The sequence below is a fragment of the Mastigoproctus giganteus genome, chromosome 1, assembly GCF_048544385.1.
Source record: "Mastigoproctus giganteus isolate SK-2022 chromosome 1, ASM4854438v1, whole genome shotgun sequence".
Classification (NCBI taxonomy): Eukaryota; Metazoa; Arthropoda; class Arachnida; order Uropygi; family Thelyphonidae; genus Mastigoproctus; species Mastigoproctus giganteus.
This window is the reverse complement of record NC_143575.1, coordinates 88,581,986-88,653,996: the sequence shown is the minus strand read 5'-3', so window position 1 is coordinate 88,653,996 and position 72,011 is coordinate 88,581,986. Positions and strand designations below refer to the sequence as shown.

At 37.1% G+C, this 72,011-nt stretch overlaps 1 protein-coding gene across 1 annotated transcript; it reads left to right on the top strand.

The window, feature by feature from the left end:
- Window positions 1–12,471: 12,471 nt before the first annotated feature.
- On the top strand, window positions 12,472–64,586 carry LOC150090977 (uncharacterized). The gene is made up of 5 exons (XM_090380910.1): window positions 12,472–12,659; window positions 24,597–24,787; window positions 38,052–38,194; window positions 59,750–60,150; window positions 64,462–64,586. Exons 1-5 carry the CDS (start codon window positions 12,549–12,551, stop codon window positions 64,510–64,512), a joined length of 897 nt encoding a protein of 298 aa, XP_090237036.1. The 5' UTR covers window positions 12,472–12,548; the 3' UTR covers window positions 64,513–64,586.
- Window positions 64,587–72,011: the final 7,425 nt, after the last annotated feature.

Below are 72,011 nucleotides of genomic sequence, written 5' to 3'. Positions count from 1 at the left end.
GAACGGATTCTAACAAATCAGAACCACCAGCTTTTCTGATAATGCATTCGTTATCGACTCAGCCGGTACGCAAACTCTATTCCTTTTTCATCTAGAGATGTCACGAAAATGCAGCAGTTAAAACAAAAATGGTAAAATGACTCCAGTCAGGAGATCTGTTTATTGAAACCACACAAGCAAGTCATTCTGAATTATAATTAAAAATATCCTCCATAAGAGGCATCCCAATGAAAGTACTGTCCCGTAACACATTGAGCTCCTCAAAAGGAGTGATAAGTGAGTAGGATTTTTTGAATGTCACCGAAGAGGTGATAGTCATAGAATTACAAGAATAGAAACTAACTCAAGCAAGGCGAATTATGATCCGGAAGGACCATAAAACTAGTTTCAAATCGAAATACCATATTTACTTTCAATACACCAAATTTTCCAACCTCGGTTAAGTAGACTATCGGTACTGCTGAGTCCGTTTATTTATTTCAAATTCCTTAAAATGTTTCAAATGCCAAAAATTTGGTGATTTCTCAAACAACGTGCAGAGCCGAAATTAAATGTCCTAAAATTGTGAGTCAATAAATCATTCACGAGTAGAGTGTACAGCAAGTCTCCAGAATGCCAAATTACAAGAGGAATCATCCAGAAGCTTATTCAAAATCATGTCACCTGTGGAAAATGGAAAAAAAAGATACAAAAGTATATGATCGAAAACAAAGTATCGTACCAAGAAGGCAAGTCAGGGTAACTATATCAAAACGCAGCTATGGTTCTGCTACCCAAAATTGTCAAGTTGTTGCGACTCAAAAGGAAGGTGTCAATACCGCCTAACACATCCATTGCAGAATGGACACGATCTGTACTATTGACAAATCAACCTGTTTTATTTCAAGAAATAAAAAATACCCCAAATCTCAGTTCCACCTAATATTGCACTAAGTGATAAAGTACCAAGGAAATTACAAAGACAACACTCCATTGAATTGCCACAATCAAGTTCAAGCAGCATGGACAACAAACATGTAAAGAAGGCAAGTCGAAACAGTCCTTGATCTTCATGCAGAAGACGACGATCTTCACCCTTTGGAACCGATGATGTGGAAGAGAGTACAGATTACGGACGCCCTTTTTTCCTATAAAAGATAACAGCAAATATGAGCATCAAAAGCAAACTGCGCTCTCTTACAAGAAACAGACAGATCACCTTCCCTCTTCAAAACCAAATAATGCAGCACATTGTACGATGGAACTGAAGCAGAATCATCCAGCTTATTCGTAGTAATAGTGATACTACGAATCCACCTTTACGTAGTAATACTGATAATATCTATGATTTGATCTCACCATATAATCCTGTAGCCTTTTGCTTGCAAGCGACTAACTTAAATATACAAGTAACTTATTCGATTAAAAATTTAGAGCTTACAGGAAAGATAGAATTTCTTCAAGCTCTGCACACAGGGGCGTTGCAATTTTAGTAGATTGTAAAATACCTGGTAGAAACATTCCCCTTCAGGCCTTCGTGGGTAGCCCAGTTGGTAGAATCGTCATCTATCCCACACCATGTAGAAAAGGCCTGAGTTCGATGACGGGAGGAATTTTTATGGGCCTTTTTCACAACGTGGCTGAGTTAGTAGGTCTAATGCGAGGGTAGCATGGTTTTTTCGTCCAGCAAACAGAAAATCGACCTCAGAACACACGCAATTTAGAGATAATATTCACGGAGAAACATGGCCTTAGTCGCTGATGCTCCTAAAATCCTACTACAATAACAATAACAATAAATTCCACTTCAGATCCACATAAAAGCTGTTGCAGTACGTGTAGCAGTGGGACAAACACTAACTCTTGTCTCATTATACCTTCCACCTAACACTATCTACATTTTGATAGAACTAGATCTTATTAAATATGCCATCACCTTTTTGTCTTCACGGTAACTTCAATGCACATCATCCACTGCATTAGATAGTTTTAAATGATATGCACGACAGTTATTTCCAAATTATATGCACAATTGAAACAATGCAGACGATGCGCTCTGATCATCGAGTAACATAGAAATTCTCAAAAGCAGATTGGGAAAAGTATTGTGCCTCCAACTCCTTGCCTTCGTGGGTACCACACATTGGTAGGATCCCCGTCCTTTCCACATCGGTGAAAAAAGCCCGTCGATGACGGGAAGAATTTTAAGGACCGTTTTCACAACGTGGTTGAGTTAGTCAGTCTCAGGCGAGGGTAGCATCGTTTTTTTCTCCCGAAAACTCGGATTTTTCCTCCAAAAATCAGAAAATCGACCTTAGAATACACGGAATTTACACACAATTTATGGAGCAATATGTCGCTGAAGCTCCTAAATCCCAACAACAAGAACAATTCATCTTCTTTGATAGCCAATTGATCAGACTAGGGTCCATTGACGATGTCACTGACACATTATTAAGCAAATACTGGCAGCAGCTTCGAAAGAAATACCACAGTCTTCTGCTTTCAAACACAGAAACCTTAAACACTGGTGGAACCATGCTTGTACTATGGAAAAAAAGGAAAGAAATAAAGCCTGGAACCAGTTCCTTAAGTTTCCAAGTACCAACAATCTAATTCAATTTAAAAGGCTTAAGGCAAAAGCACGACAAATTAGAAGAAAAGCCAAAAAAAAAAAAAGACTCTTGGATACAGTTCGTTTCCTCTTTCACAAAGGATACTAGCAGTTGAATTATCTGGAAGAAGATTCGACAACTAAGTCGTAAATATCTATCGGTTTCTGCTCCAATCTTAAACAAGAACGAACAGAAAATATCTTCTCCGCAAGAAATAGCTAGGCGCCTCCGTAGCCAGGTGGGAAGAAGCAGCAGTGCATAGCACACGCTTCTTGATTAGACCGGGGTTCGAGCCCGTCACCACCAAATACGGAGGATGCGGAAAGGTCAGGGAATGACCGCCGCATATCCCGGAGCAATATGGCCTTAGTTGCTAATGCTCCTAAATAACAAACACAACAAACAAGAAATAGCTAATCGACTTGCAGTGGCATTTCTCTGAAATGTCTGCCACTTCAGCTTATGATCTTTCCTTTCTGCAAATCAAAGCCTTAGCAGAAAGATACAAGATAAAATTCCAAACTACCCAGTCTCTTGCCTACGATCAACCTTTTTATCCATTTGAATTCCAAAGAGCATGAAACAGATCACCCAATAGTGCTACTGGAGTCTTTTATGCAATGCTTAAACATCTAAACAATACAGATTTGAATTCATTAATAACATTGTTTAACCGGATCTATCTTGAAGAAACATGTCCATCTGGCACCACTCCGTTATTTTAGCCTTCCCCAAATTAGGAAAGGATCAATGACTACCATAAAATTATCGACTAATCTCCCTCACCTAGGTAAAACTCTAGAAAAGAAGATACACAGACGACTTACCTGGTTCTTGAAACTAAAACGCCGATAAACAGCAATCAGTTTGGATGCCTACAAAATAGAGCCACTTTGGATCTCATGGTAAAAGCAGACTGATGTCCGTAATGCTTACGTCAAAAATGACATATTGTAATGGTAAGCCTTGATATCGAAAAGGCTTTCAACACTGCATGGAGGTATAGCATATTGAGCGAACTTTTTCCGTAGGATTGCGATGCCACTTTCCAAAATTCATTAGAAATTTTCTTTAACACAGACCCTTTCAGGTCCGCTATGAGACTGTACTTTCTCGTTCTTAAGAAGAAGACCAAGACTTTTGCTCTACACTTATGAAGAACGTGTTCCAAGGGAATCGGTACTTAGTTATACCCTTTCTTCACTTAGACTGAACACCATAACACAGAATATCTCCAATACTCTAAAACGTATACAGTATGCTGATAATCTTACAATATAGCTTGCTCACAAAATATTCATACTATTGGAAGATAGCCACAACTTTCCGAAATAAGTCAGAGACATGGGCACTGCAGGATAGATATCACTTATCAGAACAAAAATAATTTAGTTCATTTCTTGTAAAAACGTAAGCTACACCCAGACCCATAACTTAGAGTAAAGAACCATTTGATCCCTCTCACCAATAAATGTCGTTTTCGGTTTAATGTTGGACACAAAAGTTAACTATGTTTCACATATAACATACCGATGAAACGTTTGTTTAAAGAAGCTTAATATAATAGGTCCATTTCTGCTATGACATGGGGTGCTGGTAGATACTCCCTTTTACATTTGTATCGTACTCTTACAAGGTCTCGTTTAGATTATGGTGCTGTTGTTTATGGCTTGGCTAGGGAAAGTGCACTGACCAGACTTAATACCATCGAACACAGTACCCTTCATACTGCTCAGACGAGGGTAGCATTGTTTTTCTCCCGGAAAGGGGCTCGCATCTGGTGAGTATGGGCTTGGCGCACCCAGGGTTTTGAGCTGGATATCATCATTGTTTCTTGGGAACTTTTTTTCCTGGTGCAGCATAAGCCTCAGGCATCCTTGCATCATATGGCTATTAATAATAATAATAATAACTCAGGTTTTTTGTCCAAGAAAAACAGAAAATCGACCTCAGAATACAGACAATATACACAGAGCAGTATGGCTTCAGTCACTGATGCTACTAAAGCCTCACAATAACAACAACTGCTCTACGCGCGTTTAGCGCGTCCCCTGTTCAGAGTCTTCAAGTATAGGCACATGAGCCTCCACTTCACCTTACAAGGAAAATGCTGCTCCTCAATTATGCGGCCAATCAAAGTCTTCCCGTTGGATCGTTGCTTTTTAACGATGAATGGACAGCATTCTATAATAGTAAACTGACCGAAAATAAACCCAGTGGTATTATTCTATAAGATTCACACCTGGAATATTAATTTTGGCAACATACTTCAATTGACCGTTGTACCTAATCCACCCTAGTTTGTAAATCTCTCTTACTGTGATACCTATTTTCAGCAATGGGGAAAGAAATCCCTCACAGATGAAAATAATAAACAACTACATAAAGCGCAAACCCCCAACAGTATGCAAAGCTTCTTAATATATTCAGATGACTCGAAAACAGGATCGGCCATGGGTGCCGCAGATGTCTTTTCTTCCTTTATGATTTCCATATACATAGAGCATATTAACACTTTCCACAACGCTATCAATATACTGTACACCGATATCAAGAGTGCAGTGTCTGCATTGGACAATAAATTTTCAGTATTACATTGCATCATAAAACAAATCCTTTCTTGTTTAAACCATCTATGGGATAAAAATCATTCAGTGTAACTTTTCTAGATTCCAGGGCGTACTGGTATTACAGTACAACACCAAAAAGCAAAACACCAAAAATTTACCAAGTACTATATGTACATGGATTACTTGAAGGATAGAAAAAAAGTCTGTGTGTTTCAGTGCTCAAAAAAAAAAAAAAACATATGGAAGTCACGAAGGAAGTCATTCACATATGGTAGTCATTCACGCATTGCACATCACCACTTACAGTCAAATATGTACTCTTAGATTGTATGCACAATTTCCATTTCAGAAAAAAAACACTTTTCGCTCTGTCACGATTGCAAGAACCTTTATCACATACCCACATTATTGAAAATAGTGCTAATCGATCTGAACTGTATGCCTTCCTTAATATGAATTCCTCTGATGGCAAACTGGACCAAATTATTATATTATTGAAAAATGATAGTATAAGAACTGACATACTTTGGCCTCAGCTGACTTGTGCCCTTAAAAACCAATAGTAATAGTTGGTGGAATCTGGGTTTTGTGCACGTGGAGCTGTGGAGGCTGACCTTCGAACCATTAGCATTAGCATTAGTAGAGGCATTTGATGCAAGAAAGCAAGCTTATGCAGCATCAACCAAAAAAAAAAAAAAAAAAAACCACTCCCACTTCACCCCTCTGTTCGTTCAAAATACCTGTCCAGCTGAGCCTTAAACTTATTTAGGCTATCAACTTCCACGACAAGGGATGGAAGTCTGTTCCACCAACCATGTTCCAGTGTCATATTTATCTTGACTTAGATTCTGCCTTGAGGGAGGACAATGATTCCACGCGAAGGAAATTTGAAAGATTTATTTTTGAACAAATTATGGTTTATGGAGTTCGGGGTGTTTGTTAATAATGTGTTTAAAGGTGCTCATTTGCAGAGAGAGCAATCTAGATAGTACTTGGCCAGCCTCCGAGATGGAAGGGATTGACATTCGAGATCTTGGAGAGTTTTTAGGCACTGTTAATTTTCAAGAGGCTGAGTTACCGTGCTCTCTGTTATAAGTTCATGTTGAGTTTGTACTTATTTTGTGTTAGAATTGTTAACTTTGCTGATTTTGTTTTGAAAAAATATTGAAAGCATCAGTCAAAATTAAGTATTTTGAAACTTTGAGCATGTGGGCATCGGCCTCAGGTGGCACTTCAAAATTTTATGATTCTGTAACACAGAATTAGCATTAGTAGAGGCATATGATGCAAGAGAGCAAGCTCATATGACATCTGCCAACTAAAACAAAAACAAATAAATAAATGAAAATAAAAAATTCTTCCCATTTCACCCATACATTCATCACTCCAAATGATTGTTAGTTCTGCATTGAACTTATTTAAGTTATCAGCCTCCACTACAACAGATGGAAATTTGTTCAAACTATCAACGAAATACAAATTTCCACAGGTCTGTTCTACAATTGTCTTTCCTCAATTTGAATTTATGTTCCCTCAGGTTAACAGGGACACTTTAATTAGTGTCCCCTCAGGTTACAAAGAGTTGCTCTTCGTAAGAGCAACTCTTTGTTCCCCACACCAATCTCATTGCCCTTCTCTGTACTCATTCCAGCAGATCGACATTCTTCCTGAAATGAGGCATCCAGACCTGTATGAAGTACTCAGGGCGTGGCCTGACCATTGCCTTATATACTTGGCAATCAGCTCCTTATGCCTGCTAGCAAAGTTCCTGTATATCATTGACAAAACAACATGAGCTACTCTTGCAACCTGTCTGTACTGTTCAGGAAACGTCATATCTGACTGCACAATTATCCCCCAGGTCCTATTCATTTTCCACTACCCCGAGTGCAGTGCCACACAGTTAGTACATTAATCTGGGGTTACTGCTACCCATATGCAGTACTTTGCATTTGTCAATGTTAGACTTCAGTTGTTGCCACTCAGCCTATCTGCTCAACTTTTCTCAATCCTGTTGCAGTAGTATACTGTCATTAACAACACTGCCAACCTTCGTAGCACCTGCAAACTTGGACATTAAGCCTAATATACCATGATCAATATCATTGATAAATATATAACACAACAATGGGTCCAGCACTGAACCCTTGGGGACTTCACTAATAACATTAGTCCACGAAGAGCAGAGTCCATTGATTACCACTCTCTGTCTTCTCTCACTGACCTATCCTTTTGTCCATTTTAGCAACTTACCTTTAATATTATATTGCTCCAATTTGTACAGTAGTCTTCCAAGGGCAATGGCATTAAAAGCTTTCCTGAAATCCGATATATGATATCAAATTTTTTTTTTTTTTGCATCCAGTTCCTTTGTGACCACATCATAGTATCCAATCAAACTGATCAGACAAGACTTCACTTTAACAAACGCATGCTATGCCTTTATTATTACTGCAGCCTTCTCTAGATGATCCTGCAATGATTCTCTAACCAGTGACTACATTATTTTCTACGGAAAAGAAGTTAAACTAACAGGCGTATAGTAATTTGTGTCGCCCTTTGTGAATTGGAGATACATTTGCACATCTCCAGTCCAAGGGGACCTCCCGGTATCCAAGGATGCTCTCATAATTATGGCTAAGGGTTTGCTTACTTCCTTTGTCGCCCTTTTCAATATAACTGGATAGATACTATCCACCATACGTTCCCTTCTTCTGTTAAAGTTTAACAATTTCCCCTCCATTTTGCTCTCAGTTATTACAAAACCATTTAGCTCTCTGTGAGAGTTTAATAAGCTTCTGTCTTCCATTTCTCTACAGAATTCCTCACATGTGAATGTGGATGCAAAATACTCATTCAGTTTGTCAGCTATCTGAGCAGGATCATCAACAGTCGAACCATCGATATAAAGTGGATCAATCTGCTTCAACCCTTCCTTCTAGAGTTTATATAAGTAAAGAAGACTTTGCTGTTTTTCTTTGCATCCTTTGCCATAAATTTCTCATAATCTTCCTTCGCTTGCCTAATCTCCTATACGACTTGATTACACACTAGCTTATATTTACAATAGGCCTCTGTGTCACCTGCTAATTTATATGCATCCCGTACATATTTCTTCTCTGCCACGAGTCTCATTAATTCATCTGACGTCCATTTAAGCCTAAACCTTGATCAATATTTCTTAGTTGGTATGAAAAGCCTAGTACCCTCTAGGATTAATTCCTTGAGTGCCTCCCATTTAGAATTTCCTGTTGGTAGCATCATCAGTTGATCCCACTGTATAGAATCCATAAAGTGTCTGAGTCCACTCTAGCCACCTTTACGAAAGCAAAAAACCCTTCCCTTTACCCCTGATGGTAGTTACATCTTTAATACCACATCAGTACACTGTGATCACTGCCACCTGCTAATTTATATGCATCCCGTACATTTTTCTTCTCCATAGGTGAAGCGTTACTTATTAGAGGTAGTGCAATACCATGGCAACTCGTTCTGATGGTATTGACAATATGAGATTTAATTAAAACGATCCATTAAAACTACCTTGGTAGTAGTAATGATGGTATACATTACCCATGCATAAACAAACTCCTTTAATATCTGGGAAGTTCAAATCCCCCATTATAAAACATTCTGATTACTGGCCCACTCTATCTCTCTGTATATTTATTCATTGTACTCATCAGAGTTATTAGGCCTATAGCACACTCCTAATCTCATTTTTGCTTTCCCAGTGCTTATTTCACACCAAACTGACCCAAAATTGCACTGTATACCAATGTCGACTGTATGCACTGCCCTAGATTTCATGTTCTTTTTAACTAACAGAATAACCCCTCCTCCCTTCCAGCTTGCCTTTGAGAAGGAGAGAATTGGTTTTAGTTGAGGACAGATGGAGATTGTTGTCTGAGAACCATTCTTGGAGAGTACGGAGTGCTTGGTTTGCCAATGCCTCGAGGCGGGCTCTGCTGTCAGCAGCCACAGTGATGATGAGATCATCGGCATAAGCTTGGGCATTTACCTCTCCCAGGTCCTTGTTGAAGAAACCATCCATAACAATGTTCCAGAGCAGGGGACCCAACACCGAGCACTGTGGACAGCCCCAGAGAACTCTTCTAGAAACACCCTGATATGGTACATTAACCAGTACTTTCCTGTTTGAGAGGTACGTTTTGATAGTTTCATATAAGTTCCTTGTTTCATATATATAGGTTCTTTGTTTCATATATATAGGTTCATAAGGTGGCTCTGTGCAACCGGCCGAGGATGCTCAGCCAATAGAGGGTGTCGCACGCCCCGGAAGTCGACAGAAATCAGCAAAAAATACTTTTTATCTCAGTTGGCAGCCGAAGTGAGTAGGCTGTGAAGTTCATTAACAGTAGAAAGTCCAGGTTTAAATCCAAATTGGTTTATAGCTGCAAGGTCAGCATTCTCATAGTGCTGGAGGATTCTTTGGTATAGGAGTCTTTCAATGAGCTTACTTATAACAGAAAGTAAAGCGTTTGGCCTGTAGGGTTGCGGTAAGTCAGGGGACTTCTTGGCATTCTTTAGAATTAGTTTTAAGTTTGCAACTTTCCAGTCATTGGGAAAAATTCCAGCTAGCAGGCAGCAGTTGAAAAGATCAAGGATCATCTCCGGGCAAAATTCAATGGTGTTTTTTGTTATCTCCGGCTCCAGACGATCTGACCATGGGCATTTTTATGTTTCGAATGAGTGCTGCTGCAGCATAAAGCTCTTCCAAGTTAAAGGGAGGTTCCAGGTTCTGGATTTCGTAGTTGTCGTTATCAAGGCAGAGTTTTAATTGCTCCTCTCAGGCTGGGGCCGTGAACGGCTGGAAGGTGACGTCTAGAATGTTGCAGACCGCTCCCATGACTGGTACCAAGACACCATGACTGGACACCACAAGGTACCATGACTTGGACACCACAGGGTACCACCAATAAGCTTCCCAATGGGAAGCTTATTGGTTGTGACTTTATACACCCCCCCAGGGGCTGTCATTACCAGTAGTAGACACTAGTGTTTCCCAGGAGCGTTTTTTGCATTCTCTTATCTTTGTTATGTATCTGTTGTGGGCGTCCCTGTATGGGTTTCATAGGGCTTCGACCTCATACGCAGGCCAGGAACGCCGCGCTCGTTGGAAAGCCTTACTTTTTGAAATTGTTTCTAGCCGTAGGCGGGCCAAGTCCTGACACCACCAAGGTACAGCGCCAGGCATTGGATTCTTTTTCCCAATTGCTTTGTCAGTCGCATTTGTGATAATCTTTGTGACTTCCTGCTGGAACTCATCTGGGTCCCTTTGAGGGTAGTAATCCAGTGTCAATATTGCTGCATCCATAGTCAGCAGGTCAGCAGAGCCTTGAAGAGCTCCCAATTCGATTTCTAGATTGCATGATGTTTAGGTAGGTGATAGATGTCACAGTGCCCGGCACAGAACTGCACCCAGGGTAACCCAGCAGAACATCGCCCAAAGCATGCCACCGCCGTCACCGGCTTGTTTTCGTCCCACGATGCATCCAGGCGCAATCACTTCCCCAGGTAAAAGACGCACACCTACCCGGCCGTCCACATGGTGCAACAGGAAACGTGATTCATCAGACCAGACGACCTTCCAATCACTCAAGGTCGATGAGTGATTGGAAGTTTCGATGCTCGCGTGCCCATTGTAGGCGCTGTACCAGCTGCAGACTGGTAAAGAGATCGAAGCCATGGCAGAGGGAGAGGCCTACAAATACTTCGGGATGATGCAGGCTCAGCAGTTACAGCACAAGGAAATTAAGGCCTGCGTGACCGAAAAATACCACCAGAGACTCAGAAGACTGCTGAAAGCAAAGCTGAACGGAGAGAACACAGTTAAAGCCATATACTGTACATCTATGCAGTCCCAGGATACTCTTTCGAGGTCATAGATTGGGCTAACATCGAGCTGGAGGATATCATGAGAAACACAACGACAATGGTGAATAAGAGCCACCAACAGCACCCGAAATCTGCCGTTGAGAGACTGACAATTGCCCGGGAAGAAGGAAGAGAGGCTAATAGACCTCATTGAGCAACAGAAGACAGCGATAGTTAATCTGAAGGTTTACTTCCAGAATCACACAGCAGCAATCCACATGGCCATAAGGAAGATAGACAAGCAGTATACCCCACTCATCCTAAGTGAGGAGTCCCCCCCCCCAACCACGAGGTACAAACGAAGCTAGACAGATGGACAGAGAAAACACTCCGTGGTGGACACTACAATGATCTCCATCAAAATCACATGGATAAAATTTCTTCCAATGCATGGCTCACGAGCGGGACGCTCTTACTCGAGACTGACTGAGTCATACTGGCCATCCAAGACCAGGTAATCAAAACCAGAAACTATAGAAAATATATCGCCAAGGAGCATGGAGTGTCCGATGACATATGTCGAAGATGCCACCTGGCCTCAGAAATGATCCAACAAATCACTGTAGGGTGCAAGGTGATCACCCAGGCAGAGTACACTCATAGACACGACCAGGTAGCCAGGATAATTCATCAGAACCTAGCAAGGAAATACCAGTTGATTGAAGAAAGTATACCGTACTACAAGTACGAACCCCAAGCAGTACTAGAGGACCCAACCCACAAGCTGTACTGGGACCGCGCCATAATAACGGATAGGACAATCCCGCACAACAGACCGGTCATAATTCTTGGGGACAAGAAAGAAAAAGCTACCTATCTGATTGACATAGCGGTACCGAACACTGGCAACCTGCAGAAAACCCATGGGGAAAAAATCAGGAAGTACACGAACCTAAGACAAGAGATCAAAGGGATGTGGCATATGCAACAAATAACGACCATCCCGATCATCGTGTCAACCACCGGTATGGTGCCAAAGACCCTACATAACAGCCTTGGCAGCAATAGGTCTCCCAGCGAACACCTACAAGGAACTCCAGAAAGTCGCAATCCTGAACACCTGTAGGATAGTCAGAGAGTTCCTCGACCAACAGTAACACCAGACATAACAACAAACAGTCTGTGTACTTGGTAGCAATACCCGTCACGAGGTGGAACTCCTATTCAGGGTGAAATAATAATAATAATAATAATAATAATAATAATAATCTGAAAGATTTAAATAAAATATGCTTCATACCTATAATTTGATTTAAAAAAAAAACGTGCTTCGTAAAAATAACATGCGCACTCTCTGAATTAGTTTTGGTAACTGTTTCAAGTGACATGAGAGTGGGTTCGAGATTATTATTGTTTACATAATATTGGTAAAGAGGCATGACAGTCGCTGGAGAAGTGTGTGTGTTGTTTTTGTGAAATGTGTTTGTCGTTTATATTTTGTATTTAGCGTAATTAATAAATATTGATAGCTTTTAATTTTTCACGAATGGCTTCTTTATTTTTAAAATCAACTCCAAAACTACCTCATCACGAAAGGAGAAATATTTGTGCATCTCGAGCGAAGTACAGAGAAGGCCGCCGTGATACAGCTGTGAAGGTAAATTTCTTGTAATTATTCGATAATATAATGAAATATTCTCCTAAAAGCAGAGACCTTTCAATTCTGTAATTTAATTAACATCGTTTAATTTTTTATTTGGTAGTAGTCATTAGTTTCACTTCTGGAAACGCATGGGAGCATTATCTGTACAAGGGTAAATATAGATACATTCCACCAATGTGCTTCCTCCTTTCACTGAATTTCATATTAAAAAAAGAATAATAATTCCCAGTTGATAATGTCCCTAAATGGAATTCAAGACTCCCCTTTTTTATTGTTGAATGATAAACAGTCTAATATTTATCATGTTCCTTGACATTGCCTGTATTTTCTGCTTTTTTTTTTTTTTTTTTTTACAGTTAACTTCTATTTTATTCTATATATGAAATTTTTGGTCTTTCATTTGGCAGGGCAGGCCCAAACTATAGTTTTTAGAAAAATACATGAACTAAATTATATAAAGCTGTTCATGCAGAGATACTGCCTTTATTCATACCCACACTGTGTTATGTGTTTCTAGGATATCATTCATCCATTGTTTTCTGATTGTATGGTGGTTTTGCTACTTGCCACTTATTATTATTAGCCATATGGTTCAAGGAAGCCTGAAGCTTTTGCTGTATCAGCCAAAAAAAATTTTTTAGTTACCCTGAGAGAGAGAGAGAGAGAGTCTGTCTGAAGTAGAAGAGAATCACCAAAAAAGAGAAGAATGATGATATCCACCTCAAGACCCTGGGTGTGCCAAGCCCATACTCACTAGATGTGAGCCCCCGAGGTTTACTTGTTTAGAGAAGTCTGTTGTTCGTTTCATCATAGATTAGAGAATTTTTAAATGCTTCTTCAGTCAGAGTTGTAGTTGGTCAATTTCAGGTGGAGGAAATTTTATTTGTTTTTTTATTAGTTATTCCAGGTTTTTCTGCGCAATGTGCAAATCAACCCGTGAATCAGAGGAATTAGGTTTTTCACCCCATATTTCAATTTGTATATTTCAACATACAAATTGGCCTCTGAACACATTTGTGCAGACATAATACACAAAGCACAATATAGTCCAAATTGCTGATATTAAAACTCTACAACAGTATTCATCAAAGCATCTTTCAAGGTGAGGAATTATGAATTGGTGAATGAATAGAGGATGTTTATGTACTCCAACTAATTAAAAAAAAAATCTGTCATTCTTGGCATTTAATTGTTTTCGAATGCTTTACTACCCACCTCAAAAAGTATCTTTTCTAAATGGGACTTTCTAAATGCCGCGGAAAAATAATTCAAAAACTATATGAATCACACAAGAAAGCAAGTTTATTTAGCTTCAGACAAAAAAAAAAAACACAACCTTCTCACTTCATCCATCCACTTGCTCCAAACGTTTGTCTAGTTCTGCCTTGAATCTATTTAAGCTATCAACTTATATAAGATGGAAGTTTGTTCCAGCAATCAACCACCCACTGGCTAAAGGCAAACTTCTGCACATTAATCCTACAATTGTCTTTCCTCAGTTTGAATTTATGCCCTTTCAGGCGATTATTCTGAGCAAGAGAAAGAATCCTATCAGCATTGAGCATGTTCAAACCATTCAAGGCTTTATACACCTCAATCAAATCACCTCGCACCTCCGTAGCCAGGTATAAAGGAGCAGCAGTGCCTAGCACATGCTTCTTGGTTAGACCGGGGTTCGAGCCCGTCACCACCAAATACGGAGGATACGGAAAGATCAGGGAATGACCGCCGCATATTCCAGGAGCAATATGGCCTTAGTTGCCAATGCTCCTAAACAAAAACCAAATAACAAACAACAACAACCTTGCAGGTGCGTAGTCTTCAGACACTGTAGTTCGCAAAGCTTAAGCTGTTCTTCGTAAGAGCAACCCTTTGTGTCATTCAATAATCGTGTTGCCCTTCTCTGTACTCGTTCCAGCAGCTCTACATCATTCTTAAAATGAGGCCTCCAGACCTGTATACAGTACTCAGGGTGGGGCTTGACCATTGCCTTATACAAGGGGATAATCACCTCCTTATCCGTGCTAGAAAAATTCCTGTATATCATTGACAAGACACCATGAGCTACTCTTGTAGACTGTCCGCACTGCTCAGAAAACTTCATATCTGCCTGCACAATTACCTCCAGGTCCTTTTCATTCTCTACCACTGTAAGTGTAGTATCACAGAGTTGATACGTTACTCTGGGGTTACTGCTTCCCATATGCAATACTTTACATTTGTCAATGTTAAACTTCAGTTACCACCTCTCAGCCCATCTGCTCAACTTTTCCAGATCCTTTTGCAGCAGTGTACTGTCATTAGTGTCATTAACAACCCTGCCGACATTTGTATCGTCTGCAAACTTGGACATTAAGCCTGATATACCATCATCAATATCATTAATAAATACAGAAAACAACAATGGACCCAACACTGAACCCCGAAGGACTACACTAATAATGTTAGTCCACGAAGAGCAGTGTCCATTGTTTACCGCTCTCTGTTTTCTCTTGCTCAACCATCACTTTATCCATAGCAGCAGTTTGCCTCCAATGCCACACTTCTCCAATTTGTGCAGCAGTCTTTCATGTGCAACAGTATCAAAAGCCTTTCTAAGATCTGAATATATGATATCAAAATTATTCTTTGCGTCCAGTTCTTTTGTGATCACATCATAGTATCCAAACCATGCTGTGTCCGAGTTGTAACTGAAGTCTTGTCTAGATGATCCTGCAGTGCTTCTTTAACCAGTGCCTCTATTAATTTCCCTGGAACAGAAGTTAAACTAACAGGTCTGTAATTACTTGTGTCACCCTTTGATCATCCTTTGTGAATTCGGGTCAGATTTGCACAACTCCAGTCCATGGGTACCTCCCCGAAGTCCAAAGAAGCTCTCATAATTATGGCTGATGGTTTGCTTACTTTCTTAGATCCCATGCATCCCAGGTGCCTTTCTTATGTTTATCTTCAACAATTTCTCCTCCACTTTGCTCTCAGTTATTAAAAATTCATCTGTTATTATAAAAGCATTCATCTCTGGCATTCCCCTGCCTGAATAACCCCTCATGTGTGAATGTAGATACAGAATACTCATTTAGTTTGTTAGCTACCTGAGCAGGATCATCAACAGTTGAACCATCATATCAAGTGGATCAATCTGATTCATCCCCTTTCTTTTAGAGTTTACATAAGTAAAGAACTCTGCTGTTTTTCTTTGCATCCTTTGCGAAAGATGTCTCATAATCTGCCTTTGCCTGCCTAACCTCATTTGTGACTTGGTTACAGACCAGCTTATATCTATCATAGGCTTCTGTGTCACCTGTTAATTTATATGTATCCCATGCATTTTTCTTCTTTGCAATGTCTCATTAGTTCATCTGACATCCTTTTAGGCCTAAATCTTGAACAGTATTTCTTAGTTGGTATGAAAAGCCTAGTAGCTTCCAAGATTAATTCTTTGAATACTTCCCATTTTGATTTGCTGTTGGTCACACCATATAGAATTTAAATACTGTCTCGGACCACGCAGTCACCTTTACAAAAGCAAAAACCTTTCCCTTTACCCCTGATGGTAGTTACTTCTTTGAGTAAATCCCACTTCAGCACACTCTGAGCACTGCCACCTAGTGGTTACTTTATCTGCAGATTCTTAATACATGAAGAATCACTACTGATAATCAAATCAAGAGTATTACCCCCTTTAGTTGCCTCCTGAACATGCTACTGTAGAAAACAATCATCCAATAAATCCACAAAAGCCTTGCTAATGTGTGAGTGACCAACCAATTAATTCCAGTCAACATCTGGGAAATTAAAATTCGCCATTATAAGAAACACTGATTTACTGGCCTACTCTATTTCCCTGTACAGTTTCTTATTATACTCATCAGAGTCATTAGGCCTATAGCACACTCCTACTCTCAATTTTGATCTCCCAATGCTTATGTCACACCAAACTGACTCAACACTGCACTGTCCAGCGATGTCGACTGGCTTCACTTCCTTGGTTTTTATGTGTTTCTTAACTAATAGCATAACTCCCTCCGCCCTTCCTATCCTGTCTATCCTTTCTGTACATATTGTACTCCCCTAATTCCAGTTCTGCATTCCTTATATCTTTCTTTTTGCTTACTTTCTTATGTAGTTTATTTAGAATTTCACCTTAGCATTGTTCAATACCAGTATAAGTGTAAATAATTCCTTTTGTGTCAAAAAAGAGTGATGTGTGCTACTCAGTGGATTTCACAGACCATGCCCCCTTTTCACGTGTAGATGCACAATATTTCTACTGAAACTCTGTTGTTTTAATTCGGGATCATATTGGTGTGTATCCAGGACTCGCCTCCAATGATCATACTGTATAAAAAATAATTTTTCTTATGTACATAAGTGTTTTGAGGCAAATGTTGGCTACTGACGCCTTACTCCTGAGGAGAATGGAGTCATGGGACCCAACTTGAACAAAGCGACATTCCTAATGTTCTTTCAGAATTTTTTATGTGCTCCCATAATCATTCTTCAAGTTTTCTGGCAGTAGTTTGTGTATGTTTTATCAATATTTTCAGTAATTATCAAATGTTTTATCAATATATACATTACTTATTAATATTGAGAGACATATTCTGATAGGATAATGTTCTGCATTGTCTCTGCCATCTTTGAACCACTTATGCTATTTAAATACAGTAGAGCTGGGTGCAACAGATTCTCATAGGTTTTTTGTACGAGTTCTAAATTTAAAAGAATTTCACATTGCCTTGCTGTTCGTTAAATAATTTCCTTAATTGTATGTTCTCCTTGATTAATGTTTGAAAGGTAAGTCTTCTTCCTTTTCTTATGATTTTTGTGGAAACATAAGCATGTTTTTACATAAAACGTATAACATAACATCCGTAATGTTTATGTCAACAATGAACATCTTGTAATAGAAATCCTCGATATTGAAAAAGCTTTTAACATTACTTATCTGTCCAGATTCTACCATCCTATCACCTTATTTTCAATCCTTGGAAAACTGCTTGAATGCCTCCTTCTGTTCAGGCTCACTGTGCTGCATCCAACCTTCACTCCTGAAATGAGTTTGGCTTCAAACCATTACAGAATACTACAAATGCCATATCCTACCTCATACACTCTGTTGCTGGCCCCAAGTGCCAAGCGATTTCTCTGTGCTTAAAGTGCAATTGTCTAAAAGTGATTTAAAGTTCTTTTATGTTTCTGTCCTTAAGAAATTTATTTATTTAATAACAGCTTTTGTTACAAAAGTACTTGTACAGAGCGAGAAAGGAACGCCACCTTTCTTTATTTCTCATATTATTATTACTAACACTTACTACTTTACACTTGGTCACACCAGGCACTGCTCCTCCCTCCCTGTAGAGGGGCCAGAAACTTTGGCAGAACTTTTAACTGACAAGGGCCAAAAGGAGCAAATATGGATCACAATGTGCTTCCACCTCTATAGCCGACAAGCTCTTGGCCAGAGATAGATACTGAACATGACATGTCACAATCCAAGAGGTTTAAAACCAATTCCTCAGCGACAGATTTTCCACTATTTCTCATAATGCTCTCCCTTGCAGATCAGCCTCTCAGCAAGTTGTCTCCGCTCCTTATCCAGAAACACCTGGAAAGTCTGGTAGGATTTCCTAAGAGACTGCAATCAGGGGACCTACTAGTGGAAAGAATAAACCTCAGACATTCGGAAAAACTGATAAAACTTACAAACTTCACTGGAATTCCTGTAAAAGTTTCTCCCCATGCAACCCTAAATACATCTAAGGGTGTTATATCCAGCTGGGATCTTTTGAACATTACAGAGGAGGAGATAACTGAAGAGCTTCAAGATCAAAATGTTATTGCAGTGAGAAGAATTTTGTTTAAAAAACACAATACACTCACACCTACAAGGTATATTATTCTCATCTTTAACACCCCAAATCTACCCTTGTCAATAAAAGCAGGCTATCTACTTTGCTGAATTTGACACAGTAATTGCTTCTACACCAAATAATCAAAGCTCAAATTTAAAAAAAAATATTCAAGAAACATCTATGGATACAATTGACTTGTCCAGACACAAAGACCCAATCTTAGAAATATATGTGGAAGAAGATATGGGTACTGGTCAGCTCTAATACTGAAGTGAAAGCATCACATGCGACTACTACTAATTCTCAAAAAAAGACAAACCAAAGCCTGAGCAGCATAAGCCAATCGCATTAAACTTAAGTTTTTGAGGTGTATAAGGCCTTGAATGGGTTGAGCACGTTGAATTCTGATGGGATCCTTCCACTTGTTCAGATTACGAACCTAAGGGGGTATAAATTCAAATTAAGAAAGGACAGATGTAGAATAGATGTGCGGAAATTTGCGGGTGGTTAATTGCAGGAACAAACTTCCATCTGTCGTTGTGGAAGTTGAATAAATTTAAGGAGGAACTGGACAGGCATTTGAAGGGAATGGTGTGATTTTTTTTTTTTTTTTTTTTTTTTGGCCGATGCATAAGCTCATACACTTGCTTTGTTGCATCACATGCCACTACTACTACTACTAATTCTCAAAAAAAGACAAACCGAAGCCTGAACGGCATAAGCCAATCTCATTAAAAAAAACAGTCAGATGCAGCTTCTTCTACCAAACACTAGTAATGCCTGTTATGAAATCCTCTACAATTTCATTATAGAGGATTTCATAACATATATTCATAGAATGTATTCTACAATTTCATTGTAGAGGATTTCATAACAACATTAACGATATTCAAGATCTAATTAACCGCTACACTCCAGTTGGTTTCTGTCTGCAGGAAACCTATCCAACTTCTCAAATTTCTATCAGCATAAAGAATTATTCTATCTATCAACAATATCGCAATACTTGAAATGCTGCCGTGGGGGTGTGGCCATCTTGGTCAGTACAAAGAGCCCGACCAAACAAATCATTTTGCAAACGAAAATTTAAGTTGTTGCTATACGTTTCATTACCGAGATTATGTTAACACTAGTATCAATCTACTTCCCACCAAGTCATAACTTCTCTTACCAAGATCTTGAAAACCTGCTAATACCTTCCCCTGTCTGGCTCTTGGGGGATTTCAATGGCCATCACCCCTTATGAGGATTGACTAAATTAGATAGACATGGCTGACTAATTAATCTTTCTGGATAGGCAAAATCTTACTATTCCTAATACTGGTGCACTACACATACAATTACCAACTGGACAAACTTCTGCAGTTGATCTATCAGTATGCTCCCCGATTCTGTTTCCAATCATGGAATGGTCCGTTATGGATTATCCCATGGGTAGTGACCATTTTCCAATTGTTTCTGATCTGCTCGCTACACCACCACCACCAATAGACCAGCCCTACAGGAAATGGAAATTCTTTCAAGCGAACTGGGTCAAATTTCAGTCAGCTGTCACCCTGGATGAGAAACTTCTACAAACACAGTCAATAGATGAAGCCGCAGATTATATCACTTTACCCCTATTATCTGCAGCTGAATGTTCAATTCCATTGTCGAATCCCCTTCCCAACAGCACCATAACTATTGGTGGAATGATGACTGCACAAAAACAAAGAAGTTAAAAAATAAAGCATGGCATTTATTTTATAGATCCCCTACCACAGTTAATCTTCATAACTACAAGAAGCTAAGAGCAAAAGCATGTCTCATTCAAAGGCAAGTCAAGAAGAATTCTTCGATTCGGTTTGCATCTTCCATAAATAGAAACACTAACTCCAGGTTAATATGGAAGAAAATAAGGCAGATGTCTGGCAAGTTTCCAAGCATCCCTACCCCAATTCTTTCTTGGAATGGGCAAGAACTCTCTCTCTGCTCCTGAGGACATAGCAAATGCCTTGGGCAAAACCTTTGCCCAAGTTTCAGCAGCATAAACTTATTTTCCGGATTTCCAGAAAATAAAGACCATGACTGGACTGAAAACCATCAACTTTCAAACCTCGGTATTCCTTCCATATAACCAGCCTCTTCCATACTGTGAACTTCTACTGGCCATTAAAACAACATGCAACAGTGCTGCTGGGCCAGAAGGAATATATTATATCATGTTACAACACCTTGGTGAAAAAAATTTACAAATATTGCTTTTATAACCAAATATTCCTGGTAAAATTTATCCCAGCTCTTGGCATCATGCCACAGTTCTTCCCTTTTTGAAACCAGGAAAGGATCCTACCAGTCTGTATAGTTACAGACCAATTTCCCTCTGCAGTTACATCGGTAATTTACTTGAAAAAATGATCCATAATTGACTTGTTTGGATCATCGAAATGCAATAACTAATGAGTAATGATCAAACCTGTTCTGGTGAAAGCCATTTTCACAGAACAGGTTTTCCTTATATCTCATGATCATGGCTGAGTCTGCAGTTTGCAATGCCTTTGTAAAAAATGAACATCTTGTTATGGTTTCCATAGATATAGAGAAGGTTCAATATTACCTGGCACCCTGAGGTTCTCAGTGACCTCCATGCTCTTGGACTATAAGGCAATTGCCTATATTCATCAGGAACTTCCTCCAGAATTGTTGGTTCCAAGTTCGATACCACAACTCGCTTTCTATGACATTTTTACAGGAAGGAGGAGTGCCACAAGGGTCTGTACTGTATGCAACCCTTTTTGCCCTTATTATTGATTCCATCACAAAAGAACTTTCAAATACTGTTGAGACATACCTTTATACTGACAATCTCTATTTCTTGCCATTCTCAGAAAGTGAGATCCATTGAACAGCATTTGCATATATCCTTGAATAAAGTCCAAAGGTGGGCAGGGTTCAATGGCTATTGTCTGTCACAGCAGAAAAAACTGTTGCAATCCACTTTTGTAATCAATGGAAAATGCATAAAAAAAGGGTAAGCTGCAGTCATTATCAACCCACTGCAGGATGGAAGCCTCCTCAACAATTCATGCTTAGGGAATTGGACCATAATCTGCCACTCTGGTCCAGTGTGGGTTGGCTGATCGACCACATTTAGCAGTCAGGGGCTTAAACCTCTGATGGAAAATGCATACGCATCCTGAACTTCAGACGTCAAACTTTACCATTCCAGTGATTAACAACATCAGATACCTGGGATTAATCTTGGACAGGAAATTAAATTTCTATGAGCACATTAAATTTGTGCAAAATGCTGAATGTACTATGAGCTTTATCTGCCTTGTCTTGGGGAGCAGATTGTTCATCTTTGCTGCTCTTATATAAAGCATTAATTAGATCCTGTTTGTATTATGGTGCTCCACTCTGTGATTCTGCCCAAAAGAGTACACTATGCTGGCTGGATCCTATACAGTATAGTGTATTGTGGATTGTACATGGTGCTTTCAGGACATCTCCTACCCATAGTTTATATATTGAAGCTCATGAGCCCCCTCTTTACCTCCACAGAAAAACTCTACTTCTTAAGTATTCAGTCCGAATACAAAGTTGCTGGCAGTAATGTTCATGAGCCATACCTCTTTAATCCACCACTGCAAAATCTCAATAGAAACAAACCCAGTACAACAAGACCAGCAGGCTTACAACTTATTGAATTAACACAGAGTTAGAATGTACCTGTTGTCAGCAGGCAACAAGTAAGGAATTACTCTCAACCATCTTGGACTTCCCATCCTCAATTAACCTGCGATACTTATCTTCATAAATGGGAAAAGAATCACCTACCGATAATCAATGAGAAACAACTTTATGCAAGCTGTATTTAGAAATATGCTGATTTTTTGCCTATATACTAATAGCTCCAAATGACATTCAGCCATTGGAGCAGCGGCAGTATTTCCTTCTACTGTCATTCCAGCTGCCCTTCCATCTGAGTATAGTAGCTTCTCAGCAGAACTCCATGCAATTAAATTAGCCTTAGAAAACCTGAATCACTACCTTTCTGTAAAATACATAGTATACACAGACTCTCAGCTCAATTGCAATGCAAAATTCCTCCTACAAGGTTCGCCCTGTGTTAAATCAAATCAAAAATATCCTATTGCAAATTGAAGAACGTCATCAATCAGTGACCTTTCGTTGGATCCCAGCACATTCGGGATAAAGGGAAATGAACTTGCTGACAAAACTGCTAAAAATCCATCAACTTTTGGTTTAACTACCATCCATGTTCCAGCCTCTGACCCAAACCAATATTAAACTCCACTAGTTGAAACAGGACCCAAAGCTTTGGCACTCTAGCACCAAAACAGTGCAAAGAGAAGTACTTTCACAGGCACGAATATGACATACATATATGACTCACCTCGATCTACTCATAGGAGACGATCCTCCTCAGTGTCTACTGTTCAGCACATTTAACAGTGAAACGTATCTGATTGACTGCCCTCGCTATAAACAGGACAGAACATCCATCCTGTTTTCCCTGACAAATTTGCGAGAACCGATGCCATTAAAACATATTATTGACAATGATGCAAATGTCAATGAATTTTTCTCTTTTCTGAAAAAAATTGAGGGTGTATCATGAATTCTAAAATATCTCTGTAATAAAAATGAAGTGATTACAACTGAATTTTGTTTTTTAGCATTTCCCTGTGAATAGGTGCACTACAGACCAGCAGCTTATGCACCATTAAACCTCCATAATGCACACAGACTCACACTCTGTTACCACCATTGAATCAAAATACCTCCTTGCTATTACCATAGACTACTATGAGGCATTCAACAACTGCTGGTGACCCTCCATCCTTAGGCACCTCCGTAGCCAGGTGGGCAGGAGCAACAGTGCATTGCACAAGCTTCTTGATTAGACCGGGGTTTGAGCCTGTGACCACCAAATGCGGAGGATGTGGAAAGGTCAGGGAATGACCACCGCATATCCCCGGAGCAATATGGTCTTAGTTGCTAATGCTCCTAAAAACCAAATAACAACAACCACAACCTCCATCCTTAGGTACCTATGTCAAGCTCAAGCGCTTGCCAACTATATTCCAGTCTCCAAAGCTGTCTTCATAATAGAACCATTGCCATCACTGCAGCTTTCCAGCAGGTTCTTCAACTTGTTTTTAAGGGCTGTCCTCAGGGCCTTGTCTTGGGATCTTACTGTGCGTTGTAGCTCTTGATGAATTCCTTAATCTGGACTTGAGCAGGGTGAAATGTATTTTGGCTTTACTGACAATTTTGTCTTGACTGTTCAGGCTAGTACAAGAGTGCTTCTTGAAGACTGGGCAAACGCTGCCATTGATCACCTTACCAAATAGGCTGCTGCCACCACCTTACCATCTCACCTGAAATGACAAAGGCCATTCTTTTAAAAGTCAATTTAAGCATCAGACGACCTCCAGCCATCAAAATTTACTCCATCTCCATCCAACTTGTAACTGTCCTCAAGTATCTTGGCATCATCATAGACTCCAAACTTTCCTTTCAACCACATCTTCAGTACCTTAGCTCTAAAGTCAGAAACTGAAAAAGCTAATAGTTGAGGAGGCAGAAGAATCAGAAGCAGAGTAGAAAGATGTATAAAGTGAAGAAGTAAAGGTATAATACCAGAATAACTGTGGTTTACAAGGTTGTCAGGCCTACCCCATTATCTGTACCTTAGACCTCAAGTAATTTTAGATAAACTTCCAATAATCTAGAATATCTGGTAATCTAAAAACTGACTGCTATGAGCATGGCCGGATTTAAATTTGTTGTGGCCCTAAGCTGTAACATGTAAGTCCCTTCTCTCTTGCAGTTCACCTGTGACAATAATAAAAAAAGGAATTTTTAAGATGGAACAGGGCCCTTTGTAATGTGAGGCCCTAAGCTGTAGCTTGTTTAGCTTATATGTAAATTGGGCCCTGGCTGAGTCCTGTGGATGCTGGATTATAGGACTTCTACTGTAATTATTTAATAATAGAGATATGTCAGAAGAGGAAATGTTTAAAATTTTTCCCAAATTTATTATTATTATTATTATTTTTCTTTTTAGGTATATACTATAAATCAAGAATCACAGTATTTGCTTATCCAGGGAGTTCCTGCAGTAGGAGCAGGACAAGAACTTCAGAGTCTTTGTGAACAGTATGGACAAGTCGAAGAGTTTCGTCCTTTAGATGAATATCCAGCTGAGGAATTTACTGAAACTTATCTTGTTAAGTACAGCTGGTTTCCTGCCTCAAGGTAAATCATTTGTGATTGTAATTTTGAATTTATAGAACATTTTGCTTTTTTTTTTATGAACAGCAAGCTTGGGGTATTTAACCTAAGTAGTCTAATTCCTGACTACTTTACTTACAAGTTAAACTTTTTTATAAAGGCACCTGGGACAGATAGAATCTATTCAGTTATAATGGAGGAGGCAGCAAGGGAAGTAAGCAAACTCTTAGCCATAATTATGAGAGCATCCTTAGAGTCAGGGGAGATCCCCATGTACTGGAGATGTGCAAATGTATCCCCAATTCACGAAGAGGGTTCAAAGGGTGACACAAATATTTATAGATCTGATAGTTTAACTTCTGTTCTGGGGAAAATAATGGAGTCACTAGTTAAAGAGGTGATACAGGATCACCTAGACAAGACAGCAGTAATAGCTCAGACACAGGTTGGGTTTGTTAAGGGGAAGTCTTGTCTGACCAGTTCGATTGGATACTATGATGTGGTCACAAAGGATCTGGATGCGAAAAATAATTTTGATATCATATACTTGGATTTCTTGGAAAGCTTTTGATACTGTTGCACATGGAAGACTGCTGTATAAATTGGAGCAGTATGGCATTAAGGGCAAGTTACTGCAATGGATAAAGGGCTGGTCTAGTGGGAGATGGCAGAGAGTGGTAATAAATGGATACTGCTCTACATGGACTAATGTTATTAGTGGAGTCCCCCAGGGTTCGGTGCTGGGACAATTGTTGTTTTGTGTATTTATCAATGATATTGATGAAGGTATATCAGGCTTAATGTCCAAGTTTGCAGATGATACAAAGGTTGGCAGGGTTGTTAATGACAGTATGCTACTACAACAGGATCTAGAAAAGTTAGGTAGATGGGCTGAGAAGTGGCAACTGAAATTTAACATTGGCAAATGCAAAGTACTCCATATGGGTAGAAGTAACCCAATAGAAACATACCAGTTGTGTGGTACTACACTCAGGAAGGTGTAGAATGAAAAAAAGACCTGGGGGTAATTGTGCAGTCAGATTTAAAGTTCTCTGAACAGTGCAGACGGGTTGCCAGAGCAGGTCATGGAGTTTTGTCAATGATATATAGGAATTTTGCTAGCAGAGACAAGGAAGTGATTATCCCTTGGTAGAAGGCAATGGTTAGGCCACACTTTGAGTACTGTATACAGGTCTGGAGGCTTCATTTTAGGAAGGATGTAGAGTTGCTAGAATGAGTACAGAGAAGGGCAACAGAGAAAGGTTGGTGAGAGGAACAAAGGGGTGCACTTACGAAGAAAGGCTTAAGTTCTGAAAGTTGCAGCATCTGGAGACTAGTCACCTGTGAGGTGATCTGATCAAGATGTATAAGACCTTGAATGGTTTGAGCAGGCTCAGTGCTGACGGGATACTTTTGCTTTCTCAGATTAAGAATCTGAGGGGGCATAGATTCAAATTGAGGAAAGACAGTTGTAGAATATATGTGTGGAAGTTTGCCTTTAGCCAGCAGATAGTTTATTGCTGGAACAGACTTCCATCTGTTGTTGTGGAAATTGATAGCTTAAATAAATTTAAGGCTGAGTTAGACAAACATTTGGAGTGACTGGATGGGTTTAATTTGAAGGGTTTTTTTTTTTTTTGGCTGATTCTGTATAAGCTTGCTTTCATGCATCATATGCCACAACTAATGCTAATGCAAAAAAGAAAAAAAAAAACCTTTTCCTGTAGTTATACTAATCCAGCTGGTCTTTGAATTGCACGAAGCTCTCACCTTCAAGTTTCATGCAGGCAACTTATTCCAGTGATGGTCATCTTGCTGACTAAAAGAAGACTTCCTACAATTCAGTCTGTAACTGCTCTCTGTCATAGTATGAATATATGTCTTCCAGTTTTAGCATTATTTAATACAGGACCTCAATTATCCAAGCTTTATTAACCAACGTCTTTACTAACTGAGCCAGCTAGCAAAAGAAAAAAATAATAGTGAGAGAATTTTTAAAACACTGTGCAGCTAAACTGGAAGTGAGAGATTTTGCATCAGTAGCACTGTTTTTGGAATTCGGACACTTTGAACCAGAGCCTGAATTGTTAAATATTACATAGCTGCCAACTCTCTCTCTCTGATTTTATGATAGCGAATCTGCCTTTTTGGCTCAATCTGATTCCCTTTTCCATCTCACTAACATAACATAGTTTCTCATTATTTGAAATAACTGTTTTTCTCAATCTTTTCATTTTGCAAAAAAATTGCAACGCTGTATTGAGATCAGAAATTTTTAAAAATTCTGTGAAGTTATTCTCATTTATGAATACAGCCATAATAAACACCCGAGAATAGTATTTCTGTAATTGTTTGGTCAGTCATAAAAAAAAGCTAACTTTATTCTGAGGTTTTTTATTTCGAATTTAATGTATATGATATGGCCCAGGGATGATATGCTCTATTTATATAGCAATAAAATTAATAAAAGAAACTTAATTTTTATAAAAACTAATAATATCATTAAAGATTTATATTTAAAGAAATCAAATGTACAGGATGGCAGGTCCTCTAATTCACTTTGCTGGTAGTCTAGAACTAAGAACAATATAAAACTACCCACCCTGTCAAAGAATTTTTAAGGGCCACTCTCCTTACCAATCACAGTTATAAAAGACCAATGAGAGAAGCGTACAGAGACAATATGTGATGAATATCAAAACAGGTTGATGACAAACTGATCAGTAGTATAGCACAACATTCACAGAAAACTTTTACAATGAGAATTTTACATGTGGTAAAACACTTGTGTAGTTTTAGCAATAGTGTGCCATCAAGGTGGTTTGTGTGCTGATATGATCAAATGAAGTGTTAAAACTTTATATATTTAATATAATTATAGTGGAAGTTGTATGATTTTATAAATAAATTTGGTATGTGGTCAAGTTGTGTTCTCCCTATGGACTGGAGATGTGTGAATGTATGCCCAATTTGTAAAGGGGGGATCAAAAGGCGATGTGAGTAATTACAGACCAGCTAGCTTAACAATATCTTCCAGAGAAAATAATGGCATCATTGATTAAAGAAGTAATGTAGGACCATCTGGATAGGAATGCAATTATACTGCAATCACAGCATAGATTTGTTAGGGGGAGCCTTGTCTAACCTAACCAATCTGATAGGTTACTCTGATGCAGTGACCAAGGGACTGGTTGTAACAAAATACAGCAGGCCCTTGTTATAACGTGGTTCGCTCTATGCTGATTCGCTATAATGCTGTTCTTATATTATAACCTGTATCTTACTTTGTTGCTGTCATAACTCACTATAATGCTCTTTTACCAGTGTACAGATTAAAAATTTGGCATGTTTAACGAAAACATTTCATCTGATGTAGTCGATAGCTGGAAAAAGAATAGCAAAACAGCATTAAAAAGTTTCCCATGCCGACTTGTGAAATTTTCCCATGCTCAGTCAAATTTTCTTCCACGCAAATGTAATTGCAGTATGGTGGCTTGTTATGTAATTCCGAGATCAACATTTTAAAAAATGATCGAGTATATTGCTTGTAATATTTGCGTTACATCCAAAGTCTAGTCATCACCCAGTACAGTGTTAGGTAACAGACAGTTTACTCGAACATTGTATAATAATTAATGCAGCACAGTTACATTTTCGATTAATAATGGCGGAAAAGTAGTCAAGCATTCTGGTCTTTGCCAAAGCTATTGGCTGCGGCTTCTATACATCAGTACTCCCACTTCTTTTACAACTGGATGGTTCTATTGCATCCTCAGATAAAGACAAAGCTGAATTATTAGCATCCTTTTTTTTTTTTCAAATTGTATTGCTGATCTTGGTAAACCACTTATCATACTGAATACATTCCACTTGATGCCTCCTGAGCCTTCTGAAGGATTTTAGAATAATTCTGAACAATCACGATAATAAGAAGCTCCAGGTCCTAATGGCATGTCTCCACTTGTTGTCAAAACCTGTGCTCCTGATCTTTCTCCTTTTTGCATTTCTTATTCCATTGGTGTTTTTTCTTCTGCTAGAAATTCTCATAACCAGCCCCCAAAAAAGGTGACAAATTCCTCCCTTCCAATTATCACCCCATTGCACTTACGTTTGCTTTTTCCAAATTAATGGAAAAATCCACTAACGGGTACTATTAGCATGTTTGTTGCCACTTCAGGAACAAGGAGTCGTCAATGTATAAAGAATTAGAATTAAAAAAGAAGGGATAATCACCCCCCACCAGGAACCTGATACTCACTTTTAATATACCGAAGCCATCCAGTTCAGTAAAAGCAGGATATCTACATTGCAATATTAGAACATACATCCCAAATCCTCTGTTTCAATTGCTAGAAGTTTGGACACTCACAGACTGTATGTAGAGGAAAACTGACATGTGCAAACTGTGGATACCAAGAACATCTCACTTCTACTTGCACAGCTGGAAATTATAAATGTGCAAATTGTAAAGGGGAACATACTGCATACTCAAGAGAGTGTGAAATCTGGAAGTGCGAAATCTAAGATAGAAAGGAAAAAAGAATACAAAAGTACAAAGCAGAAAACAATCACATATCAAGAAGCTAAAAAAGCAATTGCAATAAACATAGAAAATAAACTTTCGTATGCTCAAGTCATCACAACAAAAAAGAATCTGGAAATTAGACTTCCTAATTCAAAATGCTGTGGAACACAAACAGATGTCACAATTCCCCCAAGAGAATCTCAAAATGGGCTTGCGAATTCTACAAATCTTCTCCACTACAAAGACAACAATAAAAAATGGTTAATATGCCTCTATCTTTTCCCCCTGATAACACTGAAAGTGTTAGAAGAAAAGTAAACAAAATGAAGAAAAGTTATACAGAAACAAAGATTACAGAACAAATGGTATTGAGGTAGGAAATACCAGAGAGGACCCCATTCTTGAAATTTTTGTTGAAGAAGAAATGGATACAGGAAGACTATTTTTCAAAGAAAGACAGAGAACAATGTGAGGAGGAGTTGCAATATTAGTCAATAGACATGTGCCATCTCAAACAATACCATTGAGTGCCCCCTTAGAAGCAGTTGCAGTCTGTCTAGCAATAGGCATTGATATTACTGTAACCTCAATATATCCACCTCCTAGCCAAGAACTCTTCTTGAAAGATTGTGAAGCACTGATTGTCCAATTACCCTCTCCATTCTTCATTTTAGGTGACCTAAACGGGGATCACTCACTATGGGGCAATCCAAAAATAGACCAGAAGGTTAAACAAATCGAGAAAATAATAGTTGAGAACGACCTCATGATTCTGAATGATGGTACACATACATATTTCCACCTAACATAAAAAACAGCTCTGCAGTAGACTTATCAATCTGTTACCCCACACTGTATCTGATGATTCAATGGACCGTGTATGAGAATCCATTGGGCAGTGACCACTACCCCATATTTTTGAAAATCATGAAGTGGTGAAAATCATGAATAATGAAAATCATTTGAAAATATATGATGCAGACTGGGAAACTTTCAGGACAATAATGAAATTAGATTGCAATATTATTAAACAAGAATCAGTGCAAGCAGCAGTGGCTTATGTCAAAACTAGCATTCTCCAAGCAGCTGAAAAGACAATACCCAAACTCATATAACATTAGAATGTATCCAAAATCATGATGACCATGATGGAATAGCGAGTGTCAGGAAGATAAAAAAGAGAGAAATGCAGCCTGGAACCTCTTTTGCCAAAATCCAACAGATAATTTAATCCAATTCACGAGAGTCAGAGCTAAGATCAGAAAGTACATAAAATCAACAAAAAACCGACTTGGATGAAATTCGCATCCACTATAACCAGTTCCACACCAGCTACACTTAACTGGTGTGGAACTGGTTTGGAAGAAGATCAGAAAGATGACAAACTGTTCCCAAATAAATCCTTCCCCATTACTGAATTGGAAAGGGCAGTTGGTCACAAATCCCTTAGATATTGTCAACATGCTTGGTGAAAATTTTGCCAATGTCTCTGCTAATTTTACATACCCAACTACTTTCAAAACTTACAAGAATGAGGCCAAGAAAACAAAACTAAACTTTTCCACTAATCATAACGAACGATACAACTTGCCCCTCACAATAGAACTACTAAAACAAACTCTGCTACAGATGAAACAGTGCAGTTGACCCGATGAAATACATTATACAATGATACAACAATTAGATGAACAATCTCAATTAGCCCTGTTAGATTTATTCAACAAGATGTACAGGCAGTGGCAGTTCTCGCTTTACAAGTTTTCACTTTACGAGTTCTCGGGTTTACGAGTTTTTTTCCAAAGTATCAACAAAATCGAAAATATGAACATGAATTGCAAAAAATGAAAGTTAAACATTCATAAATACCGCATTTCAAACTACGTGCATAGCTGGGTATGTATGTGTACCCAGCTTTACGATATTAATCTGTTCCAGAGACACCATCATATCGTTAAAATATCGTAATGAGAACCCAACAACATATTGTTTTTTGATAATTTGTTTCAAGATCTCGGAAGTTGAAATTTTAGCTGTATAACTAAGCTATTTATCTCTCTCTCTCTCTCTCTAAAATGTAATTTTTAAGGTTACGAGCATGACCTTAAGGCTGTATAAAAGGCCTTTGTGGTATTTTTCTAAAACACATTTCTGGAAGTCACGACCGTAAAACAATTTGCGCTTTCCGGTTTATTGGGTTTTTCTGTTACTGCAAGCAATTATAAACGGGTAGTAAACTCGATCTTCTTGCATTCCACACAATTCCGATAGCTGGAATTGTGTGGGTTTTTTTTACATTATTATGGTGAAATGTGTTTCCCCTTTACTGAAATCTTCAATTGTATAAAAAACAAATCAGTTTTCAGAATCTTCTCTTCGTTCCTTTTTTTTTTTTAAGCTTCGTAAACTTGTTACTCCACACGAATCATGTTAGTTGCAATTTGTGTGTGCCGTTAAAAAATGATTATGCATGCAATTGTGAAATTTATAATTAAAAGAGATTATCTTGGAAACAAATGCCTCTTGAAACATTTCTGAAGAAGATGACTCCTTATGCAACAAACCAATGAGTGCTGAGCCAATGATGAGTGATCAACGAGTGTGCATTTAGTCGATGATGATGAAGAATAAACATTCTTTAACATTTGTAAGTCATAAATAATTTCTCTATTATTATAATTTGCTTGATTTTACAGGCTATGTTTTCATTTCTTTGGATAAATCCATCATTGTTGAGAACATAATCCCTATTTTTAACATTATATATATGTGAAATAAATTCCCGCTTTACGAGCGCACGCTAGGAACGAATTAACTCGTAAAGTCGAGAACTACCTGTACCTTGAAAATACTTTTCCAGACAAATGGCATCAAGCAATAATACTACATTCCTGAAAGATGGAAAAGACCTATCAGATCCACAGAATTATTGCCCTATAGTTTTGACTAGCTGCTTAGGCAAGATCCTTGAGAAAATGGTCAATAATATACTAAGAGGGTACCTAGAAAATAATAATCTTCTCAATACAGCACAATATGGTTTTCGGAAAAATCACTCTACATTAGATGTACTTGTATAATCGGAAAACCAGGTAAAACATTCTTTTCTCAGAAAACATCAAGTCATGGTTAAAAACATCAAGTCAAGTCGTGGACTAATGTTATTAGTGGAGTCCCTCAGGGTTCAGTGTTGGGTCCATTGTTGTTTTCTGTATTTATAAATGATATTGATGATGGTATATCAAGCTTAATGTCCAAGTTTGCAGACGATACAAAGGTTGTCAGGGTTGTTAAGGACACTACTGACAGTATGCTGCTGCAACAGGATCTGGAAAGGTTGAGGAGATGGGCTGAGAGGTGGAAAATGAAGTTTAACATTGACAAATGTAAAGTACTACATATGGGAAACAGTAACCCCAGACCAACGTATCAACTCTGTGGTACTACACTGACTGTGGTAGAGAATGAAAAGGACCTGGGAGTAATTGTGCAGGCACATATGAAGTTTTCTGAGCAGTGCAAATAGGCTGCAAGAGTAGCCCATGGTGTCTTGTCAATGATATATATAGGAATTTTTCTAGCAGGGATAAGGAGGTGATTATTCCCTTGTATAAGGCAATGGTCAGGCCACACCTTGAGTACTGTATACAGGTCTGGAGGCCTCATTTCAAGAAGGATGTAGAGCTGCTGGAATGAGTACAGAGAAGGGCAACAAGATTAGTGATTGGAACAAAGGGTTGTTCTTACGAAGAAAGGCTTAAATCTTGCAAATTACAGTGTCTGGAGACTAGGCACCGGCGAGGTGATCTAATAGAGGTGTATAAAGCCTTGAATGGTTTGAGCATGCTCAATGCTGATAGGATTCTTCCTTTTACTCAGAATAATCACCGGAGAGGGCATAAATTCAAATTGAGGAAAGACAGATTGAGGATATATGTGCGGAAATTTGCCTTTAGCCAGCGAGTAGTTGGTTGGTGGAACAGATTTCCATCTCTTGTTGTGGAAGTCGATAGCCTAAATAAATTTAAGGCTCAGCTGGACAAGTATTTCAAATGAACGGAGGGATGAAATGGGAGTGTTTTTTTTTTGTTTTTTTTTTTTGGCTGATGCTGCATAAGCTTGCTTTCTTGCATCATATGCCTCTACTAATGCTAATGGTTAATTTTGATATTGAGAAAGCATACAGCACCACATGGTGCTATGGTATTCTTAGAAGGTTACATCAACTTGGACTTAGAGGACCCCTATACATATGCAATTTTCTTAAGAATAGAACTTTCTGAGTTCAAATTAACAATACACTTACCAAAACATTTGTCCAGGAAGAAGGAGTCCGGGATCCATACTAAGTGCCACACTTTTTTTCAGTCCACTTCAGCACAATAATAGAACAAATACCAAACAACATGTTCACAACTGTTTATGCTGATGATTTCAGCATTTCTTATCAAGCACAACATATGAGGACAATAGAATGGCAATTACAAATAGCCATAAACAGTCATAAAATGGACAGAAAGAAATGGATATAGAATTTCAGAACAAAAGACCACATATACATTTCTGCAGAAAAAGGAATCTCCATCCTGATCCTGAATTCAGGCTGAAAGGACAGACATTCCAGTCGAAAATACAGGTAGTTCTCGACTTTATGAGTTAATTCATTCCTAGGGCACGCTCGTAAAGCAAAAACTCGTAAAGCGGGAATTTATTTCCTGTAGACATAAGGTTAAAAATAGGGATTACATTCTCAACAATGAAATTAGTTAGCTAATTAGTTTATGTTTAAACAATGATTGATTTATCCAAAGAAATGAAAATGTAGCCTGTAAAATCAAGCAAATCATAATAATAGAGAAATTATTTATGACTTACAAATGTTAAAGAATGTTTATTCTTCATCATCATTGACTAAATGCACACTTGTTGATCACTTATTGTTGGCACGACACTCGTTGGTTTGTTGCACAAGGAGTCGTCGTCTTCAGAAATGTTTCAAGAGGCGTTTGTTTCCAAGATAATCTTCTCTTTTAATTATAAATTTCATGATTGCATGCATAACATTTTTTAAAGGAACACACAAATTGCAACTAACACGATTTGCGCGGAGTAACAAGTTTACAAAGCTTAAAAAAAGGAATGAAGAGAAGATTCTGAAAATTTCTTTGTATTTTATACGATTGAAGATTTCAGTGAAGGGAAAACACGTTTCACCAATGTAAAAATGTCACCAATGTAGGCACCAGCGAGGTGATGTTTTTTTTTTTTTTTTGGTTGGTGCAGCATAAGCCTCAGGCTTCCTTGTACCTTATGGCTAATAATAATAATAATGTCAGAATATATGGCAACAAACAAGCAGACAGAGTTGCTAAAGAAGCTAACAGCAATATTTAGCAGCTCTGTCTGCTTGAGGTACGGAAAGCCCCAATGGCTATTTAGCACTCATTTAGCAGAAAAATCAACTTTTCTTCTAAGAATAGTGCACCCCAAGATTTAGTTCTTTCTTCCAGTCTTTTTCTCTTGTCAAGAGATAAAAGTGGCTGGCAACAACAGTGGCAAATCTTAACCAAAAGTCTACTTCAACCATGGAAATCCAGCATACAACATTATGAAGTGATACTTGTAGGATAGGACACATTCATTTCAGCCACTTTTGTCTCTTGCAAGGAGAGGATCCCCCTCTATGTCCTACCTGCCATACACAACAAACAGTGGAACATGTACTAATTACTTGTTTAGCTTTTTCAGCCAAGTGCCGAAACTGCTTTAAAGAGTTAATAACCCAGTATCACTCCTTTACTCTCAAAACCATATTGGAAGACAGGAAAAATATATAAAAGATGTTTTTCAGTTCCTCAAGGAAATAAACTTCTATAACTAAATATGAAATCAAATGTTATCCCTGTATTAAACTATACACACTCCTTGATCCTTGTAAATTGTTTCCAACAAAATACGAACACGAACAGAACTGCCATATAAAACCTTCAAGTTGCATTTTAGCCCCAGTAGCTCTTGCACCAAGAACTCATAAATCAGTCAGTCAACTGGTATTGCTCAGTTCATTTCATGTACTTTTCATCTTACAGTGCTCATTTATTGACTGCAATTGAATGGATGTATATTTATGTTAACACACAAAAATTGCAGTTTGTTTTGATGCAAGATTGCTTCCTGGCAGCAAACATATTAAGCTCTCTCAACCTGTTATTTCATCAGTGATTGACATTGTGGATTCCATGAGTGTCGATCCACTATTGACTTATCTTGCTTATCTTTGGAAAAATTTGGTGGAAAAATTTTGTCAAAAACCCAAGCATAAAATTTCTGTCTTTTTGATCATGTTTGGCATAAAGGTCTTAAGTTCCCATCTTATATCTTGCTGACTGTTTTTTGCAATTGGGTATCCAGTTGTCCCACTCCCTTCCAACTGTTTACTGCTGGTGATGGTAGATGTCTTCTAACTTTTCTGCTAAGAATAGTGTGCACCAAGATTTAGTTCTTTCTTCCAGTCTTTTTCTCTTGTCTATTAATGACTTCTTCCACTGACTTGGAATCCTGTCCATAATTTTGTTGATGATAGTATACTAAATTTCACCTTTCGGTTTTAGAAGCCAGAAGGTGAAAACAGCCTGTACTCCTGGAATGTTCACCACCAATTCATTAAATTTGAGCTGATATCAAGGAAATTCTTCATCTCCAGACTCACAGAACCAACTTTTTCATTTATCTGCTTCTGCTTTCTGGAACAACCTTCCTGCCAATATATTTCCTAAAAACCACCATCTGCAGAAATTCAAGTCTAATATCAGCAATTGTCTTTTGTTTCCTCATCCTTCAACCTCTATATGGTACTAAGTATTGTAGGTTCTAATACCTTTCATATTTAAAAAACAATGAATAAATAAATAATTATAACTTTATTAATTTAGGCTTATGCATATTCTGTATACTGTACATTTTATACATGCTGGTACTCTTATTTTTTTTTTTTTTTTTGTTTAATAAAAATTTTAAATAAATCTTTATATGCATACTTTTATTTCATTTATGGAAAAAATACTGTAAAGTAATAAATAAATCAAAGACCACTATAAAAAGATGAAAAAAAAGTGTTTTCTGTTATCCGAGATTTCTATCATCCCAGAACAAGTCTTCGCTGTACTATTAAAATTTTGACTTCATTCATTTTAATTCCTTTTGAGAGCTGTATAAGACTCATTCAGATACACATCTAAGGTACCTAGTGGCTGAGCTCTGTATCCTGCATATTTGAAGACACTTCTTCCATGGACTTCCTTGATCTGGGTACCATTACATGGTGAGTGGACCTCCCAGAAATGCTTCTGGTCTTCTAGATCAGAGTCACTGGATCCAATGCCTATACCTAGTGGGCATTAAATACCATACTTGTGTAGCCCTGTGCCACAGCCCATTGAAACTCAAAGGGGGAAAACTAGAAGAATATGCTACTTTGGTACCTATTCTGACTAAACAGGAGGTCCTGCATTGACCCAATTGAGATCAGTTAGCATCCTGTTCATAGTACCTGCTAGTCTGAAATGGATGTCTCCTCATAGGGGATGTCCATTGCAGACTAGCAGGTGTACAGGCATCCTATCTCTGACAGGAAAATGAAAAGGGAAATGGGTTCCAGGCATGTGGAAAGAGCTATGGCACACTGAAACAGGATGAAAAGCTTTGGCACTCTAGTGCCAAAACAGTGCAACGAGAAGTGGTACTTACATGGCCACAAATAGAAAACACACACACACCTGACTCACAGGAGAGGATCCTCTTCATTGTCCAGTTGTCCACACTGTTCAGCACATTTAACAGTCAAACATATTATTGATTGCCCTTACTAATCTAACAGGACAGAACATCTTTCCTGCTTTTCCTGACAAATCTTTGAGAACCAATGACACTACAGTGTATTATTTGCAATGGTGCAGACACCAATGAATTTTTTTGTTTTCTGAAAAAAATATTAGAATATATAACATAAATTGTGAACAGGTCTCTGTAATAAAATTGAAGTGGTTACACCTCTGAATTTTTTTTTTTTGTTGTTGTGTTTCTTTACTCCTATAAGAAAATACTAGTTATTGATTAAAAAAAAAAAATTTAATTTGATCTTCCCTTCTGTATTGTAATCACTGAAAAACAGCCTGAAAAGTAATTTATATGAAGGTAAGTTAGTAAGTAAAGAAAGTAAGTAAGTAAAGTTGCCCATGGTCCAAAAAGTTTGTAAAGTCCATTTTGATATAAAGCAGAGTGTGACTAATATATAGGTTAGTGCAAATGCATCATTTTAACATAGCTATCTATAGTTAAATTAATTAATTAAATTGGCATCGTTTTGGTTATATCTCATATTGTGACTGCCTTCACAATGAGTTGCCATGGTATTGTACTACCTTGAATAAATAACACTTCACCAGTGGAGAAGACTATTGTTATTTATTCTCAGCGGATACCACCACCACCACCCAGACGGCACCGTTTCAAAGCTTGTTGGCTTCGCTTCGGTGGGTGGGCAGGCACCCTGGTGTTGCAATAGTGACAACCCAGTTATTAAGTATAACTTCACAATATGAGAGATGCCTGATGGTACATAGTGATATAGACTATAAAGTATTTAAGGGCAAAGGCCTCATGCATTTCTACCTCGTAGCATGAGGCCTTTGTCTTTAAATACTTTAAATATGTTTCCCCTCTATGGTGTTGTTTTGCATATTGTATAGTAAAGTATTCTGATTTCAGAACAGCAAAAAAACTTTTGGATGACAAGTCTTTTTTTGGTGGTATTCTTCATACATGCTATGCTCCGGAATTTGAAAGTGTAGATGAAACAAGCAAAAAACTGCAGGAAAGACGTAAATTTATTGCATCAAGAACAAGGAAAAGTAAGTTGCATTGTATTTTATTATTGTGCCAAATTTATTTTATTTTTTTGTGTTAGCGTTTTGTTATGCCTAATATTATTCCAAAACTTGTAACTACTTTGTTCATTTCCAGATGAAGATTTGGATAGCTTGTTTATTTAGTTGCAGTGATTGATTTAGTTAAATGTTGAAAATGTATTGTTGCTGTAATTGTGCTCAATGTTGGTAGCAGCAGTAGTCTGGACATTGGGTCTCAAAAAAATACTGCTTAAACATGAAAATGACTTCTTGATCATTAGGTTGGAATAGGAAAGTGGTGTTTTGGGGAAGGAACACTTCTTTAATTCAGGGGTGAGAACTAGAGGAATGCACAGGCCGAAATTTTATAATTTTACCTGGCCCTACCTGAAGGCAGTTCCACCTGACCTGTACCTGGCCCTTAGCTGAGTCGAGCCGAAACATGAAGAGCAGCCCACCAAGCCCATCCAATACTCTTAATTTGTTTATCAAATGGTGTACCTTTCCATACAAACCACCATTTCCAACATCACATGTTTCATGTAATTAATAAAGTTATTTATAACTTCCCTTGATGTTTGTTCTTTGAGGTAATAACAATTCCTAATTTCCCTATTTTTGTATGCTTTAAGGATGTAACATACAAATGAAATGAATATTGACTCATTCCACTTTCGTGCTAAAGGTTTAGCAGACATTAATTGCACTACACCACTGCCTTAGGTCAAAACTGGTATATATCAATTTATTCAATTTTGTAGGATCATTCCACATAGTAAGCTAATGATTCCACACTTATAAGGAACTGTCAGTTTTGTGTATTAATCATGACGGTATATCCTCATCTGTATCGTGGAATTAAAAACATTAGGCACCATTCTGAACATTGTACTGTGACTGTAAATAAATGCAGAAGTGAAACATGAAGATATACTGATGATTACGAAAGGACACACTGACCTATATTTCATTTTATTATAATTCTTAGAAAAATAAAAAGAACTTAACACTGATTTATGAAATGCAAGCTATTCATATGTGCAACGTAAATAAATATATATTCATTCAATACATAATAAAGGAAAAGCATCTCAACTGGGAAACCATACAAACATAAACTAATTGAAAGCTACAATTTGTGTGGGTTAAGGGTTAGCTTACTAAATTGCATATGACTAAAGTAGTGTGATGAAAAATACAGTTTAGTGATGTGAGAACTGTGGTGTTGAGGTCCCAGGTGGATTATCTGAAATCATTACGTACAAAGCTTACTGTTAATCAATAGACTATTAAAAGCACATACTTGTATTCTGCAATGCTTTTAGATGAGAGTATTTCAGAATGGGGTGAAAAAACTAAAAAAAATCCATAAAAAAATTATTTAAAAGTAAAAATAGAATTGTAAACATTTAAAGGTGAATCAATGAAGGGTTAAGTAAATTGTCAACTCACTGCATTTGACATATTTTTAAGCTAAACATCCTTTGGGTACATTTTGTTCCATGTTTTGTAATAAAATGGAATCAACACTTTTCTTACTTAGAGAGGGTCTACACTCCTGCACAACGAACCTGGCTGCAATAAAATTTTTTTCACTGCATTTGCTGGTGGCAGGTACCCAAAGTACATGTTTGGCAATTCTCGATAGAAACTTGAATTCCTGTCCATTGTTTCTACACCAATCAAATAAGTCATGAAGTTCAACATAATCTACGTTGATATTCATATATTTCTCAATTTCGTCTTCTAACTATTCGACTGCTCAGTTGCATCTTCGGCTAAGGTAAAGAAAGCCAACACGAGAACGATGAGAAACGTTAGATAACTTACGCGGAAAATTAGTTTCACAACACTGGACTCTAGTGCTGCTCTCTCGGTAAACAGATGGTAGGTGTTATCGGTCTGGAGCCGAAATCGAGAAGGATATATTGATTGACAGGTAGGTGTGGCAAACAATGAAATGATTGATGGTGGGCATGACATAACAAGCTACTGTGTAGTCATTGGTTGGCATTATAATGTGTATTTATAAGTAAAGAATGGTGCATAATAGTTTTGTGATGAACGGTAAACAGGTAATAGTAGCGATGAATCTTTTAAAGTTGTAAGGAAAATAAAACGTTGGTTGATTTTTTGATGAAAACTAAATTAATAAAAGTTTCGTTCTGTTAATTTTTATGTAACTGATTATGTTTTTTTCTCATTATTAAAAGCAGATTTTTGGAGTTCATGAGTGTTTTTACTATATTGTTGATTTAGGTTTGGTTACGAAAAAAAAGGTTTCTTTATTTTTTTGTTATATTTCGTAACCTGACCTTTAAATGGTAGGTTAGGAAATAAAGGAAAAGAAAGAAAGATTCTTTATATAGTGAATAGCTATTGAGGTGTTGATTTATGTTATGATACATGTGTATCTGCACGAGTATCTTTAAAAATAAAAGTACAGTAATAAAAAATTAATATTTTGTTAATAAACAATTTATGTGCTAGTCCACCTATGAGTCTAAAGAAATAAAGGTTAGGTTACCCTCTCCATTTCGGGAGGGGTTCAAGCTCCCATGGGATTCAAGTGGAGGTAACCTGACCTTTTTTCACTATTATTATTAAACAAGAAAAATAAAAATACAGTCAAAAAAATTTTTTTTATGAATGTATTTCTAAATATGACTGATTCTAAAGAAAAAAGGTTAGGTAACCTGACCTTTATTAACCATTATGGAAAGCGTTCATTAGGGCAAGTTACCATTAATGTTTCTGAGTGATACTAAACCGATGTTATCGTGTGCTGTGTTCACACACCAATCAGCACATCGTTTGCCATGCCTACCTGTCAATCAGTATATTGTTCTCGACTTTGCTCCAGACCGATAACACTTACTCTCTGTTTACCGAGTGAGCAGTGCTAGAGTGCCTTATCGGGAAACTAATTTTCTGCGTAAGTTATCTGACATTTCTCGTCCTTCTCGTGTTGGCTTTCTTTACCTTCGCCGCATCTTAAAATGTGCTGAAATCCAAAATCTTCAGCTTCTTTCTTATTTTATTTTATTTTTTTGATTTGGTAGTTGTTGGCGCATCGGCTTCTGTGGCCATATTGCACCTCCCAAGGTTTTTTCAGTACTTTGATCCAAGCCCGAGGCGGGAATCGATTTGGGTTGCCGGGCAGGTACTTTACCCACTCGGCTAGCCCGGTCGGCTTCTTTCTTATATGTTGGTCATTGTTGCTCACATTTTCCTCACAAACATTTTTTTTTGATATAGCTGCAGTGGTTTGGAATTCTTTGTCACATTTAAGCTTTTCTATTAAATTTTGCACATCATCCTTTGTTCCTTCTTGTTCATCACTTTAAAGCATTCTTAACTGGCAGAAATTTGGGCACAAGAACAAAGCAACTCTGCAATTTATGTGCTTTGAATTTTTCATTCAGAATCACATGAGTGTGAGTTTTTAATTCGCCAGTTCATGAATGTCTGAAACCAACATGTTTAAAGGTGATTTAGTAAATTAAATTAAATCATATTGGCAGAAAAAGCAAACATGTTGTGTATATACTACCACTTTGCTTATTGGAGGCTTGAAGTGGTGAAACCCATGTTTAGTCTCTAGAGCAAAGTTTTCGGCATCCCCCTCTCCCCATGCTTCTCCTTCAACCCATGCACGGTACTAAGTACTATAGGTTTTGATACCTTTCGTGCTTGGGGTTTTCATAAAAAAAAAAAAAAAAAAAAAAAAAAAAAAATGTATCTGCTTCAAGTTGCAGTGAAACTTTTTGAATGTTTTAAGGAAGTTCACCAGCATATCTGTAGGGTCTTATGTTGAACATGAGATATATATATATTTTTTTTTCCCCCTCAGCATTCTATTAGAATATTTTCAGTATCTTGATAATTAGCATCAAATTTATTCATACATGTTTATTCTGGTGTGCCAATATGACTCTCACCATTGTTTACTTTACAAAGTTATTTATTTTTGATTCCTTGTAAATAAAGACATAAGCTTCCTACCAAGAAAGAAAAGATACCTTTCTTTTGTATACAGGGTGTTTCAGTTAAACGTTTCAGAACTTCTAAGAGGGGTAAGGTACATCCTGACAACTCGAAATCATATAGCAATGTGGGGTCGGAAATGCTTTCCTGAAGCGGTGTTGTACACAGAAGCACCATAAAGAAAAGAGACCGTAAGTGAGAAATCGTTTTAATAATACATGAAAAGAAGCAAAAGGTACATGGATTAAAGTAAGTGTTCGAAGTTTCTTCCACGGGCTACAATGCACGCCTCACATCTCCGACGCATGGACATCCGAACATTCTGGAATACTCCAGGCGAATTTCGAATTTCTTCGGCAGCTACTGCGATTCTTGCAACCAGCTCCTCAGCATTGTCAACAGGGGTGTCATAAACTAGCGATTCCATATGACCCCAGAAATAAAAATCAAGACATGATAGGTCGGGTGACCGAGCAGGCCAACGCACGGGACCACCACGTCCGATCCACTGTTGACCAAATGTGACATCCAGGTAGTTACGAACATCTCCGCTATAATGGGCAGGGGCTCCATCGTGTTGGAACCACATTGTGTGTTGCGTCGATGCAGAAATCTGTTCATCTCTCAAAAGTTGTGGCAATACTTGCTGCAGAAAGATCAAGTAGATAGGTCCGGTTAGACGACACGGTAAGGTAAGGTCCGATGAGGTGATCTCCCATAATACCGGCCCATTCATTGACCGAAAATCGAATCTGTGCTGCACGACGACTTCTGTGTTCAATACCGCTTCAGGAAAGCATTTCCGACCCCACATTGCTATATGATTTCGAGTTGTCAGGATGTACCCTACCCCTCTTAGAAGTTCTGAAACGTTTAACTGAAACACCCTGTATATAACTAACTTCTCTAATGCACTAACCACTAACTTGTTATTGCTTGAACACTGATGGCACTGTTTCTGCCTCCACATGGTGGGGCTGGTAACATGAATATAAATTTAATACTCAGGGTACAAAGGAGCAAACATGGACCCCTTAACTCACTGAATGAGCCTGCATGCTCCTATAATAAACATGAATCATCTCAACCAAAAAGAATTAAAAAAGAAAATTCTTCACCTGACCTGCCTGCTTTCTTAATGTTACATTCTTTATCAACAAAACTTTTTAGCAGCTTATCTCCATTTCTTGTGCAGAAAAGCATAAAGACTGTAACGAATACTCCTAAAATAGTGAAATGACTTTCCTCGGGAGATCTCCTTTTGGAAACATCTAGCCCCAATCATTCTAGGTAGCTTCTGAAGCAAATGACCTTTGGAGGCCTTCCCATTTCTATAACCCCACACAGAACTTTAAACACCTCAAAATGGTCATTTTGGAATGAGATCTCCTTAATGTTCCTGAGGAAGAAATTACTGAAGAACTTAAGGTACAACATGTCATCAGTACCAAAAGAATAATGACCAAACAGGATAGTGTCCTTACACCCACAAGAAGATCCGACCACATATTCCAAATCCATTTAAATGCTTTAAACGTCAGAAGTATGGACATTCTCAAACAACATGTCTAGGTAAGGCCATTTGCCCCTTGTGTGGCTCACCAGGCCACTCCCAAACTGAATGCACAGCAGCAATACCAAAGTGTCCCAACTGCCAGGGTGCTCACCCTGCATATTCCAGAACATATGAATCGTGGAAAATTGGGTAAGAAAATACTGAAGTACAAGGTAGAAAAAAATGTCTCGTAATAGCAAAAGCACAAAAACAGATGTTAAAAGTTGATACCTCCCAAATCATATTCTAAGCCTGAGTGTGACGAAAGCTTTCCCAGATTCATATGCTAGTATAGAATCTGTATGGTGTGAAATAGTTGGAAGCAAAGGTATAATGAGAGTGGGAGAAATCTACAGGCCAGGTGATTGTAAAGATTATGATGAGAGCCTCTACATGCAAATGAAAGTAAGTGTGAATGTCTTATTTTGGGTGATTTTAATTTGCCTTTAATTGATTGGAGCAAATGGGAAGGAAACTCGACATGGGTGACAAAATTTTTAAATCAACTAGATGATTGAGATTTTTATCAACATGTCAGGGAAAGTATTAGGGAAAAGAATATTCTAGACCTGATCATTGCCCATTAACAAGATGACATAATAGTGCTAACAGTACAGGAACCAGTAGCAGGAAGTGACAGAGTTCTACGGTGAATGATGAAAAGAGAGGTAGCAGTAGTTAAAGACAAAGGAATGAGTTATAATTTCAGGACCTTTAAAACATTAATCACAAAAACCCTGAATGTTTATATCCCATTAAAAAACATACTCTATGAGGAAGATTCCAAGTTGGATGAATAATGAAGTTGTCAGATTATTTGAGGAGAAAAATTCAGTATGAAAAAGTTACAGAGCAATAAAAAGTACTGAAGCCTATAACAGCTACAAATTGATCTGTAATAGTCCTTTAAAAAAAAATTAGACTGGCAAAAGCAGATTATGAGAAATTGCTGGCAAAGAGTGGGGATAAGGAATTCTTTACATATATAAATGCAAAGAAGAGAAAGACAAACCAGATTGGACCTGTATGTAATGGACTTGGGGATAGTATTAGATACCCCTGCTGATGTTGCAGATGAACTCAGCAGTTACTTTGCATCAGTATTTACAGAAGAAAAGCCCTTTACTTCAATGAGAAATTATGGGAGTGAAGTTGAAAAATGTTGAAATTTCACATGATTATTTTGAAAAATCTTTCAAGCCTACAGGCAAGTAAGGCTCCTGGGGTTGATGGCATGTACCCTTTAATTTTAAGGGAGGCAGCAAGCGAGTGCATTGAACCATTTAGGCTAATTATGAGAGCGTTGTTTGTTTGTTATTTGGTTTTTAGGAGCATTAGCAATTAAGGCCATATTGCTCCGAGGATATGCGGTGGTCATTCACTGACCTTTCCGCATCCTCTGTATTTGGTGGGCATGGGCTTGAACCCCAGTCTAATCAAGAAGTGTGTGCTACGCACTGCTGCTCCTGCCCACCTGGCTACGGAGGCGCCTTTATGAGAGTGTCACTGGACTCAGGAGAGATTCTGTTGGATTGAAAAAGTGCCAATGTATCTCCAATACATAAGGGTTCTAAGAGTGCAGTGGGAAATCACTGACCAGTCAGTCAAAGTAGTCAGTCAGTAGTAGGGAAGTCAAAGATCAGTCAGTCAGTAGTAGGGAAAATCATGGAGGCATTGATAAAGGGTGGAATTCAGGATCATTTGGATAGAAATGTAATTCTGAAGGATGTGCAACATGGTTTTGTAAAGGGAAAATCAAGTTTAACAAATCTTGGTTAACTATTTTGACAGGGTCACTTACGAGCTGGATTTAAGGAATAATTTTGACATTGTTTATTTAGATTTTAGCAAAGTATTAGTTCCACATTAGTATTAGTATGGATTAGTTCCACATGAGCGGTTACTTTATAAGTTGGAACAGGTTGGATTCACAGGGAAAATCCTTAGACGGATAGCAGGATGGCTTCAGGGAAGGATGCAAAGGGTTGTGATAAATGGTTATCCCTCAGATTGGGTTATTGCAAGAAGTGAGATTCCCCAGGGTTCAGTATTGGGGCCACTGTTATTTTTGATTTTCTTAAATGATATTGATGAAGGATGGCTTCAGGGAAGGATGCAGAGGGTTGTGATAAATGGTTATTCCTCAGATTGGGTTATTGCAATAAGTGAGATTCCCCAGGGTTCAGTATTGGGGCCACTGTTATTTTTGATTTTCTTAAATGATATTGATGAAGGATGGCTTCAGGGAAGGATGCAGAGGGTTGTGATAAATGGTTATTCCTCAGATTGGGTTATTGCAAGAAGTGAGATTCCCCAGGATTCAGTATTGGGGCCACTGTTATTTTGGATTTTCTTAAATGATATTGATGAAGGGATATAGTGCTTTAATCCAGAAAAGTGCAAGGTCTTACACCTATGGAACAGTAATGCAAAAATAACTTATACACTTGGTGGAGTTGAACTAAAGACTGTAGTGGAAGAAAGAGACTTGAGAGTTACAATGCTGTCAGACATGAAGTTCTCCAAGCACTGTAGAGAGGTTGCAAGGAAGGCGATGATTTATCGAACATTTGCTAGTAGAGATAAGGACTTCATAATTCCATTATATAAGGCTATTGTTAGACTGCACTTGGAAAGCTGTGTTCAAGTATGGAAACCTAAAAAAAGATATTGAGCTTCTTGAAAGGGTCCAAAGAAGGGTAACTCGCCTTCAAGATCAAGATTGGCAAAAGGGCATCCATATGAGGAAAGATTTCGAATATGTGGGTTGTACAGCTTAGAAACTAAGGCACCTTAGAGGAGACTTGATTGAGGTGTTTGAGGCTCTAAGAGGCAAAAGTAAAATGAATGAGGGTGAATTTTTCACAGTTGTAAATGATTCTAGAAGTAGCGGCCATAAATTCAAGTTATGTGGAAGATGTTTAGACTGTATTGCAGGAAGTTTTATTTTAGCCAGCGAGTTATAAATTATTGGAATAAGTTACCTACATGGGTTGTAGAGGCTGACGGTTTGGGGAAATTCAAAAGTCAGCTGGATAGTTGACTTTTGAATTTCCCCAAATTGTCTGTTTCCCCAATGCATGGTTTGTCTGTTTCCCCAATGCATGGTTTGTCTATTTCCTCTTCTTTTATTATTTATTTTATTTAAATTTTTTATTATTATTATTTTACTCATTTTTTTCTTTTCTTTTTTTTTTTGGCTGGTGCAGCATAAGCCTTAGCTTCTTTGTACCATATATCCATTACTAATACTAATGCAGTCAAAAACACTAAAGCGTTTTCAACAAAGACTGATATTACAATTCGTCCTAAAATATCTCTTTCTCATCGTCCTAAAATATCTCTTTCTCAATGGGCCAGATCCTTCCTCATGGATGGTGAGATACTGACACCAACAAAGACCAAGAGTACATCAAATTGTACTATAAAGCCAACCAAGCCACACCAAGATAATGCCACGAAGTCAGGAACGTTAACAAAGCAGAAAGGTGCAAATCTTACGCAGAATAAACTAACTGATTGAAGTGTGGAAATTGGCGAGAAGTCAGATAATAAAGATACAATTCTTCTGCTACATGCTGATGATGAGATGGATATTGGGTATCCAGTATTTCCAAAATGAGAGAAATATAAACAGGATCGAGGGAAAATAAAGCGGTCAGACTAATCCACCTAACCTAAACCAAAATAATGCAGAAAATCATTCGGTGGAATTGTAGAGGCCTAAGAAGCAATCTAGATGAATTACGATATTTGATGCACCTGAATGATCCTGCCATCATGCAGGTGCATCAGAAAAAAACATATATACACTGGTGTTCAAAGAAAGTGCATCACCTAGGAATTTCACGTTTCTAACCCTTTTTTTGCGATGGTATGTTACATTAATGACTAGCATCACAAATCGAAATACAAACAAAAGATATTTACTAATACTTAAGGCAAAGCTAAGTAATATTTGACAGGTGCTCTCAAAATATTCCAAAATGAGCATTTGCAACCTTTATACAACAGTTTTGGCTGAAATGTTATCTGAAGCCCTCAATTTGCTTCAGTTTATCATTTTAAATGAAAAACAAAATGAAAGGTTTACCAGGTGCAAACTAATATTTAGTTGAACCGCCTCTGGCCCTGATGACAGCACATACCGTCAAGGCATTGACAAGATCAGTTTCTGAAGATAATCAACTGATAGTTCGTGGTTATAAACACGAATTATGACTTCCTGAAGTTCACGAAGGGTACTTTGGTTTCTTTCTGGCAACTGCAGATTCCACACGATGCCAACAGTTCTCTATAGGATTCAGGTACAGTGGGATCGACTGATGATGTTACCAACAGTAAATTCTAAGTGGGAAGCGTACAAGGAATTAATTGTGGATGTTACTAAAAGTTTCATATCTATTAAGAAATATTGTTCAAGGTTTAGGCCTAAATGGTTATCTAATGAACTAATGAGACTCGTAACAGGGAAGAAAATGCATGGGATGCATATAAATTATCAAGCGACTCAGAAGCCTATGGCAGATATAAGCTAGTCTGTAATCAGGTCACAAAGGAGGTTAGGCAGGCGAAGGCAGATTACGAGAAATCCTTGGCAAAAGATGCTAAGAAAAACAGCAAGGATTTCTTTACTTCTATAAACTCTAAAAGGAAGGGGATGAATCGGATTGGTCCACTTGACATCGATGGTTCAACTGTTGATGATCCTGCTCAGATAGCACACAAACTGAATGAGTATTTTGCATCTACATTCACACATGAGGAATTATTAAGGTTTGAAAATGGCAGAAGGTTATCAAATTGTAGCAGGATACTTAATGATTTTGTAATAACTGAGAGCAAAGTGGAGGAGAAATTGTTGAAGTTAAACATAAGAAAAGCACCTGGGGTGGATGGGATCTATCCAGTTATATTAAAGGAGGTGGCAAAGCAACTAAGCAAACCCTTAGCCATAATTATGAGAGCATCCTTGGACTCAGGGGAGGTTCCCACGGACTGGAGATGTGCAAATGTATCGCCAATTCACAAAGGGGGATCGAAGGGTGACACGAGTAATACAGACCAGATAGTTTAACTTCTGTTCCGGGTAAAATAATGGAGTCACTGGTTAAAGATGCATTGCAGGATCATCTAGACAAGACTGCAGCAATAATTCAGACACAGCATGGGTTTGTTAAGGGAAAGTCTTGTCTGACAAATTTGATAGGATATTATGATGTGGTTACAAAGGAACTGGATGCAAAAAATAATTTTGATATCATATATTTTGATTTCAGGAAAGCTTTTGACACTGTTGCGCATGAAAGACTATTGTAAAAATTGGAGCAGAATTGTATTAAGGGTAAGTTGCTACAATGGATAAAAGGATGGTTAAGTGGGAGAAGACAGAGGGTGGTAATCAATGGGTGCTGCTCTTCATGGACTAATGTTATTAGTGGAGTCCCACAGGGTTCGGTGTTGGGTCCACTGTTGTTTTGTATGTTTATCAATGATATTGATGAAGGTATATCAGGCTTAATGTAGAAGTTTGCAGATGATACAAAGGTTGGCAGGGTTGTTAATGACAGTAATGGCAGTGTGCTACTGCAACAGGATCTAGATAATTTGGGCAGATGGGCTAAGAAGTGTCAACTGAAGTTTAGCCTTGACAAATGCAAAGTACTGCATATGGGTAGAAGTAACCCCAGAGAAACGTACCAACTGTGTGGTACTACACTTAAGGTGGTAGAAAATGAAAAAGACCTGGGAGTAATTGTGCAGGCAGATATAAAGTTTTCTGAGCAATGCAGACAGGCTGCCAGGGCAGGTCATGGGGTTTTGTCAATGATATATAGGAATTTTGCTAGCAGGGAAAAGGAGGTGATTATCCCTCTGTATAAAGCAATGATCAGGCCACACCTTGAGTACTGCGTACCTGTCTGGAGGCCTCATTTTAGGAAGGATGTAGATTTACTTGAGCGTGTACAGAGAAGGGCAACAAGATTGGTGAGGGGAATGAAGAGATCCTCTTACCAATAGAAGCTTAAGTTCTGCAAATTGCAGTGGCTGGAGACTAGGCACCTGCGCGGTGATCTGATTGAGGTGTATAAGGCCTTGAATGGGTTGAGCACATTGAATTCTGATGGGATCCTTCCACTTGTTCAGATTACGAACCTAAGGGGGCATAAATTCAAATTAAGAAAGGACAGATATAGAATAGATGTGTGGAAATTTGCCTTTAGCCAGCGGTTGGTTAATTGCTGGAACAAACTTCCATCTTTCGTTGTGGAAGTCGATAGGCTGAATAAATTTAAGGTGGAACTGGACAGGCATTTGGAAGGAATGGTGTGTTTTTTTTTTTTTTTTTTTTTGGCTAATGCTGCATAAGCTCTTACACTTGCTTTCTTGCATCACATACCACCACCACCACTACTACTACTACTACTAGGTCTGGGCTGTTTCCTGGCCAGCTAACAGTTGTAATGGACCGTTCTTCCAACCATTTTTTCACCTGTAACAAATGTAAACACATTACTGTCGAACATCTAATGCAGAAATTAAGCTAAAGTAACTACAGAAGTGCCTACTTACACTTTTTTCCCAATGACAAGAAGCAGAGTCATCCTGAAAGATGCAGCTACTTGGCAAGTTGAAATGGTCTCTAATGGTTTGCAGCAATTTGCCTTCCAATATAGCCAGGTATCCATTGGCATTTACGGAACCTTTTATAAACTACAGGTGATCTACTCCACAATACAAAATGCATCCCCATATCATTTGGCTGGTAGGGAATTTCATTGTAGACACCATACAGTCTGGATGGTATTCTTCACTATGTCTGCAGCAAATCGTTTATCTCCCATCAGAGCCGTGCAGGTAGAATTTCTTCTCATCCGAGAAAATAACTGACTTCCACTGCTCAGGGGTCCATTTGACATGCTCTTTACACCAAATTAATCAGGCCTTTTTTTTGTGTGAGGAGGAGCTTCTTCTTAGGATGACGGGATACAAGTCCATTTTTGAAGCGGTATCTTCTGATTGTTATTGCATTTGCTACCACTCCTGTATGTCCTCATTCTCTTTTCAGCTCAGATGAAGCTTTACGATTTTTAAGACATAAGCGCTTCAAAGCGTAGTCCTATTTTGGCATAGAGACTTGTTTGCATCCAGTTCCTTTTTTCCTATCAGGAGAACCAGTATTCTTCAGTTTGGAAAGAAACCTACTCACCGTCGACTGATTACAAGACACTCTCTAAGCAATAATGCAGGAAGAACATCCTTTCTCACGTAAAGCAACAATAGCACTCTTCGTGGCATCAACTGCATGTAACTCGCCATCCTGACACAAGCAAGGAATGACTGCAACTCTGATGCAATTTTACATCATTACATATGCGTGTCAATTTTATCTGATGCAATCTGTAAGAAATATTGCTATATATTTACGTTATTCGGATGACAATTACAATTTTAAGGGGTGATGCACTTTCTTTGAACACCAGTGTATATATCATCAAATTATACTCCACGTTTCTCAAGATATATGCTATACACACATGGCAGATGTCTTGAATTTCTGGCAAGAGAAGAAATAGCAATTTTAGTTTGTAGAAACATGCCATCTAACTAGCTTTACACCCCTCTAGAAGTGGTAGCCGCTTGCATTGTTCTTGGCATTACTCTCAAACTATGCCTTGAACCAACAAATTACGCGCAATTTTCACCGAGAAAATTGGGAGCAGTTTTCTAATACAATTCAATTTGATAGGCACTTAATCCTTACTATGACTGTTAATAATGCCACTAGGTATATAGTAGAACTCCTTGGAGTTGCTGCCAACACAATACCAAAATGAAATAACACCAAACAAAGATATAATGTTTGGTGCACAAGAGATTGCTTTTTTGCCAAAAAAAAGCTTGGAAAATGATAGGTGGAACAGGACCAGGGTATGTCTGCCAGGGGCAAAGGTTGATGATGTTGTAGAGCAGATATCATCTTTTAAGGGCACAAAGGGTGATATTGTAGTACACGTTGGCACTAATGATATTAAGAGTAGGAGACCGGCAGAATTATTTAACAAGTACAGGTCACTGTTGAAAAAAAGCCGTGAATTAGGGTTGAATTTGAAAGTGTCTGCAATTCTGCCCAGACACGATAGGAGGGAGTATATGGTGAGAGCCTTGTCGATCAATTCGGCTCTGGAAAGATTGTGCGAGGCTCAAGGGGTAGAATTTTTTTCAGCCTGGTTTGTACTTGTTAATAGGAGAGACTGCTTCTACAGGGATGGGATACACTTAAATAGAAATAAATAGAAAGGGAGCAAGAATATTTGCTGATGCTATCGAGGCAGTGTTAGGTGGGTCAGAAAACTGCTAGCTTGGGAGATACAAGGACTAATAGATTAACAGTAGCCACTGGCAGAGGTGAAAGTGATTCTTGCACTGCTTCTATTGGAATAAGTAGCAGCCTGGAAAACAAGATGCAGGGTATTTCAGAGAGTGCTGGAAGTCATTGCGGTACAAGTAAACACATGGGTTGTGTTAGGGTAGCTAAGAATAGGAACAGGTGCATGAATACTTGCATGTACATGAATGCTAGGAGTTTGGTAAATAAATTTGATGAATTTGAGGTATTGCTCAGAACATCAAAGGCAGATATTTTTGGATATCAGAGACGTGGTGTCACACAGATATAAGGAATGCAGAACTGGAATTTGGGTAGTACAATGTGTACAGGAAGGATAGAAAGGGAGGAGGGGTTATACTATTAGTTAAGAAACACATAAAATCCAAGGAAGTGAAGCCAGTCGACATTGCTGGACAGTGCAGTGTCGAGTCAATTTGGTGTGACATAAGCATTGGGAGATCAAAATTGAGAGTAGGAGTGTGTTATAGGCCTAATGACTCCGATGAGTATAATAAGGAACTGTACAGGGAAATAGTGGGCCAGTAAATCAGAGAATCTTATAATGGGGGATTTTAATTTCCCAGATATTGACTGGAATTTGTGGGTTGGTCACTCACACACTAGCAAGGCTTTTGTGGATTTATTGGATGATTGTTTTCTACATCAGCATGTTCAGGAGGCAACTAGAGCGAGTAATACTCTTGATCTGATTATCAATAGTGATTCTTCATGCATTAAGAATCTGCAGATAAAGGAAGCACTAGGTGACAGTGATCACAATGTGCTGAAGTGGGATTTACTCAAAGAGGTAACTACCATCAGGGGTAAAGGGAAAGGTTTTTGCTTTCGTAAAGGTGACTACAGTGGTCTGAAACAGTATTTAAATTCTATACGGTGGGACCAACTGATGATGTTACCAACGGCAAATTCAAAATGGGAAGCATTCAAAGAAATTATCTTGGAAGCTACTAGGCTTTACATACCAACTAAGAAATATTGTTCAAGGTTTAGGCCTAAATGGATGTCAGATGAACTAATGAGACATGTGGCAAAGAAGAAAAATGCATGGGATACATATAAATTAATGGATGACATGGAAGCCTGTTATAGATATAAGCTGGTCTGTAACCAAATCACAAAGAAGATTAGGCAGGCAAAGGCAATTTAAGAGAAGTCCTTGGCAAAGGATGCAAAGAAAAACAACAAAGAGTTCTTTACCTATGTAAACTCTAGAAGGAAAGGGATGAATCAGATTGGTCCACTGGATATTGATGGTTCAACTGTTGATGATCCTGCTCAGGTGGCTAACAAACTAACCGAGTATTTTGCATCTACATTCACCCATCAGGGGTTATTCAGGGAGGGGAATGCCAGAGGTGACTTCTGGCTGTGAGTTGGATGATTTTGTAATAACTGAGAGGAAAGTGGAGTATAAATTGTTGAAGATAAACATAAAAAAGGCACTCATGGTGGATGGGATTTATCCAGTTATATTAAAGGAGGCAGCAAAGGAAGTAAGCAAACCCTTAGCCATAATGATCAGAGCTTCCTTCAACTCAGGGGGGGTACCCATGGACTGGAGATGTGCAAATATGACCCCAATTCACAAAGTAGGATGAAAGGATCACACAAGTAATTCTGGCCTGTTAGTTTAACTTCTGTTCCAGGAAAATTAATGGAGGCACTGGTTAAAAAAGCACTGCAGGATCATCTAGACAAGACTTCAGTTATAGCTCGGACACAGCATGGTTTTGTTAAGGGAAAGTCTTGCCTGACCAATTTGATTGAAACTATGATGTGGTCACAAAGGAACTGGATGCAGTGAATAACTTTGATATCATATATTTGGATCTTAGAAAAGCTTTTGATACTGTTGCACATGGAAGACTGCTGCACAAATTGGAGCAGTGTGGCATTGGAGGCAAATTGCTGCTATGGATAAAGGGATGGTTGAGTGGGAGAAGACAGAGAGTGAAAATCAATGGACACTGCTCATCGTGGACTAATGTTATTAGTGGAGTCCCTCAGGGTTCTGTATTGGGTCCATTGTTGTTTTCTGTATTTATAAATGATATTGATGATGGTATATCAAGCTTAATGTCCAAGTTTGCAGACGATACGAAGGTTGGCAGGGTTGTTAAGGACACTAATGACAGTACGCTGCTGCAACAGGATCTAGAAAAGTTGAGAAGATGGGCTGAGAGGTGGCAAATGAAGTTTTACCTTGACAAATGTAAAGTACTACATATGGGAAGCAGCAACCCCAGAGTGACATATCAACTCTGTGGTACTACACTGACAGTGGTAGAGAATGAAAAGAACCTTGGGATAATTGTGCAGGTAGATATGAAGTTTTCTGAGCAGTGCAGATGGTCTGCAAGAGTAGCTCATGGTGTCTTGTCAGTGATATACAGGAATTTTTCTAGCAGGGATAAGGAGGTGATTATCCTCTTATATAAGGCAGTGGGCAGGCCACACCGTGAGTACTGTATACAGGTCTGGAGGCCTCATTTTAAGAACGATGTAGAGCTGTTGGAACGAGTACAGAGAAGGGCAACAAGATTAGTGAATGGAACAAAGGGTTGCTCTTACGAAGAAAGGCTTAAATCTTGCAAATTACAGTGTCTGGAGACTAGGCACCTGCGAGGTGATCTGATTGAGGTGTATAAAGCCTTGAATGGTTTGAGCATGCTGAATGCTGATGGAATTCTTCCTTTTGCTCAGAATAATCATTTGAATGGGCATAAATTCAAATTGAGGAAAGACAGATGTAGGATAGATGTGCGGAAATTTGCCTTTAGCCAGCGGGTGGTTTGTTGGTGGAACAGACTTCCATCCTTTGTTGTGGAAGTTGGTAGCCTAAATAAATTTAAGGCTGAGCTGGACTTGGAACGAACGGAGGGATTAAATGGGAGCATGTATTTTTTTTATTTTTATTTTTTGGCTGATACTGCATAAGCTTGCTTTCTTGCATCATATGCTTCTACTAATGTTAATATAGGAGAGTCAGCATGTAGGTTCAAAGATTGTGTGTGGGGGAGGAATATGAAAGCATTAGTCTGCTGAATGGGAAATTATGGGAAATCTGCTGTGAGGAAAATCATCAAATTTCTCCAGACAACACCATCACTGTTGATTGTTGCATAGGTATTGGCACCGGAAATGGCTCAAGAGCTTGAGAATTTGTTCTTCAGAACACCATTAATAGAGATAGGGAGTCTGTATCTATTATTTCTTCAAGACTCTGATCTTTCAACAGGATGAATGGTTCCACCTAGCCTGCTCCTGGGCCATTTCTGGTCTCCATGCATGTGGGGAAGATAATTCCCATGCTCTTCCAGTAACAGTTATTTTAGGAAGGATGTAGAGTTGCTAGAACAAGTACAGGGAAGGGCAACAAGACTAGTGAGGGGAACAAATGGGTGCTCTTACGAAGAAAGGATATTCCACAAATTGCAGTCTGATTGAGGTGTGTAAGGCCTTGAATGGTTTGAGAAGGCTCAGTTCTGATGGGATTCTTCCTCTTCTCAGATTACAAACCTGAGGGGGCATAAACTGAAATTGAGGAAAGATAGTTGTAGAATAGATGTGTGAAAATTTGATTTTTGCCAGCATTTGCTTGCTGTTGATTGCTTGAACAACTTCCATTTGTCATTGTGGAAGTTGATAGCATAAGTAAATTCAAGGAAGTGGGCAAACTTTTGGAGTGAATGGATGGGTGAAAGGGAAGGTTTTTTTTTTTTTTTTTTTGTTTTGTTTTGTTTTGGCCTGGCTGATGCTGTATAAGCTTGCTTTCTTGCATCATATGCCTCTGTTAATGCTAACACCCAAGAGCCGTGATCCTGACAGTGTTATTTAAGGATGTACTGTAACTGTAAAGTTCCACCAGTCACAAAAGAGGTGGTCGCTTTTGAAAGCTTCAGTGTTGTTTATATCGCTTTTAACTTTGCAATATTCATATATTTTTAATTTTATGTATTTATTATTTCCTTTGCTTTTAACTCCATAGTTTTATTGGTGTATTCCATTTTTATATTAAATATACAGTTTTATTATATGTTTAATTTAATTATATTTTATTAATGCCTCTGACCTACTTACAGGTAGGTTTATTTATTGCAGTTTTGAATCATATGTGCTTTGCTTATGTTGAAGTTATTTTATCTAGTTTAGTATTTACCACAAGAAGAAAAGCTAAGAATTTTTTGAAGATTATACTTGCTGAATTTTATTCATTTAGTTTGTGAAAAACAAAAGATTCTCCTTAGTTTGTGTCTACTGATAAAATTTTATGCAAAAAGTGTTATCCTATAAAATTTTAACCAAAATTTCCATTTTTATATTAAATATACAGTTTTATCATATGTTTAATTTAATTATATTTTATTAATGCCTCTGACCTACTTACAGGTAGGTTTATTTATTGCAGTTTTGAATCATATGTGCTTTGCTTATGTTGAAGTTATTTTATCTAGTTTAGTATTTACCACAAGAAGAAAAGCTAAGAATTTTTTGAAGATTATACTTGCTGAATTTTATTCATTTAGTTTGTGAAAAACAAAAGATTCTCCTTAGTTTGTGTCTACTGATAAAATTTTATGCAAAAAGTGTTATCCTATAAAATTTTAACCAAAATTTCCATTTTTATATTAAATATACAGTTTTATCATATGTTTAATTTAATTATGTTTTATTAATGCCTCTGACCTACTTACAGGTAGGTTTATTTATTGCAGTTATGAATCATATGTGCTTTGCTTATGTTGAAGTTATTTTATCTAGTTTAGTATTACCACAAGAAGAAAAGCTAAAAAATTTTTGAAGATTATGCATGCTGAATGTTATTCATTTAGTTTGTGAAAAATAAAACATCCTCCTTAGTGTGTGTCTACTGATAAAATTTTATGCAAAAAGTTTATCCTATGAAATTTTATGCAAAAGGGTTGTTACAATGGATTCACAACTTGGGACGTCAGGACTAAAAAGAAACGGGAATGGACAGTATGTTAAAACTAATGACATTGAATCAGCTGTTCCTAATATGTCCTCTGATACTGAAGTAGAATTCTATTCAAGTATTATGGATTCTGAATCTCGTTCAAATGCATCTGTTGATGTTAGAATGCTACAAATATGCTGGCATTACTTGGAGTAATGATTTGTCATAAATGAAATCCTTATACTAAAAAGCACTGCCTACCTGTTCCAGCACCAAAAGAGAAGAACTACAAGGCACACATAAAGGACCCTCACAAATATAAAAGGCAGTGAATGTGTTAAAAGGATTTTTAAGACATTTGCTGGGTAATAATTCTGTTATTATTTCTAAAGTTTCCCAGTGTAATAGGTTATATGAATACAATTATTATTTGAGTATTTATTTAGAAGTATAAATACTTTTATAAAGTTTAAATTTTTCTGTTTGTTATATGAGATATTTTTTTAATCAGTTTGAAAAATTGTTTTATTATATTTGTATTACTGTATTTTCAAAACAGTATTTCTTCCTCTGGAATATAATAAAGGAAATGTAACAGACCTAATTTTGTGCCACATAAAGTAGCCGAATTATCTGTTATTTCCATGAAATTTTTGTTTTAAGTGTTGAAACTGTGTCCTTTGACCAGTTCTTTTATAAATTTTTATGCTAAGCCTCATTTGAACAGCATATACTCTCGGACAGAAGAAATGTCTTCTGTCCAGAAATATATGCTGTTTGAGATTACTAGTTCTTGATAGATATAGTGTAAAGTGTGTTTAGTGTCAAGCGGCACCGGGGGCCTTGATAGATATAGTGGGAACCCCTTGCTTTGCTATCTCATTCACACAAGGAACAGCAAAATTTTGTGAAACCAAGTTGTAAACTTAGTAAAAGGTCAGCTTCATTCAGAGCACAACAAAATTTGCATTTATACCTTGAATAATTAAATTTTATGTGGAGAAATATATATTTTTGTAGATTTTCAAAATGATAGTATATCCAATTTGTCAGTTGGATAGATATTTCCATTATGCAAAAGAATCACATTTAAACTACATTTTGATGAGTATATAAAAGCCTCCAGTCTTCAGGATTATACTTATGACCCAGAACACTTAAGTCATTCATTTCATTACAGAAATTGATCTCCTATCATAGAGAAAAACTGTACTGAGTCCTTTAGGCACCTGTGATATCTGGATGTGGATATGTTGTGCAAGCGAATTCTATCTCTGTAATCTGGAACCAAAGAGTTCAGCTTGACTCTGGTTCCAGAAGGATTTAAATCTCGAATCAGGTGATCTAGTTCCATTTGAGTAATCAAATTAATTAGACTCTTACGCTGGTATATATTCTTCATCCTTGTTGAACATTTCCATCTGTTTGTCTTCACAGAATGAAATAACTCCATCTAAGGTTCATGTTTGAAGCACTTTAGGAATTATTCTGTCATTGCATTTCAGAAGGCAGTTGGGGTATTGAATCTTACTTCTTACTTTCAGATGGAAAATCAATGGGCGTGGTTAAACAAAAGTTGCTGTCCTTGGAATATTCTTTTTGTTCCTGCCATTTTATTGGTATCGAAAATTGACCAATGTATTTTGCATTCAATCATCTATGAAGTGTTACTGCACAATATGCACAACAGATATGTGGGGGCCAAAGGTTTATCTTGATCATGGAAAATTTTATTTTCTGATGTTCTTTTTCAATTATGTGCCCTTCACAAACATAATAGAAAATGCCAGGTTTATTAACACTCTGACACATTTCACTTCTCACACAAATATTTCATTTGAATATGATGAATTATAGAAATGCACAGAAACTAGTGTCTTTAAGTTGTATATTAAATACAAATCATTAATATCACATGTTCAATCTAATATAATACTGTGCTACTGTGTGGCTTAGCACTACTTATAACAACTGAGCAGAAAATGTTAGCTTGCCATGATCTGTCATACTGGACCGAGTGCCACCTAGTTATTAAAAATGCTTAATGAGTTAAGACCAACAGGTATTGTCAGTATTCAAGATAATGAAATTTTAAAAGAATGCAATTCTAATTTATTTCCTGTTGTCACATAAGTAGAGCTTTGTATATGAAATTTTTTCAAAAATATGATGTACACAGGAATATTTTGAAGTCTATTATTATTATTAGCCATATGGTGCAAGGAAGCCTGAAGCTTATGCTGCACCAGCCAAAAAAAAAATTCCCACTTTACCCTGAGAGGGAGAGAGAGAGTGTGTCAGAAGTCGAAAGGAATCACCAAGAAAGAGAAGAATGATGATATCCAGTTGAGGACCCTGGGTGTGCCAAGCCCATACTCACCAGATGTGAGCCCCTAGGGTAATTTCATAATCAGGATTAAAAAGGTCATTAAAAGATAGAGAGAGAGAGAGAGAGAGAGAGAGAGAGAGAGAGAGAGAGAGAGAGAGAGAGAGATAAACCCAGTTTAAATTATGCCATTAATGGTGAATTTAAACTGTGTTCCAGTCAAAACTGATTGTGTCACTTACAATGGAAACTTGATAATTGTTTTTTGTTGATCTTTTCTTTTAGTTTTAAATGTTGATTTTTCAGCAATTCTCTGACAATGAATAAACTGGTAATTTTTAATCTAATATATCTTCAAGGTACAAACTCGAGTCCATTTAATATAAAACCAGATTCTTCCCAGAGACATGCGTCACATCCAGGTAATATGTCTTATTCTGTTCCGAAGACTGTATCTCAGCCTACTACTTATATATGGGCAGGTAAAGAGTATACTATCAATGCAAATACCAATTCAAATTTCAGTAGTGAACAGGATGATGAAAGTGCAACTACTCTTCCATCTCAGATGCCTTTTGTACCCAGACAACTGCAGAACATGGTTAAAAAAAGGACAGTGACTGATCATAGACAGCAGTGCTCATCTGTGGCAGCTCATATTGAGCAACAGCATTTGACTGCATCTGATTCATCCGTTGATCACAAATCTGTGTTATCATACAGCCACTCTGAAGATTCTATTAGAGAAAAATTAAAAGTGGTAAGCTGGCTTAGCTTTTGAAGTAGCATATAATGATTTACTTAACATCTTTTTTTTTTTTTTTATATATATATAAATAATAGCATCAGCAGAAAATGTGTAAAAATCTTTCTTTTTAATTTGAATTTTTTGAATTGTTATTATTGGTGTTTGCATGCAGTTATAATATCAGCAATAATATGGGTTTAATAGCCATATTAAGAATATTTGTACAGGAACTAGAAATTCAAATAACACTAGCCAACAAAAAATATTTTTTGTCATACCTCCACAACAAAAATATGTGATTCTGGAGGAAATAAATGCACTGATTTCGAAAATCACCATAAAAATCTCTATCACATCTACATCAAAAGATGTACCAACATTTAATGTTAAAATAAAGGGATATATATGTATAATTCGTTTGTAATACAAGTGTAAAAAAATATTATATGTTCTCCATAACTCATTTAACTTCAGAAAAAATATCATAAATCATTGCAAAATAGTATATTTCAATAATATATAATCAATTAAATGATTGCCAGGCTGTCAATTCAACCTCCTTTGACTGGGTTTCAAACACATTGTCTTTCAGGAGTTTCCTAATTTGGGGTCCTACGAAAATTTCTTTCTTAAGTTAAATTAGGAAACATGTTAAATTAGAAAACACACTTCTCAAGTATGCAAATCTTCACAAAAGTTTTCATCAATCCAAGTTTGATGTGCAGGGGTGGAAGAACCATCTTGTTTGATTACACTAAAGGAATAATATTTTACATCACATTATTCTGGTATGAACTCATCCCACTTGTCCCAATGTTGCACAACATAATGCTCTTCTCACACAGCTGTAATCATAATCGTGGTATTTTATAGCATGTAGATCTTTAGACACTTTCATGACTTTCTTTAAGTCCAACTGAATGAAACACAGGAACTGATGGAAATTTGTTGCCATTATGAAGCAAAACTGCTTTTAAACTTAATTTTGAGGTATCTGTGAATAAACGCCATTCATCTGACTTATGCACGACACTTAGTTCTTTCGGAAGTCAAATAATGTCTTTGCAAAAACACTTTGACCTCCATAGCAAAATATTTTGAAAACTTTTCATGTCTTTTTCGAAACACTGAAATCTTTGATCCTACTGTGAGTATATTCCACTGCTGTAACCTAGAGCCTAACAGTTCAGCTTGCACTTTCGGAAAATTTACGTCTTGAACCAAATCATTCGACTCATCTTGTTTGATTAAATGTACCTCACTACCTGAACTTACTGGCTGATAGACAACATCTTGTAAAGTGCCCTGGAGAGTAGGAGGGCTGCACCCTCTTACTGTCAACGGGCTGTTTATGTTTGGAGGATAGATTTACAACCCTGAGAACATGTCATGATCAGTTAATACTTAGGAACTTGGCACAGCCTAGAAAAATCCTCACCAAAAATGCTAAGTGTGCTATAGGTGCTTATAGAACATTGCCAGTACAAAGTCTTTATATTGAGGCCCATGAACTGCTTCTCAGTATCAGGAGAAAGACGTTACTTCTCAACTATGCAGCTAAGATTCAGAGCCTGCCTACTAACCCCATTTGGAATACTTAATGATCCACAGTTTATAATGTACTATTGAAATAAACCCAAGGGGAAGTCAGCCTACTGCTTTCAGATTGCAAACTCTAATGTAAACTTAGAGTGTACACCTTGAAAAAGTCCTCCAAGATCCAAACAGTTCAGATCCCCCCACTATACACTTTTCTCTGACAATTATTTCCTAAACTGGGGAAAATGTTCCCTTGCAAACATCACCATTCAACGACTCCATATTGTCCACACATAAAATTACCTGCATTTTGCAAAAATATATACTAATGGGTTAAAGTTGGACAGTGGAGTGGGAGCCACAGCAGCCTTCCCTTATAACACTTGTCTCTGTTTTCCTTCCTACTGAACGCAGCAGCAATACTGCTAAATTATGCACCATCAGCTTGTCCTAGAAAATATCCTCCAAAAAAAAAGTATAATATCTACAATCTCACAGATTCTGCTGTTAGCCTTACAAAATATCTCCTCACCTACTCATCCTTTAATAAAGCACACAAGAACTAAATTGATGCATATCCAGGAATGCCAACAAGAAGTAATCTTTTGTTGGAACTCAGGCCACACTGAGATATCAGGGAATGAAAGCATTCCCTGATATTTCAATGCAGCAAAACATCCATCCCACAAAGCAGCATTGTCACATTATTATGTTCTATATGCTGACTACAGATCCAGTATATGAAACATATGTAAGGAGCAATGGACACTTCTATGGCAAGCTCCTTCAGTAAAAAACTAAAACTAAAACTAAAACCACAACCACAGTTATGAGCCTCCAGCTTCTGTGTGGAAGTAATCCTAGCTAAAGCACAAATCAATTGCAGTCAGCTTGCGCATATTTTTCTCCTCGCACAAATGATCCTCCATAGCTTACACACTGCAACACTCCTCCCACAGTGAAGCATATTCTTGTTGAACGTACTTTATAGACTCAAACCTGAAAAGCCTTATTTAGTTTTCTGTGAAATCTTTAACATTTGCCATAATATAGGTACTGATGCAATCTCCCAGAATTTTTCTGCTTTCTAAAACGGATACAACTATATGATCATTTCTGACTGTTCTCCTTATAGTCACCTTGTATAGTCTCCATCTCGTTGATAGTTGCAATGTGGCCTAAGATTCTTGTGCCAGAAATTCCAATAAAGCCTACTGTTCTACAGCTTCGTTCTCCCATTACATTTTCATTCCAGTTTTCTAAAGTTTTTCATAGCTTGCTTCAGTACATCTAACTCCTAGATGACTTTGTTAGACTAATTTATTGCCTTTTATGGGGTTCACTCGCTGCTGATAATATATAGACAATCTTTCATCTTTTCAGGCGAACTTTCAGTAGTTCGGCTGTTTAAAAGTTAGTTCATCGTTTCTGTAATGAACTAGCTAATTAGTGTTATAATTCATATATATATATATATATATTTTTATTTTTATTTATTTTTTGTGCCCCGATGACAATTTCTTGAATTGTACAGTTGAACAAACTTAAATGATTGTAGATATACATTTTTATGATAAGCTGTAAGCTTATCAATATTTTATAATGATTTGTGCATTAAAATAAAATGTAATGTGTTACAATGTACAAAGGTGGTTCATGGTTGGCATATAGCAGATGTTGGAAACATTGTTGAGTCTCTGACACGTAGCTCATAACCTCTCTAAATATGCATTAAAAGCAGTACAAGATGATGTCACACTGTCAGTTTTGTGTGTAAAACAGCACTGCCATTAAATTTCTATTAAAAGAGAAAGTAATTTCTATTAAAAAAGAAAAAAATTATTAAAAGAGAAAGAAACTGGCTGAAATTCTCCTTAAGTTAAGTGCACAATATGGTGAAGCGATCTTATCACACATAAATGTGTGTGATTGGTGCAACAAGTTTTCTGTTGCACAAATCATACACATTGTACTGGGTGCTCATCATTAAAAAGCAAGTTGCTATAGTGTAGAGGCAATTATTCATGGCATGTCATACTAGACAGTGCACATGGTTGGTCTCAAAGATGCTGACGTTTTACCCGAAGACACATCATGATTGCTGTTTCTGCGAAAAATCTGAACTAGTTTGAACTTGAGGCAAAATACATTTCTGCAGCAAATAGCAGTTTAATAGACATGAGTACATTTACATTACTTCACTTCAGAATCAGAGGTCCATTATGGGATGGCACCACAGGGAATCCCTACTGTTCTTCAAAATATTCATAACACAGCTTCTGGCTGCAAGATGACAGGTGTCTTATGGGATTCAGAAGGATTGATTCTTTTTAATTTTCTGCCACTTTTTGTAACAGTTAATGCTCAGTATTAAGCAACTTGCTTTTTAGTTATGTGTATACATCAGTTTATAGGAAAAGGCCATGTCCATATGGTGAATTTGACGACTGCATTAGCAACCTTGGATTTAGACCACTCTCTTCTTTAGACTAATGAAAGGCCACCTGGGAAGGCAGAAATTCAAGAGAGATAAACCCAAGTGTGGTGTCCTGAATTGGCTACACATTCAACCTACTTTCTGTGCTGCGGACATCACTACTTTTGCCACAAGAATGGCATACAATTGGAAAAAATGTATGTGGCAGAATGGAAGGAGAACATTTTGAGAGAGAGTGACTACTTCAGCCTTGAACTGCCCTCGTATAGTAAATTTATTTATGATGAAATATAACGTTATACTGTAAAATATGTAATAACGGTAAGCTGCTTTTCCATTTAAATTAGGTTGCAGTTCCCAGTGTTCAGGTGTGTTTGAAACGGAAAAAGAAAAGATGAAATGGATTAAATCAAAGGTAATTTTGAGAAATTTGCTGCTGCCAGCAGATTTTTGTGATAGAAAATGTTAGTTTAATGAACATATATAATACATGGCAGTTCATTCAACTGTAAGAAGCATGGGTATTATAAGATTATGGCTAATAGTAGCAAGCAAGAATACAGTGAGGAAGAATTCAGTTAAAGGAAATTATTTTTATTATAAAATTTCATATTTTTAACAAATATTACAGTGAGCTTATGGAAGTAACGAGCAAAAATGAAAGGACCTTTAAATTGCATTTGTCAGGTTAGCACTGAGTCACCAAAATACCAGTGTGCGTGCTGTCAATTGCTTCAATAACTTCACTTCCTGTGCTCTTAGGACCAAAGCCATCTTGGTTGCTGTGCTTTCTTCTCCATGAATCATTTCACATGCAGTTTTATTCAGTGGTGTACCTTACTAGATGTGATCAGAAAGTTCAGGGACTGAAATAATATTTGGCAAATGATGAAGTTTAACATCTATTTCCTTTGAAGAGGTCTCCTTGACATTGTATACATAGATTACAATGCTTCTGTAACGTCTGGAAGCATTCCTTGTCTGCTTAGACATATTTTGAAATTGCTAATAGTTAGGCTTCTAAATAGGCTTCTTTTGGAATTGATAATAGTTCTTGTCATATCCTGAATAATTTCATCAGTCATTGCAAATATGTGCAATTCAAGGGGCTTTAAGTTTGGAAAACAGAAAACTCACAGGGAGTTATTTAAATCCACTGACTATTTTAGATGGGGACCATGGCGATTGGAGTGCTTCATCACCATGAATTCCCAAAGCCCACTTTTCCTGATATTTTCTCTGAAAAGCATCATTCAATTATATAAAAGTTTTGGAGTATTCCTAGATCATTTTTTGACCATATGGGACAATTTCATAATGAACAATGACCTGAGTGTGAAAAAATATAATAAACATGGCCTTCACAATTTTCTTGTGATTGTCCTGCTTTTTTTGTGCCTTGAAGAAGTTTTCCATTGAAGAGTTTGCCTTTGTTTTCAGGTCATAGCCATATGCCCACAATTTGTCACCAGTAATGATAGAAGGAACAAAGTATGGGTCAGTAATAGCATGCTGACAAAGCTCTTGATGTGCAATAACTAGCTGCACTGTGTAATCATCAGTGAAGATGCAAGGCACAAATTTGGCTGAAATGCATCACATTCCCAAATCTTGTGTTAAAATTGATTGACATGCCCCATAAGATATACATTCTACACTAGCAACTTCCTGGATAGTTAAATGTCGATCATTCATCAGATCATTAAAAGAACAATTGAATTATCGTTTTTTTGCAGTTGAAAGGCAGTTAGAGTGAGGATCATCTTAGGACAAGCTGTCTTCAAGTTTTGACTCACTGAAAAGTCTTTAACATATAGCATCTTCTCCAAAAGTTATTTTAACATTTCATGGGTTTCTGTTGTGCTTTTTGTCTAATTTGAAACAAAATTTAAAGCAAATTTATTGTTCAGTAAAATCACTCATTTTAAAATAAATGAGTGCAGATAAATGAGCAATTCATATATTACTGTGTTTAGTTGAGTGGCTGAACACATTTTGAAAAGTTGCAATTTCCTGCACTACTGCGATCTCAAGATACAAAGTCATTCTTTGAACTTTTTGATCATGCCTTGTATGATTGATTGATGAATGATGTTTGATTTGATTTTATTTTCCATGGACCTTAGCTTCTAACTGTTGCCTCAAGCAGATATCCCACACTTAGGAATAAAAAGTAAATGACATTAAATTTCTTTAAATTTATTGTTTACTTCTATGGGCCGGGGTATGCTGTCAGAATTAATCTACAGAATTAATTAAGTAAGCAAATTTTCTTTTGCTTACTTAATGTGTGTCACATTAAGTAAGCAAAAGAAAAAATTTTGCTTATCTAAATTTATATAACGTACAGTTTGAATGATAATAATCTCAGTAAGTAATGATTAGGAACAACCTATGAGAAGGTACATCAGAGTTTAATATTGGCGAATTTGCTGCTTCAATAAGCTATGACAATTTTATGCTGGTTCGTATAACCAACAATTGCCATTTACACTTTACATCTTTGTTATTTTTGAAACTTTAGAAAATTGATATTGCTGTTATGGTTTGACAAGCTAATTTTGTTACTCCCTTGAACTGTGTCATCTTACATACTCTTTGTTTTTGCTTATACCTAATGTTGTATAGAAGTTAATTTTTTAAACCATATCTCAGGGAAAGAGCACATGGTTTGAGTTATTATGATGTATGTAAAAGTTTTTTTTTTATATTATCCATATGGCTGTGTAATTTTTTGGAGCCACACTTCTTTCCTCCTTCTCAAGTAGTTGAAGTTCTTCATAAATAAAATGAAACAAATTTACCCAGAATGGGTAAAGCACAATATGCACAGGCTTTGTGGTAGCTGTCAAGAGCGATGTGAAATAATTGGTGTTCATTGGATGTGTGACCACATGTCAGGACCACTTGGTGGCATGCAGAGGTGGAAACCTTTTATTCTTTCCTAATAATAGGAGGAAGATTTTAAAAAAATAAAATTAAAGTTATCCTTCAAATGCATTTTAATCTGAGTTAAGTTATCAACTATATATGCTGTATTATGTTAATTCCTATGATTTAATATTAATATAAAACAGAGCTGCAGGGCTAAATAGATTTAACGTTGTATCGATATTTTAAAGAATAAAAGAGAGATTACCTCAATCTGGTCCGTAGAATAACTTCAGGATGATGCTCTCCAAATATAACTGGCTAAAATAATTTTAATGAATTCTTGCACTCACAGCCCCATGAATGATTTGGCTTACAAATCATTTATAATTTGTAAGTCGAAGGCCAAGGACCCCACCCAACCCTAAAACATATCAAACCACTCCCATGAAACTCTGAGCGATAAAAGACATTGTGTAAAAATAATTAAAATTAACCAAAAACAAGAGAATTAATCATGGCAGTGACATAAATTAAAATCACCGCAATGAAATAAATTAAAACTATTTTACGAAACTTTTCCTTCCTTAAGCAGACTAGGCTTTTCGACTGACCGTCTTGAATTACAGGTTGGAAATGACGTGAAGTGTGTGTGTCAAGATATTAATAGGAGGTTATTTGTCCTAGCGCATGTGTATAAATGACTGTGAATCCAAAATGAGGTAGGGATGCCGAACGTTGATAGAATTTTCATGCAACTTGATTTTCAGGGTTTCAGTGATAGGCAATCTCCTATTAATATAGGAGATTACCTATCATGTGTTTGTGCATTGTGTGTTTGATTTGGAGGGGAAAATAGACATAAAACTGTGTTATAAACACAGGTTTATACCATATCCTTCCGTTTCCCCTTCCCCTTTAATATTTATGCTACCTTAACCATTGGACAAATTGGGCACTGCCATTCTTTGTTTTTGTTTTATATTTTACATTTTCTTGTTTTTATATGGTTTTCTAATTGCTTTTTATTTTGACCAATAAAATTTGTATTTAATTTAAAATAGATATTTGGTGTTTCCCACTAAATATGTGTATTCCACTGACTACAGTATAAGAGGGTGCATAGTATTATTACCCTATAGCAGTGGTTCCCACAGGTGTGCCATGACCCTTTTCAAGTGTGCTGCGAAATTAGGAAAAATTCCATTGTTTGATGGCAATCACTATTTTGGTGTGCCATTAATATTCGTCTTTTAACTTTAGTGTGACTTGAGTGACAAAAGATTGGGAACCACTGCCCTAGAGTATCCAAATATCTTAAGATGTTCCTGTGTTTAGTGGTCAGTTTTTGGGTTTGTTCCTTTTATTTCCCCTTCAACTCTGTTCAGCCATTTAACTCTGTCAGTTCTGTTATCTGACTGAACCAAATCTTTGACTCTTCGAACAGTTTCAAGTATTGTAGGTGTAACTTCCTCATTCCTATAAACTTGGTTTAATGTCTGAATTGTCTCATTTCCAGATTTCCTGAAAGCTGGACATTAATTCTTTTCTTAGAAAATAATCGCTCACTTTTATAATACAGAAAAAAAAAGTTCCACTCTAGTTGCCAGTAGTAGAGTAAATCAGTTATTGTGTGAATATTAATGCTTGATGAAATGTGTAAGAATATATCTTGATTGCCATTGTACGTATTGTCACTGCTGATATGGTGCATGAATTTGTTGCACTGCATAGATATCAGAACTTTTGTAATGCAGTAATTGCAGTGTTATTCTGTTTCAAAAACTTGAATTGGTAATGTAGTGCATAATATGACTTTGTATTACACATTACTTTACACATTATTTAATTGGTATTATGTAATACAACTTTGTTTAATATGGTTAGCTCAGTTTAGGATCATTATGGATGTATGATAAGCAGGTGATTCTACATTTTATACTCAAGTATCACGGTAAATACTGCGTGGTGGCAATTTAATTTTTAAACACACTTTTGTATGATACTGCTCTTATACCTGAAATTCCTTTATCAAAATGATGATACAGATAAATGTTACTGTTTGGGAATTATTTTGCACATTAACTATTTTGGACCTAATGTGGTATTTAATATGGCTCACTGAGTATTATGCCTGTACAAGTGTGTTAATAGTCTGATTAACTTGGCTTGAAAAACCTTGAAATAATTGATGAGGGGAACCCTACTTCTGCCTGACACCAGCCCCAACGAATTCTGTAATACCGTTCACTGATTGCAAATCCAGTGTACCGAGAATAGGTAAAGAATGATGGGCTCTTCTGTGGCAAATGCAAATACATAATAAATTACTTCAAAATAAACCTGTACCACAATTATGGGTGTTCAGCATCTTACAAACAGATGAAAAATAATCCTACCCAGTACTCAAGTAGGCCATACTCATCTAATTTACCCATTTTCTTTTATCGGGATATGATTCTCCAGTGTAAACACTGCCACATGCCAATCGCAGTAAAGCATAAACTTCCAGAATGTGTCTTGTACAGCACTGCTTGACTATTCCCATTCAGCTCATTCAGACTTGTAGGAATCTTTGTTTCTTGGCCATATCATAATGACAACTTAAATCTCTCAGAATGTTTCTGTTTCCTGAAAAAATACGAAGTTATATCCACAATATAAGAGATGCCAAAAGGGTGTGGTAGTAATGTATTTTGAAAACGAAATGCACAAGGCATAATCCTTATGAGTTTTGATAATTAACTATTTAGTATCGGTGTAAATACACCATAGTTAACCCATAAACTTGAACTACGTATGTAGTGTAGAAGGCATCGTTTTAATTGTATCTCATATTGTGGTTGCCTTCACAACGAGATAGCTGCTATTGCAACTTCGCAACTGTGATGGCTTGTTGTATTACCTGGGTACCTGCCCGCCCACTGATGATGAAGCCCAATAGCTTCGAAACAATCGTCTGGGTGGGTGGTGGTACCGCTGAAAATAAATAAAAGTAGCCTTCTCTACTAGAGAAGCATTATTTATTTGAAGTAATGCAATAACAGCTATTTCGTTGTGAAGGCAACCACAATATGAGATACAATTAAAACGATGCCTTCTAGGCTACATATGTAGTTCAAGTTTATGGGTTAACTATGGTGTATTTACACCAATACTGTATAGTTAATTATCAAAACCCATAAGGATTATGCCTTGTGCATTTCGTTTTCAAAATTAATAATTATACTACAATACAATTTATTTTCATCAAAAGAATTTGTTTACAATAAATGAACTTGTTAAGAAAAGTAAATTTCTTGACAAGTTGCAATTCTTCACATACAATGCTTTTTCCATACAAATTTGTTAATTAACAGAAAAGAAAATGTAATTACAACACATAGTACATTCCACACTGCAAACAGAGATAGTAATTTATCTGGTTTTACTTCAGTCCGAAATTTAGTAGGTGCCGCCAAAGATGTTTTCACATAAAAAAAAAACTTTATGCTTGCTTTATTCTGAAGTTGTTTTTTTAAATATAGCAGAAACTGTATGGCCTGAGAAATAGATTCAATAAATATAGGCCTTTTCCTTCCACATGCCTTGTGGCCTGCAAATTTTAAACTATTATAAGTAAACACTGATAATAGAATAACTGTTGGTATTTCCCCTTTATGAGACAATACTTGAATACCAAAAATTGTCCTGCTGCAAGAATATTATAAGATGATAGTATTTACTTCCAGTGTGTAGGCTGGAAAATAGTGTGTAGGCTGGACATAATAGCCCCAATTTGTGAAATTTTTATGTTTACCATAATTTTTCTTTACAATTGAATAGTTAATTAATTACAAGTAAAATAACGAAATTATACTTCTCTTATGGAGAATTTTTGTATTTGGTTTGTTTTCCATAAGGCCAGTTATCACTAAGATGAGAAGATATACTATGCTGCTAACTTTATTAATTTTGATTTAATATGAACTAAAAAGGTTAAAAAAATTTCCATAATCAAACATCAGCTTATTCTTGGGGAACTTGTGATTGGTTTTTTTTTTGGCTAAAGAATAAGAAAAACAGTGCAAAATGACCAGGAGTTTTCCAGATGTTTAGATTCTAAAACAGTGGGCTAATTGTATGGAATATTAGTGTGGAACAAGAATAGCAGGAAATTAAAATTTGAATATCATATTACAAAACTAATCATTCTAAGAAACAACTCTTACAAAATAAGGTGAATTAATTTATGAAAAAAATGCACACAGTGTGGGGTCCCCTTCTTTTCCTCCAAAACATATAAAAGAAGTCTTTAGATCACACCAAAGTTTGAATAGCACTGTCTACAGAAATTACTCTGTCTAGTGCTTAAATGAATCATTCTGTTAGAATCCCATATACTTCTGACAGGTTCATCTGAGTGAGATTGCATTTCAGAAACATAGGAGGAACTTCACTGAACTTATTGTTTTAGAGAAAGAAAAGAGGTAGTTGTACTAGAAATAAAGTAAATTAGCAAAATAATGTCATTGTTTTAACTTTTATAAAAAAAAAAATTACATATGTTAAAATTGTTATTTTATCAAATTTTATTATCACAGGATGTATTTGATTTAGTAAAAATAACAGCAAGATGTTAAATGAATATGTGATAACGTATGCTAGCATTCTGTAAAAAAAAGGACTGGATTTTATGCTTACTAGTGACGGATATTATTAATGAATAGAGTTTTGCAAGACAATCTTTTAAGTATGGTCTGTAAATATTTTATCTTTGTGTATAACTGTGTTATACCAACTTAGTGAACTTAGAAAGGTATGAATAGGTACATTGCCATAAATAAGAAAATTTCCCTTTCATTGTCAATATCTCTAATTTAATTAAAATTATATTGTATATAGATAAAGGATTTATTTGAAATAATTTGTCTCTGTTATTTGAAATAAAAGTCAGTGTTCACTGGATTCTTAGTAAAGTGTCATATTTTGAGAAAATTATAAGATGATAGTATTTACTTGTTGTCAGAAGTCTGTAAAAATAGAT

What these genes read in the sequence shown, in the direction of transcription:
- LOC150090977 (XM_090380910.1), top strand. Translation starts at nt 12,549, where the DNA reads ATGGCTTCTTTATTTTTAAAATCAACTCCAAAACTACCTCATCACGAA. An exon ending in TGCATCAAGAACAAGGAAAA is followed by an intron (nt 38,195 to 59,749) that starts GTAAGTTGCATT and finishes TATATCTTCAAG; the next exon opens with GTACAAACTCGAGTCCATTT. An exon ending in TTAGAGAAAAATTAAAAGTG is followed by an intron (nt 60,151 to 64,461) that starts GTAAGCTGGCTT and finishes CATTTAAATTAG; the next exon opens with GTTGCAGTTCCCAGTGTTCA.